Genomic DNA, 72,089 nt, shown 5'->3' with positions numbered 1-72,089 from the left:
ACTTAGCCTTGTCCTTCAAACTCTCTTCCACCCAGTTCATTCTCTTTGATTTCTTGTCTGTAGACTCTTGTCTTGGAATAAAAGGCAAGATGAGCAGCATTGCAGCTGAGAAAGTCAAGATATGCCACACTCCATCTGAGAATTTGGTACTGAACTTGGTCAAACTATTTCATCGATACACTGGGTATGATGATAAGATCAATAGGGAGAACTTGTTGAAGCTGCTGAGGGAGAACTTCCCCAACTTCCTCAAAGACTGTGTGAGTAGGGGTCTGGCTTGTCTGGGGCAAGAAGATGCTGTGTATGTGTGTGTAGGGAGGAGACGGGGTGGGTGGATGGAGTCCATGGGCTTCGGCATGTCTGAGGACTCCGCTTTGAAGTGGATGCACTGTCTGTGATTGGCTGATCGGGAATCTGGCCCTTCCTTGATTCACTCTCCACACCTCCTTTCTCTCCTCATTTTACCTCCAGGTCTGAGGCAGGGCCAGTCCCATGTGGAGGCAGAATGGAAGATTTTAGGAGCTCAGGACAAAGTGTCATGCTCTTTTTCCTCCTGGGCACCTGTCCTGCCCATGCTGTTCCCTGCTGCATGACCCTGGACAAATCACCCTCAATCTGATCCTTAGTTTTCTCATCTACAAAAGGAGATTATAGAACTTAATTTCCTGAGGTGGTGTTGTTGAAATGAAATGATTTATTTGAAAATGAGAAAAAGTGGTGGGTATATTAGAGACTCAAGAAAGTGTTATGATTTTTAAAGTCAGTGAACAGACTAGAGCATCTGCCCTCCCACTAGTCACTGAGAGTTCCCCCAAGGGTTTGGTTGCCTTGGGGTAAAAGGTTGCCTCCTAAAGATTCCTCTTCACATTTTCCTGGGAGAAGGGGTTATTGTTAGCTGCTTTTCAGCATCATAGGAACATGCAAGCCTTCACTCCAAGGTGAGTGGTGGCTGTGCACCAAGGTACATTGGTGAGCAATTGAATTCGGGTCTCCTGTTTGGAAGGTGGAAATTCTACCACTGTGGGAATTCTACCACTGTACTACCACTGCCCGTGGAATGAGAGGTTAACATAGTGAGAATCATGCACCCTACAGACAGGGCCACCATCTTTTACACGGGCAAAGTGCATTCATAGCCCTAATATCATTTAACTGTGAGAAGGAATCATTAGCACAGATTGAGACTAAGGAACAGAATAAATGGGGCTGAACTGATAGGTTTTGATGGGAAAGAATTTAAGTGGGAAGAGCATTAGAGAATGAGGAGAGTAATTGGCTGGGGTGTATTGGTCCACTGGGGGAAGAATGAGGACAGTGCATCTGAAGTTAAGGTGGTGGAGGAGCCTGAGTCCACTTGTCATTTACCAGTGCACTGCCCATGCAAGTTGCCATTTTTGGCCAGAAATCTCTAGTGACGCGTGAGGGCTTGACTGCTTGACCCGAACTCTCCATCCCCATAGCCTCACCTGGCCACCACACCTTTGTTTCAGCCCTAGGTGTTGTCTCTTCATCTGTCTCTATTCTCCTCTTCCCCCTGGATAATATTTTTATGTTTGTTTGTATGTTTTTTAACCCCACAGGAAAGAAGGGGCAAAAATTACTTATGCAATGTCTTTGATGAAAAAGACAAGAATAAGGATAAGAAGATTGACTTTTCTGAGTTTCTGTCTGTAGTGGGAGACATAGCCACTGACTACCACAAACAGAGCCATGGTGCCCCGCCCTGTTCCGGGGGATGCCAGTGATCCCTGGCCAGTCCAGCCTAAAGGCCTCCAGAGACCCCCAAAACAATAAAGTATCTCCTTGCACCTGATACTTGGCATTACTTCTTCTTTCTTTTTGGTGGTATGAGTGGACAAATGGACAAATACTGACTCTCGGCTTTGTAGACTTTCCACAAGGGGGGTCAACCCAGCTGACATTTCCTCCAGACAGGCCTTCCTGGTCTTTCCCCAGGCCCACTTCTGCTCCTCAGGGCCCCAATGTAGCCCAACTGGTGGCATCACAGGAGGGCCCTGCTAGTATGGCACATGCTCTTTTTTCTCCTGGGATAGAGCTGGGATCCTGGGGTGTCCCTTTGTCTCCCAAGTGGTGCCTGTCTGTGCTTGAGTGTATAGGGGGTGGGGCATCTCAGGTGTGGCACTGAGATGTCCATCACCCATCTGGCTGTTTAGGAAAGAGCAAGGAGGAGGAGCAGATGCTTTATTTCCTAGTCCTTCAGTGAAGTTGCTTTTAAGAGCCATGGAGGAGTTAGATCTCTCCTCTGAGGTCAAAAGTACATCCTGGGCCAAAGTCATGCCTTCCCCTTGAGCGTGAGCGCCAGTGGGCATTTTCTTTATTTGTCACTGTCATGAATGGGAAGAGGCAGCAGGGTCCTGAGAAGCAGCTCCACCTCCAGAAGTCCACGGATTTGATTTTTTTGTGCTTGTGTGTGTTTATGCATGTGTGTGTGTGTGTGAATGAGTGGGTGCTTCTGCTCTGAGGTGTTTCTCCTCACTGCGGAGTGAGACATGTGCACTGTGGAGACAGAAGTGAGGGAACAGTGAAGGTTTGAAGAGCTTGTTGTCTAGTGGGGCAGTCCCACAGGAAGCAGGTGAAAAACTAGGGCTGGTTAAAGTCCATAGTTGTTCTGTGTTCCCTTATGGGTGCTGGAAGGAGTCTTGCCTCAGTGGGATACTTGAAAAAAAAACTAATCTTTTGGCCAGATAAAGTGGGAAATGAGAAACAAACTCCCAGTGTGGGATCCTCTACTTGGGGTCGTACACTGCTGGGCACTTAGGACTCAGAAAGCAACATGGCACAGGGGCTGCCTTCCCAGCCCTGGCTCTCTGGAGGACACCAATCCCCTTGTGACCTCTTCCGTGGGATGGCAGGGTCTGCTCACTCTTGGCTTGCTCAAGCCTGAAAGAGACAGGAGGCAGGAGGGGTCAGTATTCACTTCCATCCCCAGTGCCATTTCCAGGCAATGTCCCCTACATCTCCTCCTTGAGGTTCACTCCATCTCATTCCTTCACTCCTTTCTGCTTGGTCACAGTGGCCTATCAACCTATTGGTCACGCCCATCTTTCAACCTGACCTGCTGTTTCCTTCTCTATCCCACCCACAGGATATGCTTGAGATAAGATAATAATCCTTTACTAACAACTAACTCACTAACTAACTCACTAACTAACTAACTAACTAACTAACTAACTAACTAACTAACTAACTAACTAACTAACTAACTAACTAACAAGTCCCTCCTCACCAATTCCTCCTCTCTACTTGGGGTCCCCTTCCACTCTGGGCTTTGTCACAAATTGGCTGTACTCCTTTCTGACATTCTCCTCTCCACCTACTTCTGCTTAGCCTTTCTGTTCCTTCTCTCCCTCTCTTTCATTTCCCCTACTTTTCAAACAAATCAGGACCTTGGGTCTCTAAGCCTCTTCTTCTTCTCTCTTCCTGTCAACCTTGGCTGTTTTCACCTCCTTCCCTCAGCCTACCCTCCATGATCCACCACCACAACTCAACGTGGCTTTGATCTTTTCTTTACCCACACCTGTCTTGCAACATCCCAGTCTAGAATCATTCTCAACTTTTATCTCCTCTCTTCCTCTACTCAGGGTGCTGATCTGTGATGCTTAGTTTTGTTCCATGGTCCTGAAGCTGGTCTCCGGCCTCCCTCGTGGACTGCATTTTTCTCTGAACTCGTCCTAACAGCTATGCTCTGGGTATAGATCCAAGTACTTGCGAATCCGCACAGCACTCCATGCTGTTTCCTGCTTTCATTACATTTGCTGTCTCTGTTTCCTCTGCCTGAAATTTCTTTCTTAGTCTTGCCTGCCTTGGAACACCTTGTCTTAATTCTGAGTTTAAGTGTCGTCTTCTCTGTAGTGATTGTACTCAGAGGTGACCCCAAGGATGCGATAACTTCTCCCTTTATTGTGTCTGTTGTCCATTATGCTTCTTTTTACTTCCAGCATCTTCAACACCTAGTTCGTTTATGTGATATCTTGTATAATATGAGCTTGTAGAGGGCAGAGAGTGTTGGCACATCTGGATCCTCAACACTTGGCAGTATACCTGGCACAGAGTAGATATTTATAAATGTTTGTTGACAGAAAACACCTCTGAAAATTGATTGAATTTAACCCCGAAGTTCTTCTGCCCTTTGTCATAAGGGCAGATTGCAAAGTGGCTCTGGCACCTGTCAGAATATTTGCAGACCCCAGTAGGTAAGAATATTGTGTCAGGGTAATCAAGAGTCCAAACAGCTGTTGGGGTCATCTATAGAATCATGAAAATGGATTCCTGCAAAGGCAGGCATTGGAACCTGGGTGGTGTCTTAGGCTGGGAACTCTAGAGAAGTTTATCTGTTGCCATCGAGTTGATTCCAAGTCATAGTGGCCCTATAGGATGGAGTAGAACTGCCCCATAGGATTTCCAAGGAGCAGCTGATGGCTTTGACCTGAAAGCCTTTTGGTTAGTTGCCATAGCTGTTAGCCACAGTGCCATCAAGGAGGGGGCGTGGAGAGAGAGAGAGACTGGGAGAGAGGGAGGGAGGGAGATATTTATCTCAAGGAAATGGCTGATGCAGCTGTAAGAGACTTTCAAGTCCCCAGCCTGTGTGTCAGGTGTCAGGTTGGAGAATTCTCCTGGCTCACACAGTAGCAGGGGCTGATGAATTGAAGATTGGCAAGTCAGAGGGTAGGCTGCTGGCTCATAGGCTGTGGAGGTTGGTGAACCCAAGAGCAGAGGCGAGATAGCAGGCTGCTGCTTCACAGCCTGGAGAGGCCTACAACCCCCAAAATTGGCAGTCAATATAGCAGTGTGCTGGCTCAAGTCCCAAGAACCAGAGTTCGGATGAGGACGAGTGATATGCAAGGTCAGGAGTGAGCAAAAGCCAGAGAGCTTTGCCAGAACGTCTGCATATATTGGATGCAGGCCACACCCTTGAGGGGACCCCCTTACAACAGGTTGGCTGATCATATCAGATCAAATCATGGAAGTGATTACATTATATCACAAAATGAAGGACAAATACATGATTACATAAGTGCCAAAACTACATCATTACATAATTGCCAAACTACATCATTACGTAACAGTCAAATCACTGAGAATCATGGCCCAGCCAGGTTGAAAAACATGCTTACCTATCACAGTCCACCCCTTGTCAACCTGGCACCTGTACACATCTCATTAAACCATACACAATCTCTGAATAAAGACAATTATGGAGTCACACTTGTACCCAACATAACTATCATGCATATAATCAAAAACCAGTTTCCATCTATATTTTATAAATGACAAAAACAAAACTATTCAATGCGCATATGCTAAGAAAGACTACTTATAACAATTAGAATCCTTGTTTCTGCAGCTGGGTATGTGGTTGTAACTGGTATTTAGAACTACCGTCTTCCACCACCCATTTTGCATTCCCTTTGCCCTCAGCAAGCACTTTAGCTGGTTGTGGTTCTTTGCTTGTTGGGATGATGCAACCTTCAGTCTTGATGGGTCTGGGCCATTAGTAGTCATGTCCGAATTGGGCTGCTGTAGTTTTCCATAGGGTGTAATCACAGATGATGGTAGTAATTAGAGATGTCCTAAGGGATCTCGTGTATTCCAGACATACTCTTCATTACCTCCATTATGTAATATGAATCTTATTTGCACATGGTAACCAGGGTCAATCACAGCAGCCAATGTAGTAACTCTCTTATTTGTCTGTGGATCCAGAAACATGAGGAGTGGCCAGGCGGCATTCTTAATTTCCAGTTCAATGGAATCAGTGCTGTGTCTTCTCTTGGTTGCATTACTTCCTTTGGAACTAAGACCGCTAGACCCACAAAGCATAGGGGACGGGAAACAAAAATTTCATGAGTGGGTGGCTAGGGGTAATAGTGAGTGGTGCCATTCCCATTTCCACCCCTTGATTCCTGGACCCATGAATCCTGGCTATGGGAGGAACAAAATCATATATCGGACCCTGGTTTAGAGTGTATACAACTTTCTGGAGAACATTGTCCCAACCCTGCAAGGTATTGCCATCTAGTTTGTGTTTTAATTGTCTTTAGAAGACCATTCCATTATTCTATTAAGCCAGCTTCTTCAGAATAATGCAGAACATGGTAATACCAGTGAATTCCATGAGGGTGGGCCCATTGTTGCACTTCATTTGCTGTGAAGTGAGTCTCTTGTTTTGCGACGTTGCTGTGGGATACCATGAGAGTGGAAAAAGCATTCTGTCAGCCCAAGGGTTGTAGTTTTGGCAGAAACATTGCATGTAGGGAAGGCAAATCTATATCCAGATTAAGTATCTGTTCTTGTAAGAACAAAACGCTGCCCTTTCCATGATGGAAGCAGTCCAATGTAATCAACCTGCTACCAGGCTGCTGGTTGAGCACCCAGAGGAAGGGTGCCATATCAGGGACTCATTGTTGGTCTCCTGTATTGGCAGATTGGGCACTCAGCAGTGGCTGTAGCCAAGTCAGCCGTGGTCAGTAGAAGTCCATTTTACTGAGCTCAAGGATAACCTCCATCCCTGCCACCATGGCCACTTCATTCATGACTCCACTGAGCAATGACCCGAGTAGCTGAGAAAGAAGATGACTGGTTTTCACGGAATGTGTCTTCCTATCCACTTGAATGTTAAAATACTCTTCTGCTAAGGGCATCCTTCTGTGAACATTCACATCAGAAACAAATATATTCGCTTCTCTAGTGCATTCAGGGAGGTCTATCCACATACTTCTTCCCCGTACCCCCTTATCTCCTATTTTCCAATCAAGTTCCTCTCAAGTCCCTGACAAATCAGCCAAAGCCCTGGCCACAGTCCGTGAATCAGTACAGAATTGCACATCTGGCCACTTCTCCTTCCAAACAAAATGAAGTGCCTGGTGCACTGCTTGATGTTCTGCCCATTGGGAGAATTGTCCTTCAGCACTGACCTTCAGGAAGAAAGGGCCTATAGTGCTGTCACTGTCCACTTTTGAGTGGTGCCTGCATATCGTGCAGAACCATCTGAAAACCAGGCATGATTGTTTTCTTCCTGAGTCACCTGATTGTAAGGAACTTCCCATGAGGGCTTAGTTGCATACTGGGAGAGGGTAGGTAATGTGACAGGTGTTGAGACCCTAGGCATTTGGGCCACTTCCTCATTCAACTTACTTGTACCTTTGGGCTCTGCTTGGGCCCAGTCTCATACATACCACTTCCATTTAATGACGGAGTGCTGCTGTGTACGTCTGACTTTATGGTTCTGTCAGTCACACAACACCCAGTTCCTGATAGGAACTTCAGGCCACACGGTCACTTGGTGGTCTATGACTAAGCACGGTTAAGTGTTCAGTCTCTACTAAGGCTCAGTAACAAGCGAAAAGCTGTTTTTCAAAAGGAGAGCAGTTATCTTCAGAGGATGACAGGGTTTTGCTCCAAAATCCTTAGGGCCTGCACTGTGAATTACCAATAGTGGCTTGCCAAAGACTCCAAACAACATCTCTATCTGCCAGTGATATTTCAAATACCACTGGATCAACTGGATTATATGGCCCAAGTGACAGAGCAGCTTGCGGAGCCGCCTGAAGGTGTTGAAGATCCTTCTGTTGTCCTGGGCCCCAATTCAAACTAGCAGTTGTCAGGTCACTTGATACATAGGCCAGAGTAACACACACAAATGATGAATATGTTGTCTCTAAAATGCAAAGAGATTCACAAGTCGTTGTGCATCCTTTTTAGTTGTGAGAGGAGCCAGATGCAAGAACTTCTCTTTCACTTTAGAAGAAATGTCGGAACTTGCCCCATACCACAAGACCCCTAGATATTTCCCAGAGGTGGAAGGTGCCTAAATTTTTGTTGCATTAATTTCCCACCTTCTAACATGCAAATCTTTTACCTATAAGTCCAGAGTCATTGACACTGCTTCTTTACTAGGTCCAATCAGCATAATGTCATCAATGTAATGGAGGAGTGTGACATCTTGTGGAAAGTAAGGGTGATCAAGTTCCCTGCAGACTAAATTATGACGTAGGGGTGGAGAGTTGATCTATCTCTGATCTAGGACAGTGAAGATGTGCTGCTGGCCTTCCTAGCTGCAGTCAAAGTGCTTCTGGTGTGCATTCATAAACCGGAATTGAGAAAAATGCATTGGCCAAATCACTAACTGAATACAACGTACCAGGAGATGTATTAATTTGCTGAAGCTGTGAAACCACATCTGGCATAGAAGCTGCAATTATGGCAGCACCTGGCGAAGTTTATGATGATGCACTCTTATTTTCCAAGATTCATCTATTTTTTGCACAGGCCAAATAGGCAAGTTGAATAGGAATGTGGTAAGAATCACCACCTGTGTCTCCTTCAAGTCCTTGATTGTGGCAGTAATGTCTGCAATCCCTCCATCAATGTGGTACTGCTTTACCTTCCTATTTTCTTAGGTAGGGGTAGTTTTAATGGCTTCCATTTGGGTTTTCCTACCATAATAGCCTTTACTCCACTTCGGGGATCCAATGTGGGGGTGCTGAGTGTTGTTGGGTATATCTTTTCCGGTTAGGCATTCGGGATCTGGAGAAATCACTAAAGAATGGATTTGGGGACCCAGTGTAACGTGAACTTGAGCGAAGACTCCATTAAAACTTGATCTCCCTATGCCCTCACTCTGACTGGTGGGTCACAGTGTCACTTTGGGTCTCTTGAAATTAGTGTCAGTTCAGAGCCACCATCTGGTAATACCCAGAAATTCCGATTATTTCCTTTTCCCCAGTGAACAGTCAGTGTTGTAAAAGGCTGTAGATCTCTTTGGGGAAGGCTGGCAGAAAGATTAACAGTATAGATTTTTGGCAGTGCAGTGGGATCCTTCATCAGGGAACATGGCCTCCTCTTCATCCAGTGGATTGTGGGTCTGGAAACTCCCTCAAGCCTGGGAATTGATTGAGGGGCCATGACTATCTATTCTGGCAATTTGAGTTAGACTGCTGTTCATTTGACCTAGAATTCTTCTACTTGTACAGATGAAGTAAATATTTAGTAGATTTCCCATCCATTTCACTCCTAGGGAGACCACGACTAAGTTCCAACTCCATAAGTCCATATGAGTCAGACTGTTCTGATTACTGCTTTGACTCCACTGGCCATTATGGTAACCAAGCCCACCTTGTCTTTGGTGATTGAGTGCTACCACTTGGCCTCTACCACCACGGTGTTCAGTTAGCTGCATTGTATTTAGGTGTCTCAATTCAGTTAGGATAGTTCCCACTGCGAAATCTCACCTACATAAAATAGCAATAATAGCAGCCTTTGAAGATGCTGGGCCTCCCTTCACAAATTTGTTCCCCACTGTTGTGGTAAAAGGTGTGTCCTCTGGACACTCCATGTGTGGGTCTGTGGGTCCACTCTACCATATCCCTAAGGCTTTGGACACCTTTTTGTACAGTATACTTAGGCGGGTCTGGTGCTTCAACACGATTTAATATGGGCCACCATGTAACCCATGCTTCAATGAACCAACCAAATAAACTATTAGATTATTTTCTAACCTCTTGAGCTGAAACACTGAAAGAAGAATCTGAGCTTAGTGGGCCCATAGCAATAATCTCAGTCCGATCCAACTTTATGTTTCTTGCACTATTCTTCTTTAAAAGCCTTTCTCACACATATTTCCATTTCTGTTTGTACATATTAGAAAAGCCAAGCAGTTATTTTGAAATGTAGAGTACCTCTTCCTGGGTCACACTTTGTACTTCACCTTTTGGGACTCCCTGGGACTTACATCTAGTTATAGGTCTGAAAGCAAAAATGGGTGTTGGGGATGTGTTCTGAGAATATTCACCAATGTCTTGTAAGGCATCTGTCTCAGGTTATGCCGTAAGCAATGAGTCAGATGCAGTGCCAGGCAATATCTTAGACAAAAGCTCTTCAGACACAGCTGGGTTAATCTCATCAGATGGGGGTGGAGAGGTTAATGATTTGACTGGAGATTCTGACTTAGCAGACAAAGATGCAGTAATCTATTCAGAGGGCAGTGAGAGGAATGGTTCTGTTCGCAGGAGTGATTCAAGAGAATTTTGGGGCTCAGTATCCACAGCTTCCTGATTATCTACCCGTATGTCCCTATCTCACAGTTAAGGGTCCTATATCTTCCCAAACCATAATCTCACTTTAACTTCAGAAACCATTAGAGGTTGGGAATTCAGTTGGCATTATAATTCAGCCACTCTTATGAGACTCTGGGTTTGTTTTTGGCAATATCGGCTCATTTACTACAAGAATAAGGTTTTCTTCCCGGGCACAAGTCGCAACTTTGAGGTCATTTGTGTGGCACTTGAGCTGTGACTCTGAGGTTCTTAGCTCACCTCTTTCTTTTACCAGTTTGTCTAGCGAAAGTATGACGAACAAGCTAGCATCTTTATACTTCTCATTCTGACAAAATTGTGGAAAAATATGATACATACAATCATTTCGAGCTTTGCCTGTCACCTATACTTCATCTATTGGTGGTGACATTTTGCATATTTCTATTGCCACCTCATGCCATGGATTAGCAAGGCCCTCTTTATTACTGGAAGCCGAGTCATCAACATCTTTAAGACTAAGCAAACTTGAGAACCAGTTTAGAAAACTCACCCTTTCAATTTTCTTTATATAGACAGAGAGAGATAGAGAGAGATTTATCTCAAAGAAATGGCTCATGCACGTGCAGAGGCTGCAGATCCTTGGGTTAAGAATCAGGCTGGAGGCTTCTTCTGTCTCATGTAGCTACAAGGGCTGACAAATCCAAGATCAGGAGGTAAGACAGCAGGCTGCGGGCTTATAGGCTGTGGAGGCTGATGAATCCCAAGATCAGCATGCAGTGTGGTAGGCTGCTGGCTCACGTGCCAAGACCCAGAAGTCAGATGATTATGAGTGCGATGCAGGATCCAGAGTGAGCAAAAGCCAGAGAGCCTTTCCAGACTGTCCATAACCATTCGATGTAGGCCACAGCCCTGAGGCAACTCTTCTTACAACCGATTGGCTATTCACATCAGATCCCATCATGGAGGTGATTACATTATATTACAAAATGGAAGATAACTACATAATTACACCACTGCCAAATTACATCATTACATAACTGTCAGGCTATATCATTACATAACTGTCAAACGACTGAGAACCATGGCCCAGCCAAGTTGACACACAACCTTTAAATTCTCCACTTTCTGCATGGACCCACAATTGTTGCTTCAATTCTGAGCAGCACAGCTGACATGAGGCTGGAACTTTAGACAGATCATTGCCAGAGCAGGGCCCCTAGATTTTGAACTTTCTACTCTCTTACTCCACCTTCTAGCTTCAGTGCTGAGCTTCCCTGCACAAGCTGTGTTCACTTTCTACCTTCTGCTCAGATAAGTTTTAGGACTCACCAGTCTGTATTATGTTTTCTGTTTTTGTTTGTTTGTCTGCACTCAGAGATGTGAGCTTTTTGAGGCCAGGACCTTTGGAACTGACATATAACTCATGTGTTTTGGTCTGTAAGTATTCTGACAGGTGTCAGAGGCACTTGGCAGTCTGCCTTATTCACTAGGGGAGAGGAGCTTGGGGTTAAATTGATTTAATTTTCAGAGGAGTTTAGTGTCAAGTCCATGGCTCAACTGTGAACAAGACAACTGGGACAGTGAACTCAGCCACACCCCTGAGCTCAAAATTTTATTTAGACAGTTCAACAAAAATTTCTTTGAAAAGGATGAGCATTGAGCTGGATCCTATGACGCAGAGGTTGAAGATGTCCAAAATGTCCAGCTTCTTCAAACTGCTGTGCCACTCCATCATTTCTAACATCAACTAATCCCTCTCCCTTCAAGACTCTCCCTCCCTTCTTTGGGTTCTGTAATTCACTGCAACATCTCACAGAAGTCACGAACCATATAAACCATATAAATGGCTCATGAAGTTGTGGAGGCTGGCAAGTCCCAAATCTGAGTTAGGTGGAAGCTTCTCCCGACCCACATGGCTACAGGGGTGGATGAACCCCAACTGGCAGTTCAGACCACAGGCTGCGGGCTCACAAGGCTGCAGAATCAGGTCAAATGATAAGCTGCTGGCCCACGGGATTTTGGAGGTCTGCGAATCCCACAGTTGGCATGTCAGACAGCATGGCTCTGGCTCAAGTCCCAAGAACTGGAGGTCAATTGATCATGAACTAGATTTGGGATTCAGATGCAGAGAGAGAGTATCCTGCCAGTTTATCCACACGGATACCTTACATGTAGGCCACACTGCAGGCAAGGGCATAACTTGAGTAAGGGTGGGACTTGAGTCAAACCCTCCTGCAAGGCTGCAATCCAAGATATACCCTACACCAATCCTGCCTCATCAACATTAGAGGTCAGGACCTGTGACCCAAAAAATGGAGGAGAAACATATAATATTGGGAATCTTGGTCTAGCCAAATTGGCACATAACCATAATCATCACATGATCCATATACCTGATTTGCATAGTCCCACTCCATCATTGTGTGTGAGTCACAAAGCCCATGGCTAGAAGGGGCATATGAAGTAATTCATTACACCACATCTGTGTTTTAATTTTCAGGAAATTCCAAGGAATTGGATGGGAGCCTAATGTTACTGTTTAGACTGGTGAGGAAAGGGCAATACAGAGCAGTGTTTAAGAGTCTGAGTTCTGGAGTCAGACCCATTATGTTTGGGTGTTGTTTTTGCACTTGCTGATTTATGAAGTCTTTCACTCAAAAGCATTTGGTAACTATTTCTGTTATTATTACTTTTTGTGTTGTTATTGTATTGGTTTGGAGATCTTCTTGGATGATTACCAATTCTCCCAAACTCAGGTCATAGTTGCTTTTCAAGGAGATGTTGCCACTCCAAGAAGAACTAAAGAATCCTGTGTTCACATGAGATGCCATTACCTTTTGCCCAGAGGCATAAGGATAACCTGTTGGGGAATACTTTGTTTGAGGCACTGAATGCTCCTGCCTTTCTCCTACCACCCACTCTGCCTCCTGCTTCCCATCTCTGGCTCACATCAGTAGACAATCCTTTGTAAGAGTCCTTTCTTCTTGCCTTGAGGCACTGGGGCTTAGAGCTCTTTTGTGCTTAAGATGATCCTTCTTTTTGTAGAACCTATTTCCTAGCCGTTCCTCCTGTGGTGTTTACAAAGATATACAAACAACAAAAGGATTTTTTTAAACAATAATTTTTATTGTGCTTTAAGTGAAAGTTTACAGTTCAAGTCAGTCTGTCACACAAAAACCCATATACACCTTGGTACACACTCCTATTTACTTTCATCCAAATGAGACAGCCCGCTCTCTCCCTCCACTCTCTCTTTTCGTGTCCACTTCATCAGCTTCTAACCCCCTCCACACTCTCATCTCCCCTCCAGTCAGGAGATGCCAACATAGTCTCAAGTGTCCACCTGATTCAAGAAGCTCACTTCTCATCAGCATCCCTCTCCAACCCATTGTACAATCCAATCCTTGTCTGAAGAGTTGGCTTGTGGAATGGTTCCTGTCCTGGGTTAAGAGAAGGTCTAAGGGTCATGACCACCGGGGTCTTTCTAGTCTCAGTCAGACATTAAGTCTGGTCTTTTACGAGAATTTGGTGTCTGCATCCCATTGCTCTCCTGCTCCCTCAGGGGTTCTCTGTTGTGTTCCCTGTCAGGGCACTCATCGGTTGCAGCCAGGCACCATCTAGGTCTTCTGGTCTGAGGATGATGTAGTCACTGGTTCATGTGGCCCTTTCTGTCTCTTAGGCTTGTAATCTCCTTTTGTCCTTGGTGTTCTTCATTCTCCTTTGATTCAGGTGGGTTGAGACCAATTGATGCATCTTAGATGGCTGCTTGCTAGCGTTTAAGACCCTAGACGCCACTCTTCAAAGTGGGATGCAGAATGTTTTCTTAATAGATTTTATTATGCCAATTGATTAGATGTCCCCTGAAACCATGGTCCCCAGATCCCTACCCCTGCTACGGTGGCCTTTGAAGAATTCAGTTTATTCAGGAATGTTCTTTGCTTTTGGTTCAGTCCAATTGTGCTGACCTTCCCTGGATTGTGTACTGTCTTCCCTTCACCTAACTAGTTCTTATCTATTATCTAATTAGTGAATGCCCCTCTCCTACCCTTTCTCCCTCCCCCCTCTCGTAACCACAAAAGAATGTTTTCTTCTCAGTTTAAACTATTTATCAAGTTCTTATAATAGTGGTGTTATACAATAATTGTCCCTTGGGAACTAATTTCACTCAGCATAATGCCTTCCAGGTTCCTCCATGTTATGAAATGTTTCAGATTCCTCACTGTTCTTTATCGATGTGTAGTATTCCATTGTGTGAATATACCATAATTTATTTATCCATTCATCCGTTGATGGGCACCTTGGTTTCATGCATGTTTTTGCTATTGTAAAAAGTGCTGCAAGAAACATGTGTGTGCATATATCTGTTAGCATAAAGGCTCTTATTTCTCTAGGACATATTCCAAGGATTGGGGTTGCTGGATGGTATAGTAGTTCTATTTGTAGCTTTTTAAGGAAGTGCCAAATTGATTTCCAAAGTGGTTGTACCACTTGACATTCCCACCAACAGTGTATAAATGTTCCAATCTCTCCACAGCATCGTCAACATTTATTATTTTGTGTTTTTTGGATTAATGCCAGCCTTGTTGGAGTGAGATGAAATCTCATTGTAGTTTTGATCTGCATTTCTCTAATGACTAATGATCATGAACATTTCCTCTTATATCTGTTAGCTATCTGAATGTCTTCTTTAGTGAAGTGTCTACTCATATCTTTTGCCCATTTTTTAATTGGGTTATTTGCCTTTGCAGTTGAGTTTTTGCAGTATCATGTAGATTTTAGAGATCAGGCGCTGATCAGAAATGTCATAGCTAAAAACTTTTTCCCGGTCTGTAGGTAGTCTTTTTACTCTTTTGGTGAAGTCTTTGGATGAGCATAGGTGTTTGATTTTTAGGAGCTCCCAGTTATCTAGTTTTCCTTGTACATTCTTTATAATGTTTTGTATACTGTTTATGTATTAGGGCTCCTAATGTTGTCCCTCTTTTTTCTTCCATGATCTTTATCGTTTTATATTTTATATTTAGGTCTTTGACCCATTTTGAGTAAGTTTTTGTACATGGAGTGAAGTATGGGTCTCAACAAAAGCATTTTATTGCAGCATTTTTTTATTCTAAGAAAAAAGTCAGGAAATAAATGTCAAGCTGAACAGATTTCAAAGAGCTGCTCGAAAAAACAAAGTAAAGTATTATGCTAAAAAAAAAAGTATTATGCTGGTATGTGTAAAAGGCTGGAGATTGAAAACCAAAGGGGAAGGACATGGTCAGGATTTCTTGAGCTGAAAGAACTGAAGAAAAAATTGAAGTCTTGAGTTGCAATACTGAAGGATTCTAGGGGGAAAATATTAAACGATATAGAAAGCATAAAAAGAAGGTGGAAGGAATACACCGAGTCTCTATATCATAAAGAATTGGTCAATGTTCACCCATTTCTGGAGGTAGCATACGATCAGGAACCAGTGGTACTGAAGGAAGAAGTCCAAGGTGCACTGAAGTGATTGGCGAAAAACAAGGCTCCAGGAACTGACGGAATATCAGTTGAGATGTTTCAACAAATGGACACTGTGCTGGAACTGCTCACTCGTCTATGCCAAGAAATCTGGACGGCAGCTACCTGGGCAATCGACTGGAAGACATCCATATTTATGCCTATTACCGAGAAAGGTGATCCAACTGAATGTGGAAATTATCGAACAATAGCATTAATATCACATGCAAGCAATATTTTGCTGGAGCTCATTCAAAAGTGGCTGCATAAATATATCAACAGGAAACTGCCAGAAATTCAAGCCGTGTTTAGAAGAGGATGTGGAACCAGGGATATCATTGTTGATGTCATATGGATCCTGGCTGAAAGCAGAGAATATCAGAAAGATGTTTACCTGTGTTTTATTGACTACACTAAGGCATTCGACTGTGTGGATCACAACAAATTATGGATAACATTGCGGAGAATGGGAATTCAGGAACACTTAATATTGCTCATGAGGAATCTGTACATGGATCAAGAGGTAGTCAATATGAAACAGCCATATTGAAAACCCCAATCAACACCTCTTCCCCACCTCTTTGTCTTGCAAACCCCAAGCTTGTTTTGAGCACCAGGTCGCAGCAGGTAGTGGCTCAGTCCACTGCCTACCCCTATTACACCTTGAAGCATGCACAGATTGAAATCACATCCTTCAACTGACCCCTCCCACCCCCAAATATAGGCACGGGAGGGCTAAAGGCAGAAAATTCCGGGTACCAAACCCAACCCCTTGAAGCCATTGGAAACAAAATTCCCCAGCCCCCTTAGTCAGCGAGCACATGGCCTTTAGGTCACTAGACCCCACGCGCTCCTTGTATGCGCAGACAATAAACTTTCCACATTCTGTTTCCTTTGCAATCAGTGACCATCTTATTTCAATTGGCTAATAAGACACAAGAACCCGAGTGGCCTTCGGTTACAAATTCTGGCGACTTCCGCCTGGACGGCTGACTGTGAAATCCGGACGGTGAGTATCCGGACCCCTGATACCCCTTCAGGCGCGCTCACATCTCATTTGATCGGTAAGGAGTCTTGGGCGGCTACCGTGATTCCCGCTGGGGACAAAGTCCGCTGCGTCCCCACCTCAGCTCAGGAACAGTAACTGGACGGGAGAGGCCTCCAACTTCAGGTAAGTGCGCTCGACCAGGTTGTTCCACTGGTCTCGGGAATTAGGCAAGAATAGGTGGCCAAGTAGAGTCCTAAGACCAGGCCCCATAAAAAGGAGGGAAATAGGGGTTGTGGCCCACTGGGACCCACTCTCACCTAATTAAGGGGCCCTCGCCCCATTGGCGGTTTGAGGGGTTCAAGTCCCTCTGCGGTTTTTCGGAACATTCTTCTTCTCTGTCTCATCTTAGTATCCACTCTGCTCTTTTTGCTCTCCGTATTTTATTTTCTCTTTCTTTTTTTGCCATGTAGAAAAGGGTGTTTTTGTTTTTTTTTCCCACCCCTGTGAAGACTGTAATCCCATGAAGTACCAGCCGTAGCTGTGGGCTGTAGATGTAGTTCTCCGTTTGAGAACAGCCCAAGAAAATAAGCTCGAGAGTCCCTCCGTGGCCTTAAAGTTTTAATTTTTTTTTCCTCTTTCTTAAAAAAAAAAAAAAAAAAAGGGAGAGATACCTGGCGAAAACAGATTTTCAGTCTAGACTGGGATCTGAATCACAATACAGAGAACACCCTGGGCACAGTGTTAACATTTTCAAAAGAGGTTCTCTCCCAGAGCTGAGACAACTCTTGGCTGTAGTGCCTGAGACAAATAAATTCCTCTTACGCTAAAAGAAAAGCTTCAAAAACTGAAAGAAGTATAGGGTTAAAAATCTCTTGGCTAATAGAACTGAGCTGCCAAGTTTACTCTGAGATAAAGAGAAAGAAAGAGTTTTGCCTTTCAAAATGCCTAGGTGCACCTAAACATATGGAAATGAATCAGGAGAACCTAATCTTGTCTTCAACCTGGATTTAAAAGGTAGGTAGGGCAGAACAAAATGAGGCCTCCTCAGCCACCAAGGTCAAATAAAAATCAGAATGACACTCAAATTGGCCTAGAAAAATGTTTCTAGCCCTAGCCAGAGATGTAAAGGTTATATCCATATCAATGAATTGGTCAATTAAACAGAGACTTTGTGATTTCCAAAGCCAGTTGATGAAATCTTTAAGGGCTAAAATTAGATTGGAAAAGAAATATATATATATATATATATATATATATATATATATATATATATATATATATATGGGAAATAGTAAAAGTTAAATGAAAACTTGGAATATTTAAAGGAACTTTATTTCAATTTTTTATGTTTTATGGTATACAGGCTTAAAATAATTTCTAAGACCTTTTAGGTAACTTATTGATGTTGAATTGAGTTAATAGATATTTGTCGTAATTTAAGCTTATATACTTTTGCTTTTTATACCACAAGAGAAAGGATATATATGTGTGTGTATATTTGGGTCAGCTCATACGTGAGTTCATTTTTGCCATTTTTTTAGCACTATAAGAGACATACAACAAAGACAACTTTTAAGATGTTTATTAAAAAGAAATTTATTTGATATTGTCAAAAGTTTTATCTGTCTGACTGAAGTTTAGTGGTTTAATTTATGAGGTCTTTAAGAGTTTTTATAGCACAGAAAACAAAGAATTAGGTTTCTCACTGTTGAAATAACAAAATTTTCCTTCATTTCTGAGTTAAAGAGTTAATTTATTAATGTAACCTGCCACTAAAACAAAGGTTCGGTCTCATTAGAATAAGATACCTGAGTCAGAAACCAAGCCACATGGCTTTAAGAAGAAAAACAGCTAAGGTTTTTATTTTGAGATCTTTGGTGAAATAACTTAAGTATTGTTTCATGGTAACTTCTGATAAACTGTTGACAAGTTTGAAACTTCATGGAAAGCCTCCAAATTTTTATAAAAGTGCTGAAAAGGTTTATTTAACATGTTGTAAAGTACATGGAACCTGTTGTTAAAAATCAAGAGAAGTGCTGATTCTTTCTCATTAGGTTAAAGTTTATAAGTTAATATTTCCTCTTATGTTTTTGCCTAATGTTAGACAACAAATGCATAATATTATGTCATAATTTTATTATTTCTTTGTTGGTAAGTTGGTTCAAACTTTAGTTTTTGAATCTAACATCATCAAAGCCAATAGTTTACTGGAGAATTCAAATCATTTTCCTATGAAGTTATTTTTTTTTTTATTACTATTCAGATATTTAGAGACTTGATAATCTTGGTATATTCTTAGACTCTACTGACGATATGGTTTTATGTCTCAAGATTATTATGTGTTATGTCTGAAGTTCTTTAAAAATATGGTTATTAGTGGGTATATTTAAAAATATTTTTATCTAAAGTGTTTTTTTAACTGATTTTACTTGGCCTTTACATTATGCTTGTAATTAATTTCTATCAGGTCCTTGACTATTAAGAGTTATGTTTATAAATTAATCGGGACCATAATAAGTTTTGTCATCTACAGATAAATTTTTACTTTGCCGATTTTCTGAAAACATTTGACCAGAATATCTCAACAAAAAATATGGACTGTATTGAACTTGTGAAAAAAGACTGTGACCAGACTCAATCAAGATTTCCAGGACTCTATACAGAAGCTGCTGGGTTTGCAAACTGCAGTCGATCCAGAATCATCCGCAACAGAAGTTAACTATATAAGACTGAGTAAACGAAATGATAGTATGGGTTTTATGTAAAAATATTTCTGATACTTTGAAGTCTTTCTTTCTGGAAATAATGCTTTAAGGTCCTACATTGTAGATATAAAAGATCATTTTCCTCTTTTTTTCTAAATTATCTACCTAATGGGTCTAATTATTTTAACTCTTGAATTAGAAGCTCCTTTTGGTAAACTTAGCAAAGTTGTAAATATCATAACCAGAAAGGTGTCTAAAATTTGGAGTATGATATTACAAATTAGAATAACATCAGATTTTCTATCAGTTCTCTCAAAGAATAGTTTGTTCCTTAACAGATAATTGTTGCTGTGTTTATATTAATAAACAATCTTAGGTTTGAGAGAATGTAGTTGTTACTGAGACACATGAAAAACAGTTACTGATGCTACTTATGTGTAAACAAACACCTCATGAGATTTGTTTCCTTGGTTCCAAGACCTTAGAGTCATGGTTTCATTGATTATTTCAGACAATTAGCCTAGTGTTAGTGTTTCTATTCTGCCTCCTGATTTACTGTATTGGTGTCTGAGATCTTAAAAACCAGAAAGTGACCCATGACTTAATAAGTAAACCAGTGGGACACAGCTTGCCCTCAGGGAAAACACTTAATATGCTTTAGACAGATTAACTAGAGAGCTCCAACAGGAGAAGTCCCTCCTGTATTATCTTGCTAATCACATATTCTTTGATAGAAACTTGTTTGTCATATATAAATTCTTCTATGCCTTCTGTTTTCTCTAGACAAACTTTGTGTGCTTTATAAATATGTTTTTGTGTGGTAGATCCAACTAAACAAATTTAGATGATCCCTTTCCAACTAATAGTGAGTTTACATAGACAATCTCTTGTTTAGATTCCTAGCTAATCTGGGCAATGAATACACTTTGAGAACTTTAAGATTATCTTCAGATATTCGTAGTAAATACTAGAAAGGTAATGTTAATTTGTTATCCTTTGTAAAACAGAGTCAGAAGAAAGCCCATTGGTCTAACACTCAAGGTATGGTTGGTAAATTTAATTCCTACTTACGGTATATTTGAATTGGGGAAATCTTTTTAAGAAATTTATCAATTGCTATGTGAGAAATAACAGACACAGTGATGTTGCTAGTGACATAGATACACCACAGGGATCGCTACCTCATTAAGCCAAGGTGACGTGAGATAACAAAATAGCAGTAGATTTTTTTGTACTGGTCCAAGAAAGTGTAATATGTGCTGTAGCAAATACCTCTTGTTACATTTAGATAAATAACACAGGAGAAATAGAACAGGATATACATAACATTGGATAGCAAGCTACTTGGTCACACACTGTAACACCCTTACAAACACCAGATTTATTTGTACTACTACAAGTAATATTCTTAGTCTACATCCTGGTAGTATTAGACGTAATAAAAATTTATCCTATTGTCTTACACACCTAAAAGACAAAAGAAGGCTTCGGGCTGAAATGTTGATGTACATTGAGTCTGCTCACTTCAACAATACAATTAATGATAACTTCGGTCTTAAGATCCTGGTGAAAAACCAGATGGTATCCGGTGGAAAACCAGCACCGTGAGTTTAAAGAACCTGCCATGGTCCCCATCTAGGAGCTTGACAAAGTCCAGGTATTGATCACTGATGTGGTTTCTCCAATCTCCGACCAAAAAGAAGAAATGATTTAAGAAATTAATATTAGAGTCATTATTACCTGTCCTTGAGCATAGAGAATGTGACCCAGCTAGAGCTGGACTCTCAAGGACACCTCAGCTGGGCCCTGAGGAGTAAAGACAATAGAAAGAATCATCTTAGAAAAGGTCTTGTAGGGAAACTTTCACATAAGCCAGAACAGAAAAGACTTTCCACTCTTATCTTTTTCTATTAACACCTAGTAAATAGAAATTTGTTGGACCAATGAAGACCCTCCTGACTGTCATTACTGACGCCTGTACCAATGGTCATTAAAAAAGACAATTCAGAATATAAGATCACAGGTTCTAGCCAATTTGTGAAAAGGTGAAGCTTTCAATGCCTTTGCTCATTTTAAACTGCGTAAAGATTAATATTCTTAAGACTTGAAAAGACATGACTCTAACAACATGCTTGTCTACTTCCCACTTTTGCCTTTTTTAAAAAATGTGAGCCAGTGAAAAGACTTAAGTGGCTATTTAAGAGATGAAACAAAGACCGGTAAATAAGTATCATAAAAATAAGTCCTATAAAAGTATTAAGAATTGTTTTTGCTCTAGCCATTTTACGAATTTCTATTTTAACCTTTGCTTGTGTTGTTTCTCTCTCTAGATAAGCTTATGTGTCTTGGTGTATGCCTTAATGAGTTGATATCTTCTCCCCTGAAGAGTAGAGTCATTTCAAGTGATTCAAAAGTTCCAGGTCCAAATGATGGTTGCCCAGAAATTTTGACCCATCCCCCTATCAAGAAGGGAGACAACAGCCTAAGAAAGGGCCACTATAGACACAAGAGAGATAAAACAGTTTAACTCAGACAACACAAAAGCTCCACTTTTCTAGCCCTTAGACGTCTACGCCCCCATCCAACAAGAAGCAGCTAGAGAGACATGGCGCCCTGTTTGCCAAGATTGAGAAACCTACAACAAAAAGGGGGGATTGAAACAGGCTGCTCAGCCATATTGAAAACCCCAATCAACACCCCTTACCCCCCTCTTTGTCTTGCTAATCAGAAGCTTGTTTTGAGCATGAAGTCCCAGCAGGTGGTGGCTCCCTCCAATGAGAAGCCCTAGTTACACCTTGAAGCATGCACAGATAGAAATCACATCCTTCAACTGACCCCTCCCACCCCCAAATATAGGCATTGGAGGGGTAAAGGCAGAAAATTCCGGGTACCAAACCCAACCGCCTGACGCCATTGGAAACTAAAAGCTCCCCAGTCCCCTTAGTCAGCGAGCACGTGGCCTTAAGGTCACTAGGCCCCACGCGGTCCTTGTATGCGCAGACTATAAACTTTCCACTTTCTGTTTCCGTTGCAATCAGTGTCTGTCTTATTTCAATTGGCTAATAGGACAAGAACCCGAGTGGCGTTCAGTTACAATTAGAATAGAACAAGGGGATACTACATGGTTTAAAGGCAGGAATGGTGTGCATTGGGATTGTATCCTTTCAGCATGCCTGTTCAATCTGTATGCCGAGGAAATAATCCGAGAAGCTGGACTGTATGAAGAAGAATGGGACATCAGGACTGGAGGATGGCACGGACTAGATTGTGTCTCCCCAAAATATCTCTCATCCTGGCTAGGTCATGATTCCCTTGTATGATTGTTACCACTGTCTACCATTTTATCTTCTGATGTGATTTCCCTATGTGTTGTAAATCCTAATACTATGGTGTAATAAGATGGATTAGCTGCAGTTATATTGATGAGGTCTATAAAATTAGGTAGTGTCTTAAACCAATCTCTTTTGAGATATAAAAAAGAGAAGCAAGCAGAGAGACAGGAAATTCATACCACCAAGAAAGCAGCGCTGGGGGCAGAGCGCATCCTTTGGACCTGAGGTTCCTGCACTGAGATGCTCCCAGATCAAGGGAAGGCTGATGCATCACAAGGACCTTCCTTCAGAGCCAACAGAGAGAGAGAAAGCCTTCTCCTGGAGCTGGTGCCCTGAATTTGAACTTTTAGCCTACTGGACTGTGAGAGAATAAACTTCTCCTTGTTAAAGCCATCCAGATATGATATTTCTGTTATAGCAGCACTAGATGACTAAGACAGAGGAAGACTCATTAACAACCTGCATTATGCAGATGATACAACCTTGCTTGCTGGAAGTGAAGAGAACTTGAAGCACTTACTGACGAAGATCAAAGACCACAGCCTTTAGTATGGATTTCAGCTCAACATAAAGAAAACAAAAATCCTCACAAAAAGCAACATCATAATTGAGGGAGAAAAGATTGAGGGTGTCAAGGATTTCATTTTCCTTGGATCTACAATCAACACAGGTGGAAGCTGCAGTCAAGAAATCACAAGATGCATTGCACTGGGCAAATCTGCTGTAAAAGAGCTCTTTAAAGTGCTGGAAAGCAAAGATGTCACCTTGAAGACTAAAGTGCGCCTGACCCAAGCCATGTTTTCAATTGCCTCATATGCATGTGAAAGCTGGAGAATGAATAAGGAAGACTGAGGAAGAATTGATGCCTTTGAATCGTGGTGATGGTGAGGAATGTTGACTATACATACCATGGACTGCCAGAAGAAGGAACAAATCTGTTTTGGAAGAGGTACCAGCAGAATGCTTCATAGAAGCAAGGATGGTGAGACTATATCTCACATGCTTTGCACTTGTTATCAGGAGGGATCAGTCCCTGGAGAAGGACATCATGCTTTGGTAAAATAGAGGGTCAGCAAAAAAAGGAAGCCCCTCAATGAGATGAACTGGTGCAGTGGCTGAACAATGGGCTCAAGTATAGCAACAGTTGTGAGGATGGGGTCACTATGGGTCGCTAGGGGTAGCATGGGGTCGCTATTGGTTGGAACTAACTTGAAGGCACCTAAGAGCAACAAATAAATGTTCAGTCAGAAAGTATTGGCTAAACAAATTCTGGAAAGTCTGTACTATGGAATAGTGTGTATCCTTGAAAAGAATGAAATAAGCCCATGCTGTTGTCCGGGGAATGTTCAGCAAGTAGAACGGTGCCTGACTCATCAAAACAAAGAAACAAACAAAAAGCCATTGCCATCGACTTGATCCTGACTCACAGCCCTGGTTGCGCAGTGGTTGATAGTTTGGCTGCCAACCAAAAGGTCAGCAGTTTGAATCCAGCAGCCATGCCTTGGAAACCCTATGGGCAGTTCTACTCTGTCCTATGTAAAAATAGGGCTGCTCATAAGCCTGACACATAAAAATATGCTCTTAAGAAATATTTGTTAAATGAGTGTTATGAATGACATAATATCAAGTGAAGAATGGATTTGCAGGATGCAAAAAATAAAAAAAATGCATAATGGCTTCAGGTTTTGTTAAATTACTCCCCCATGTGAAAAAACATAGAAAATAATTCCACACGGTATGTCTTTGGATGATGAAACTGTGCTGGGCTAGCTTCTGTGTTTTTTTGAGAATAATTTTATTGTCTCCTATCATACAATCCAAACTAATCTCCATTTACAGATTCTAACATGAAATTAGAGTGTATAATTAAATTATATTTAATATTAAATAGTTTTCAAATAGTAGTTTCTAATGCATCAAATATATACCCCAATTATTATTTTCAATATTTCCTTAAACTTGATATCAAATTATAATTTCTTATAAGTCATGAATTATATAAGTCATGAATCCTAATGTCTCAGTATCTTTAGATAACACAGTGGGACGTTTGAAAAACTTGAGTATTTACAAACGTATAATAAGTTGCATATAGATTTTCTCTTTTTTTTACATACAGCTTTTCCCAGTTTGAAGCAACTGTTTTACTAATCAATTACGTTTTTTTTTTTTAATCATACTTTAGGTGAAAGTTTACAGAACAAATTAGTTTCTTATTTCGTGATTAATTCACAAATTGTTTTGTGACACTGGATGGCAACTTGTGATGTGCCAACATTCTCCCCTTCTCCACCCCAGGCTTCCTGTTTCCATTCATCAGTTTTCCAATCCCTTCCTGCCTTCTTGTCTTTGCTTTTGGTCTACTGTGCCCATGTAGTCAGGTATACATGATTACACTTCCAAGCACATTCTTCATGCGTGATATTGTTTGCCATTATAGACATGTTTGATCTTTGGCTGAAGGGTGAACCTCAGGAGTGACTTCAGCACTGAGTTCAAAGGTGTCCAGGGACACACTCTTGGGGTTTCTCAGTTCTGTCAGACCAACAAGTCTGTTGTTTTTGTTGTGAATTCAAACTTTGTTCTACATTTTTCTCCCACTCTGTTCGGGACCCTCTATTGTGATCCCTGTCAGAGCAGTCTGGAGTGGTAGCCAGGAACCATCGAGTTGTTTTGGACTCAATCTGGTGGAGGTTGTGGTAGTTGTGGTCCATTAGTCTTTCAGACTAATCTTTCCTGTGTGTCTATTATTTTCTTCATTCTGTTTTGCTCCAGTGGGGATGGGACCAGTACATGTATCTTACATGGCCGCTTGAAGGCTTTTAAGATCTCAGACGCTACTCACCACAGTCAGAAGTAGAACATTTCCTTTATAAACTATATTATTCCTTTTGAGCTAGTTGTTCCCTGAGACCACGGCCCCAGCCCTCAGCCCAGTAACTCAGTCCCTCAGGGAGTTTGGATGTGTCTGTGGTAGCTTCTGTTTCCTGATGTATTTTTCAATGAGTATGTATTACTTAAAAAAACATACATATCATATTCATATTAAAGTTGGTTTCATTTTGGGAAGCCAAAGATATGGGAAGAGGACATAGGTATATGGAGGCACAGAGGGTGGTGGAAGTGGCAAGATTGATGAGTTAAGTATTAGGGAAGTGCTGGGGAAGATCAGTAGGCTTTGGTTAGGGCTGGGGAAGGCAAAGAAAAAGTCCCCAGGATGGAAGATAAGGCCAGATAGCCCTGGGACAAATAACTGAGAGTCCTAATCAGAGTGAGGGCTGAGGAAGAGATGTGAATGGACTGAGGACCTGGACGGTTTCTTGCTGCTGTCCCCAGGGGCTGGGCAAGGCTGGGGGTGGAACCCTCAGAAAGTTGTCTTATTCAAGAGTCATTTTTCTTTAGCATTGCTGTTCTTTATTCCTGCCAGTCTTAGTGGTGAGCTTTAATTCCTCAGAGACCCTTTGGTAATTAAGTAGTGAATGTAGCTTGCCATTAGTTCCAGGACAGTTTAACTAATTGGCATCTTTAAAATATAACTTAAAACCAGAGCAGAAACTAGACAAGGTGAGTTGGACATCTTGTTGGGCCATGAATCAAGAATGCTGCCAAGGACAGAGGCGATCCTGTAAAAAAGCAAGGGAACCAGCTATTTAGTTAAATATATTGAATACTTAAAGGCCATGAGGTCTTAATGATCGTGAAAGAAAAGGAAGAAGGTAAGGAGTGAGTGAGGATGAGGAGGAGGTTGTTAGGTATCAACTTCATACTCTGAAAAGGGATAATTAAAGATAGAATTTATTCTGCTTTCTGGTATAAAGTGTATTTCAGTATAACCAAAAAAGCCGACTGGATGAGGGGAAATCTTTTTGTTAGAAGCATCTAGCTAATAAAAGCAAAAGGAATGATATAATTAGAAAACCATCATTTGGAAACTCCAAATGGAAAAAACAAAACAAAACAAAAACAATTCAGGCAATGATCATTAGTGGATGGTAAAACCATTTGGTGAAATAGTGATGGAGAATTTTTTTTTGTTTTAAATTTTTATTGTGGTTTAAATGAAAGTTTACAAATCAAGTCAGTCTCTCACACAAGAACTTATATACACCTTGCTACATACTCACAATTGCTCTCCCCCTAATGAGACAGCCTGCTCCCTAACTCCGCACTCTATTTTCCTGTCGATTTCACCAGCTTCTAACCCCCTCTACCCTCTCATCTCATCTCCAGGAGGAGATGGCAGCATAGTCTCAAGTGTCCACCTGATCCAAGAAGCTCACTCCTCAGCAACATCCTTCTCCAGCCCATTGTCAAGTCCAATCCCTGTGTGAAGAGTTGGCTTTGGGAATGGTTCCTGTCCTGGTTTACCAGAAGGTCTGGGGGCCATGACCACGGGGGTCTTTCTAGTCTCAGTCAGACCATAAAGCTTGGTTTTTTTAATGAGAATTTGGTGTCTGCATCCCACTATTCTCCTGCTCCCTCAGTGGTCCTCCGTCGTGTTCCCTGTCAGGACAGTCATAAGTTGTTGCCAGGCACCATCTAGTTCTTCTGGTCTCAGGCTGATGTAGTCTCTGGTTTATGTGGCCCTTTCTGTCTCTTGGGGCCATAGTTACCTTGAGTCCTTGGTGTTCTTCATTGTCCTTTGATCCAGGTGGGTTGGGACCAATTGATGTATCCTAGATGGCTGCTTGCTAGTGTTTAAGTCCTCAGATGCCAGTCTGCAAAGTGGGATGCAGAATGTTTTCATAATTGATTGTATTATGCCAATTGACTTAGATGTCCACTGGAACCATGGTCCTGAAACCCCCGTCCCTGCTACGCTGGCCTTTAAAGTGTTCAGTTTATTCAGGAAACTGCTTTGCTCCTGGTTTAGTCTAGTTCTGCTGACCTCACGTGTATTGCGTGTTGTCTGTCCTGTCACCTAAAGTAGTTCTTATGTATTTTCTTAATTAGAGACTACCCCTCTCCGACTCTCCCTCCCTCCCCCGTCTTGTAACCATGAAAGAATATTTTATTCTCTACTTAAACTATTGCTTGAATTCTTCTAATAGTGTTCTTGTACAGTATTTGTCCTTTTGCGTCTGACTAATTTCACTCTGCATAACGCCTTCCAGATTTCTCCATGTTATGAAATGTTTCGCAGATTCATCACTGTTCTTTATTGATGTGTAGTATTCCATTGTGTGAATATACCATAATTTCTTTATCCATTCATCTGTTGATGGGCACCTTGGTTGCTTCTATCTTTTTGCTATTGTAAAGGGTGCTGCAATGGACATGGATGTGCATAGATCTGTTCTTGTAAAGGCTCTTATTTCTCTAGAATTTACCCCAAGTAGTGGGATTGCTGGATCTTATGGTAATTCTATTGCTAGGTTTTTTTAAAAAAATAATTTTTATTGTGCTTTAAGTGAAAGTTTACAAATCAAGTCAGTCTGTCACACAAAAACCCATATACACCTTGATACACACTCCCAATTACACTCCCCCAATGAGACAGCCTGCTCTCTCCCTCCACTCTCTCTTTTCATGTCCACTTCATCAGCTTCTAACCCCCTCCACCCTCTCATCTCCCCTCCAGGCAGGAGATGCCAACATAGTCTCAAGTGTCCACCTGACTCAAGAAACTCACTCCTCATCAGCATCCCTCTCCAACCCATTGTCCAGTCCAATCCACGTCTGAAGAGTTAGCTTTGGGAATGGTTCCTGTCCTGGGCCAACAGAAGGTCTGGGGGCCATGACCACAGGGGTCCTTCCAGTCTCAGTGGGATCATTAAGTCTGGTCTTATGAGAATTTGGTGTCTGCATCCCACTGCTCTCCTGCTCCATCAGGGGTTCTCTGTTGTGTTCCCTGTCAGGGCACTCATCCCTTGTAGCCCGGCACCATCTAGGTCTTCTGGTCTCAGGATGATGTAGTCACTGGTTCATGTGGCCCTTTCTGTCTCCTAGGCTTGTAATCACCTTGTGTCCTTAGTGTTCTTCATTGTCCTTTGATCCAGGTGGGTTGAGACTAATTGATGCATCTTAGATGGCTGCTTGCTAGTGTTTAAGACCCTAGACACCATTCTTCAAATTGGGATGCAGAATGTTTTCTTAGTAGCTTTTATTATGCCAATTGACTTAGATGTCACTTGAAACCATGGTCCCCAGACCCATGACCGTGCTAAGCTGGCCTTGGAAGCATTCAGTTTATTCAGGAAACTTTGCTTTTGGTTCAGTCCAATTGTGCTGACCTCCCCTGTATTGTGTGCTATCTTTCCCTTCACCTAAAGTAGTTCTTATCTACTATGTAATAGTGAGTACCTCTGTCCCACCCTCCCTCCCTCCCCCCTCTCATAACCACAAAAGAATGCTTTCTTCTCAGTTTAAACTATTTCTCAAGTTCTTATAATAGTGGTCTTATACAATATTTGTCCTTTTGCAACTGACTAATTTCACTCAGCATAATGCCTTCCAGGTTCCTCCATGTTATGAAATGTTTCAGATTCCTCACTGTTCTTTATTGATGTCTAGTATTCCATTGTGTGAATATACCATAATTTCTTTATCCATTTATCCTATGATGGGCACCTTGGTTTCTTGCATGTTTTTGCTATTGTAAACAGTTCTGCAATAAACATGGGTGTGCAGATATCTGTTCATGTAAAGGCTCTTATTTCTCTCGGATATATTCCATGGAGTGGGATCGCTGGATCTTATGGTCATTCTATTTCTAGCTTTTTAAGGAAGCCCCAAATCGATTTCCAAAGTGGTTGTACTATTTGACATTCCCCCGAGCAATGTATAAGTGTCCCAATCTCTCCACAGCCTCTCCGACATTTATTGTTTTGTGTTTTTGGTTTAATGCCAGGCTTGTTGGAGTGCGATGAAATGTCAGTGTAATTTTGATTTGCATTTCTGTAAAAAAAAAAAAAAAATTTTTTTTTTTAAATGTCTAATGACCGTGAACATTTCCTCATGTATCTGTTAGGTACCTGAATGTCTTGTTTAGTGAAGTGTCTGTTCATATCTTTTGCCTTTTTTTAAATTGGGTTATTTGTTTTTTTGTAGTTGAGTTTTTGCAGTATCATGTAGATTTTAGAGATCAGGCACTGATCGGAAGTGCCATAGCTAAAATGTTTCTCTCAGTCTGTAGGTAGTATTTTTACTCTTTGTTGAAGTCTTTGGATGAGCATAGGTGTTTGATTTTTAGGAGCTTTTCAGTTATCTAGTTTTTCTTCTGCATTGTTAGTAATGTTTTGTATACCGTTTGTGCTATGTAGTAGGTTTCCTAATGTTTTCCCTATTTGTCTTCCATGATCTTTATTGTTTTAGATTTTATATTTAGGTCTTTGATCCATTTTGAGTTCTTTTTTGTGCATGGTGTAAGGTATAGGTCTTTTTTTTTTTTTTTTTTTTGCAGATGGATATCCCGTTACGTCAGCACCAGTGGTTAAAAAGACTGTCTTTTTCCCCATTAACTGACTTTGGGCCTTTGTCAAATATCAGCTGCTCTTATGTGGACCAATTTACGTCTGGATTCTCAATTCTGTTCCATTGGTCTATGTATCTGTTGTTGTACCAGTGCCAGGTTGTTTTGACTATTGTGGCAGTATAATAGGTTCTAAAATCAGGTAGAGTGAGGCCTTCCACTTTGTTCTTCTTTTTCAGCGTTGCTTTACTTATGCAGGACCTCTTTTCCTTCCATATGAAGTTGGTGATTTGTTTCTCCATCTCATTAAAAAATGTTATTGGAATTCGGATCAGAATTGTATTGTATCTGTAGATGGCTTTTGGCAGAATAGACATTTTTACAAAGTTGAGTCTTCCTATCTATGAGCAGAGTATGTTTTTCCACTTCTGTAGGTCTGTTTTGGTTTCTTGCAGTAGAGTCTTGTAGTTTTCTTTGTAGAAGTCTTTTACATCTCTGGTAAGATTTATTCCTATGTATCTTATCTGCTTTGTGGGTACTGTAAATGGTATTGATTTGGTTTTTTCCTCCTCAATGTTCTTTTTGTTGGTGTAGAGGAATGCAACTGATTTTTGTATGATTACCTTGTATCCTGACACTCTGCTGAACTCCTCTATGAGTTTCAGTAGCTTCCTCGAGGATTCTTTAGAGTTTTCTGTGTGTAAGATCATGTCATGTGCAAATAGAGATACTTTTACTTCTTCCTTGCCAATCTGGTTGCCCTTTATTTCTTTATCTAGCCTAATTGCTCTGGCTAGGACCTCCAGCCCAATGTTGAATAATAACGGTGATAACTGGCATCCTTTTCTGGCTCCCGATCTCAGGGGGAATGCTTTCAGGCTCTCTCCGTACAGGATGATGTTTTCTGTTAAAAGAAAAAAGTTAGCTTTGTATAAATGCCCTTTATTATGTTGAGGACCTTTTCTTCTATTCCTAATTTGCTGAGAGTTTTTATTATGAATGGGTGTTGAACTTTGCTAGAGGCGTTTTCTGCATCAATTGATAAGATCGTGATTCTAGTCTTTGGCTTTATTTATGTGATTTTATTTATGTGATAGAATACATTAATTGTTTTTCTGATGTTGAACCATCCCTGCATAGCTGGTATGAATCCCATTTGGTCACGGTGAATTATTTGTTTGATATGTTGTTGAATTCTATTGGCTAGAATGTTGTTGAGGATTTTTGCATCTAATTTCATAGCAGATATAAGTCTGTAATTTTCTTTTTTGTGGTGTCTTTAGCTGGTGTTCATATCAGAGATATGCTGGCTTCCTAGAATGAGTTTGGGAGTATTCTGTCGTTTTCTATGCTCAGAAATACCTTTAGTAGGAGTAGTGTTAACTCTTCTCTGAAAGTTTGGTAGAACTCTGCAGTGCAGCCAACCAGGCCAGGGCTTTATTTTTGGGGGAGTTTTTTGATTACCTTTTCAGTCTCTTCTTTTGTTATGGGTCTATTTAGTTGTTCTAGCTCTGTTTGTGTTAGTTTAAGTAGGTAGTGTGTTTCTAGGAATTCATCCATTTTCTAGGTTTTCAAATTTGTTAGAGGATACTTTTCATAGTAATCTGATATGATTCTTTTAATTTCAGTTGGGTCTGTTGTAATATCCCCCATCTCATTTCTTATTTGGGGTATTTGCTTCCTCTCCTGCTTTTCTTTTGTCAGTTTGGCCAATCGTTTATCTATTTTGTTGATTTTTTCAGAGAACGAGCTTTTGGTCTTGTTAATTCTTTCAATTGTTTTTCCGTTTTCTCTTGCATTTAGTTCAGCTCTTTGCTAGTCCCTCTTTATTGTTCTAATGTTTTCTTCCTTCACCCAGTAACATTGCGGTTATCCTGTTTTTTTTTTTTTTTTTTAATTTTGATTTTATTTTTTGATTTCCTTGTCTGGGTTGACTTCTGGCTGCTCTGCCAAGTGTTCTAGTCTTGAGTGATACCCAGTATTAGTGATTTTCTAACCAAAGAACTCCCTTTAGTATTTCTTCTAGTTTTGGTTTTGTTTTTATGAATTCCCTAAACTTCTGTTTATCTGGAAATGTCCTAATTACACATTCATATCTGAGAGAGAGTTTTGCTGGATATATGATTCTTGGTTGGCACTTTTTTCCTTCAATTTTTTATATAAGTCATCCCACTGCCTTCTTGCCTGCATGGTTTCTGCTGAGTAGTCCGAGCTTATTCTTACTGGGTCTCCTTTCTAGGTGACCTTTCCTTTATCCCGAGCTGCTCTTAAAATTCTCTCGTTATCTTTGGTTTTGGCTAGTTTGATTATAATATGTCTTGGTGACTTTCTTTTGACATCTACCTTATGTGTAGTTCAGTGAGCTTATTGGATTAATATCCTCTCATCTTTCATGATATCAGGGAAATTTTCTGCCAAGAAATCTTCAACTGTTTTCTCTGTCTTTTCTGTTATCCCTGGATATGTCACCAGAAAACACCAATTGCTTGAAAAGGACATCATGTTTGGCAAAGTAGAGGGTCAGTGAGTATGAGGGAAACCCTTCACAAGGTGTACTGACACAATAGCTGCACTAGTGGGCTGAAGTATACCAGGGATTGTGAGGATGGCACAGGGCCAGACAATGCTTTGCTCTGTTATGCATAAGGTTGCCATGAATCAGAGCCAACTTGATGGCAACTAACAAGAACAACAACAACAGAAATATGTTCCCTGGGAGCTACTGTTTCGGCATGGGAACATGGTATGGAGATGATTAAGTCCAGTGACTGTTGCTGGGAGCTTGCTGCCTAGCTGGGGGGAGGCTTCTGTACAGAGTAATTAGAGTGTCATGAGAGAGGGTTGAAAGAATGGTAAGAAAGGGCTATGGTATCCTGGAGACAGGAAGGAGAAGTCTACTTTCTTAAGCCTTCGGGGAAGGCTTTCCAGAAGAGGTGACTTTTGAGTCCAATCTTGAAGAATGGTTAAAGTTTTTTTATGCAGAGAAGAGGCAGAAGGGGTTGCCAGGCAGAGGTGTGGTGTGGGCAAATTTATGGGCAAAACGGACATGCGTGTGAAGGCAGGATTCAGGTTTTGTGAGCCCTGAGACTTCAACTATTTTGATTTCCTTTAAGAAAAAGTGTATAAAATTACAACAGCAAATTTTTATTTAGGAGGAAAGAAATCACTGCAAATTACAAACATTACACAAGCCAGAAGAATGGCTTAGTATTTTTTATTAACTGGTCACTCAACTGTACACTTTTTATTTGCCTGTGTTTTTTGGGTCTGTGATCTTTGATTGCATCATGTGACAATTATTTTGTAAAATCATTTACTATATAGAGATTGGAAAGATAATACAGTCTTTCCTCTGATATTGTTGATTGAAACAAATTTTTGGTTATTGATAGTTTAGAAAAGTTTTTGTTTTCAGCATCACAGCTTGATATTGGACATTGGTGGGTACAATCAAATGATGATATAACCTCTGACCCTGCACCTTCGTTTCGTGATGCTGGGTGAGTCCACTCAGAGAGTGGTAGGAGTCCTAGAAGCCACTCCTTTACTGGAATGGCTAGCAATTACTTAATTATATACATGGAAGTGACCTTCTGTATACTAGTTTTCTATTGCTGCATAACAAATTAGCATAAATTTAGCAGCTTAAAACAACACCTATTTGTTATCTCAGAGTTCTGTAGGTCAGAAGTGTGGACAGGGGCCTTGGATGAGTTCTTGGCTTAGGGTGTCACAAGATTGCAATCAAGGTGTGAGCCAGCTGGACTCTTGTGTGGAGACTCTGGGAAAGAATCTGCTTCCAGGATCAACCAGGTTGTGATAGAATTCACTTCTTTGTTGTTGTAGGACTGAGGATGCTGTTTTTTCTCTGACTATTAGCTGGAGTTTGAATGTAGCCTCTGCTTCAACTCAATGTATTCTATCACCCCCACCTTAGGTCCTGGGACTTGGGATGGATCAGAAAGCTCAGAAGACACAGATAGGGCCCAGGGTTCTTGTGGATCCGAGGACTGTGTTGGGAATCCCTGGGACTGGGCACTAGACCCCTGCCAGCCTGTCAGGTGTGGGCACTGGCCAGCACTGTGATATTGAGATGATTCTGTTCTTTACAAGTTGTCCTTCACCTCAGTGATGCATCATGGAGTTCACATCGGCCCCCTTTGTTTCTTCTGGTGTAAAGCCCAAGGTGCAATATCTGAAGAGCAGGGTAAGCTGCCTTTAACTAGTTATCAATTTGCCAGTGAGTCCACATGAACTTGGGTTAGTCACTTCTTCACTGGGCTTCAGAGTTTTTATTTACAAAATCAGAATATTAGAGAACAAAGATTCCATCTCTGAAGTTGACACTATGACTCTCCAGTCATGGGGAACAACTGGGGAAAATGCCTCCAATGAGAGCTGAGGACAAAGTCATCCCCAGGATAACCAGAGTCCACTTTATCCCCATGGTCACTAACTCTCCTTCCTCCTTGAATTTTATCAGCAATCTGGGCTTGAGGCTTCTCAAAATGTTCCTAGTGAAATACTTCGGGGATAAACGAATCAATCTTATATTCTGTCTTGCCTCTAGTTCTGGGTCTCTCATAGTCTATTGCCTTGGCCATGTTCAGCCTTGCCTAGAAGAGGAGATCAGTCCACAGGCTTATGAGGACAAAGCCCCATTGCCGTATAAGCACAGATCTTCACTGTCCCCAGTGACCAAACCAGTCACATCTCAATAGGGTGTCTGGAATGTCTTCCCTGACTGGGTCACCAGCATATGGATTTCATGCCCTTTGGGTAGAAACATTTAGCCTATTATCAACTGCCTGCATTCATGACCTAGGTGGAGAGGGATTGGTATTTTAGTGAGGAGGTCTTGGTGACAAAGATGCCATTGTTCTTTTTCTTCAGTCCTGTGCCCAGTCCTGCCCAAACCCTAAGCATCACTATGTGGCATAACCATGTGCGTACATCTGTGTAACAACCTGCTTTCCTGAGTCCAGTCATTGGTGACCAACTTGTCCCGGTTTGCTTAGCACTTTCCTGGGTTTAGCGCTATATCCAGGAATTCCCTCAGTCCAGGGCAAAGTAGGACTGGTTGCTTAACCTAGGAGAGACGTTTTTAAGGCAGCTTTGGTATTGATTTGTCTGATTGAGAGGGGATCAGAGGTCAACAACCCACAACTGTGGATAATCTAAAGACCTCCTAACCTGTCACCAGCTCATGAAAGTTGGGATACATTTCTCCTGATTTCAACTTGGAGATATAACCTGTTTTTGTGAATGCTTCAGTGGATTTTTATCCCTGCTCATGCTCATCAGTAGGAAGTGGCCTCTAAGTGCCCATTTTGTCAGTGTGGAGGCTGCACCAGGGTGTACTCTATGACCATCGAGAGCCATCATCCTGGTGTGTGTGCACGTGTGTTGGTGGGGAGATTTGAAAAGGTCCAGGACTCTGAGGGGGTCCCAGCTCCTGGACCTATCCAGAGTGAACCAAAATCATATTCTTCTGGACTGCTTTCCTGCTGTGGACATTAGGCCTTGGGTTGTCAGCATACATGCCCTGATTTTCTATTCTCTTGGGAACATTTTGCGGCAAAGCCTGGGAGTTGAGGCAAAAAGAATATGCAATGCTTGACTGGAGAGCCTTGCAATGAGTGTGGTGCCGTTTATTGTTCACCTCTGGAATCTCGCAATAACCAGCATTTAGGGGTAGGCAGCCACCTGAGAATGGATGCTCAGCCATCTTCCTTCCCTGTGCATAGCAAGCATCACAGCATTTCCCTGCATGGTCTCAGGGAACTCACAGGGGCTGAGTGGTCCCAGCTTCCAGAACAGTATCCTGCTGTTATGCCTCTGATGGAGGTATCTCACCCAAAGCTGGACAGTACACAACTCCAGGGACACCACTCAGATTTTGTTCTCTGTGGAGTACGCATAGAATATATCATGAATGATGTTGTCTGTAATTGTACAATCACTTCATTTGGATCAGAATTAAGAATAAATTGAATTCTGCTCCAATATTGCATTGCCCTCACACTTTTTACATCCTCTTTCTTTCAGATCTTCTTCAACCCATCTTATCATCCATCAACCTTATTCCTCCCCCCAGACTCACGCCCTGTGACAAAACACACAGCTTATTTTTTTTTCAAACAGTCCTTTGCAAACAAAGATGAGAAACACTTATGCTGGTAAGTTTATAATAGCCCAATGGATGTATTTTAAAACAATTCCCACGAGGTGGTGCACAGGCTAAGTCAGGTGTGTTGAAGATGATGGGGAATTTTCAAAAACCCTTGTGGGCTTTGTGAGGAGACGTTTGTTGGGTCTGAGGCTGGGAGGGTGGTAGGAGGGGTAGAATCCATGGGCCCTGGTGTGGTTGAGAATCTAGTTCAACAGAGATCTCTGTATGTAGATCCTGGTGGGCTGATCCTGAACTTTGTCCTGTTTCTTTCACTTACCACCCTCGCTATGACATCATGTTGATGAATAAGAGGTGGCTATTACTATGGAGATATTGGTGAGATACCAGCACTCCAGGCGGTGGGAGATAAGCCCCACAAAGATTCAGGGGCCTTCTGCTTCAGTGAAGTTTTCAGATGTCCATTGATCAAGGGTGACCTGGGAATTGTATCCAAAGTAAAAGGGAAATTGCTGTATCTTGTATTCCTACAAGAAAGAAGGAAACAGAGCACTTGGTAGGCCTCACTGGGTTCTGGAAAGAACATGTTTAACACCTAGGAATAATGCTCAGGCCTATGCACTGGGGGACATCTTTGAGTCGGCAGGGGGTAGGAAAGGGCTGTGCAAGCAGCTCCAGGCTACACTGCTAGCAGCTCTGCTGCTTGGGCCATATGATTAGACCTATGATGTTGGAAAGGTCAATGATGGGAATGCCCCAGTGGGAGAATCACAGTGCAGAATTCTGAGATTCTGGAGCAAGGGTATGCCCTTCACACCAGAGAATTATATGCCTTTTGAGAATCAGCTCCTGATATGTTATTGGGCCGTGGTGGAGACTGAATATTTGACCTGGGAGCCTCAAGTGATTCCACATCTGTAGATGTGAACTGGTTTCTTCTGGACTTGTGAATTCATAAAATCATATGGGCCTAGAAGTTCATCATAAGATAGAAATGATACCTCCAGGATTATGCCTGAGCACAAATGGAGGGTGTGAGTAAGTTGCATGGATGCACAGCCCAGAACAACATGTCACCCATCCAAGTTGCACCAGCATCTCTCCCCTAGCTCAAATCTGTTGTTATATGGGGATTATCAGCTGAAGGAGACAGAAAATACCTGAGCTTGGTTTGTGGATAGGTCAGCTTGGTGAAAACTGGAAATGGACAGCAGCTGTATTACAGCCACATTCTGAAAAGATGGAGCAAAATTCCTTCCCAGTGGATGAACTTTTGAGCACCTTGTCATTCACTTTACTTGGAAGATAATTATCCTGAGGTGAGAATATATACAGATTCCTGGCAGAAGCCGATGATCTGGGTGTCTGGTCAGAGGCCTGGAAGGAAAAGAACTACAAGATCAGATATAAGGAAGTATGGGGTAGAGGCATGTGGATCGATATACGGAGGTCAGCATGGAGTGTGAAGATTATTATGTTACACTTTATTGCTCACCAGAAATCACCCAGTACAGAAAAGTCACTGAACAACCAAGTAGACAAAATGACTTGGCCAACTGACATTAACTAGCTTTGCCTTTGCCTACCCCTGAACTGGATGGAGTGGCCAGAGTGGTAGAGATAGAGGCTACAAGTGAATCCCACAAGCAAGGACTCTAACTTTCCAAGACTTACCTAGCTTCTGCTGTCTCTGAATATCCAACTTTTCATCAGCAGAAACCAGTGATGAGCTACTGATAAGGTGATATTCCTTGAGGAGACCAGCCAGCCACGTGGAGGCAAATGGAGTATATTGTGTCTCTTCTAACATGAAAGGACCAGTGGTTCGCTCTCAGAGGGATATACATATTTTCTAGGTATGACTTTTCCCTTCCTGTCTACAGAGTCTCAACCAGCACCACTATCTAGGGGTTTATGATAGGGATGGAATCCATTCAGGGGACTCAACATTACAGTGAAATAGGTGCAGGAGTGGGTCCAGAACATGGCAGTATCACATGCCACACCATCCAGAAAATCCAGGTTCACAGAACATTGAAACAACCTTCTAAAGGCACAGCTGAAGCACCAGCTCAGAGACAAGAATCTGAAAGGATGGAGTACCATACTTCAGGATGGGAAAGATGCATTAAATCTCTGTCTTGCCTCAGCTATGATTCATGGTTCTCTGCAATGGTCATCACTCCCGATGACCCATTTAGAGAGTTTGTGCTTCATATTCTTGTACCTCTGGGTTCTGCAGGGTTAAAGGCCCTGGTTGCAGAGGTGGCACATGCTTGCCAGAGGACACAGCAAGGGTCTCTTTCAACTACAACCTACAGCTGCCACCAAAGAAGCTCCTTGTGTCCAGAGACCAACAGGGGAGAAGATAAGTCACCACCATGGCAGGATTAATTGATCCTGAGCAGCAGGAGGAAATAGGGATGCTGTTGTACAAGAAAGGCAGGGAGGAGTATGTGTGGAACCCAGGTGATTCACTTGGCCAGCTCCTAGCCCCAGTGTAGCTGTGAAGAGACATATGTAGCAAGTCTAGTCTGAGAACAATGTGATAGCCTAGGGCTCACACTCCTCTGAAATAAGGATTTGGGTCACAGCATTAGGAAAACCACCAAGACCTGCCAAGGTAATAACTAAAGATAAGGGGAATTCAGAATGCGTAGTGGAGAATTAAGAGAATATGTGTACAATTTGTGTCCCTGAGGCTAGATACAGTGATGGGGCCTGTAATTCACTCAGTCTTCTGAGTTTGTGCTTCAGGAAAAGAGGCCTATGGGAACCATGGAGGGCTTCTCCATTGACCAGTATGGAAGAGTAAATCTGTGCAGGGCAAGGGGTGGACAGTGGAGGTCATAACAAATATGCCAGTTGGATCTCCTGCATAGTTGATTGACAGTCCCAGCTGCTGCCCCTCCAAAACCACCAGTACACTTGCACTGAGGCCATGCTTCCTGAAGGCTTTTCTCAGCCAATGACTGAGTGTGGCAAACATACTAAGGCAGGGCTTCGTGAAATATGTGGAATTCCTCACTGGACAGCTTTGGGTTGTGGACTCCCAACACGCTTGGCTAAGCCTTTCTTGGAACTGTATTGGAGGCTGAGACCCTTTCTACCCAATCCTCCTTTCTTCCCCCTTTCTTCACAGGTGTCAAATCTGTATTCCAGTCTGAAGGACCTCCCTGCCTTCTCTTGCTGCCTCCCTGTTGATATTTTCACTGGTACTACATTCAATCTGCAAATCAATTTGAAGAGAACTGTCTTTTTCATAAGATAGAATCTGTAATGAATACAATTTTTTTTTTATTTATCTAGGCCCTCTCTAACTTCTCTGAATAAAATTTGTAGCATTTAATATAGAGGTCTTGCATAGATTTCATTGGATTTGTACCTATATATTTACTGTTTTGGTATGATATTTAAAAATTACAGTAAAAAATAAAACAGCGGTATTTTAAAATTACATTTCTCTATTTGTTGATTATTTAGAGAAATACAATTTATGTGTATTGATCTTGTATTTTGTGTCCTTGCTAAATTTAGTTATCAATTCTGACAGTTTGTCTGTAGATTCTTTTAGGTTTCCTTGCAAACAATCAGATCACCTGAAAATAATGTGAGCTCTGTTTTTTTGCTTTCCAATAATTACACTTTAATTTTTCATCGTATTTCACTTTAAGACTCCTTCCCCCCCACTTATAAAATGGAATAAATGTGTTGATAACATGCATTCTCAAATCATGCTTGATCTCAGAGGGAAAGATGTGTTTGCTATAGGTTCTTGTAGGTGCTTTGGATCACATTAAAACAGTGTCTTTTTGTTTATAGTTTGTGTCTTAGTTATCTAGTGCTGCTACAACAGCAATACCACAAGTGGATGGTTTTAACAAAGAGATATTTATTTTCTCACAGTCTAGAAGGCTAGAAGCCAAATTCAGTGATTTAGCTCCAGAGGAAGGCTTTCTCTCTCTGTTGGCTCTGGAGGAAGATCCTTCTCCTCAATCTTCTCTTGGTCTCCATGCAGGGGCCCCGGGTCCAAAGGACTCGCTCTGCTTCCTTGGTGGTATGAGGTCCCCCAACTCTCTGCTTGCTTCCCTTTCCTTTTAACTCTTGTAAGATAAGAGGTGATGCAGGCCACACCCCAGGGAAACTCCCTTTACACTGGATCAGGCATGTGACCTGAGCAAGGGTGTTACATCTCACCCTAATCCTCTTTAACTACAGGTGGAGATTTACTTAGGTAAATCACAAAATGGAGGACAATCACACAATACTGGAAATCATGGCCTAACCACGTTGACATGTATTTTTGGTGGGTCACAACTGAATCCATGACTGCAAAGGTTTTTATTTACATGATAAGAAGATGAATTTTTTTCAAATTCATGATTTGTATCTATTGAGGTAATCTTTTTTTTCTTTTACTTCATTCTGTTCATGTGGTGAATTACTTTGATTTAAAGATATTAAACTAACTTTGAATTACTGGAATAAACTCCACTTAGTCATGATGAGTTACCTTTTCTGTATATCGGTGGACTCCATTTTTTTTAAAGTTGCATCTATGCTCATTAGAGAGATTATTTATTGTCTGTAATTTTCCATCAGATCAACTTCGGTGAGAGGGAGCTGATGCTTTTGAGTCCGTACATAGCCATTTCTGCCTTGGTAAAAAAAAAAAGGAAACCCCCAAACAAAAAACCAAACTCATTGCCATCTAGTCGATTCCGACTCATAGCAACCATGTAGAACAGAGTAGGACAGCTCCATATGGTTTCCAAGGAGTAGCTGGTGGATTTGAACCGCCGACCTTTTGGTTATCAGCTGAGCTCTTAACCATTGCGCCACCGGGGCTCCATGTACCCTGCTAACCACTACTTATTATGTCCCCCTTGATGGTTGAGTTTTCCCTCCTTCCCTCTGCCATTCAGGAATTCCATCATCCACACTGATATTAAGAAGCCCAGTTCCATAGTAGCATTCTTCACTATTATTCCCAGTTTGCCGTGGATAGCTCCCATTGAACTTGTCAAAGATGCTGCTGTCTCTCTCGAGTGTATTTCTTGTGGCCTTATGAGAGCAGTGTCCTCTGGTTCTCCTAAGGAACATGGTCAGGTGATGGGCTCTCAGTTATTGCCTGGTAAATTCATTCTAACCGAGCCTTCCAAAACATTCTTCAATACTGTGCCCAGGAAGTTCTGACAACTCTACCTCATTTTTGAAGGTCATCACTGCATTGTAACCAAACATCAAGGATTCATTCTAGCAAAGTGTTTGGACTAGGTCCAGATGTCCTTGCCTAAATATTGAATCCCAGGTCATAGACTAGTGACCCCATGTGAGTGAAATCTCTTTTATTCAACCCTTTGTCTCACCTGCCTCGTCTAACTCTGTCAAGATCCTCATATGCTCCATTTCTTCCTGCTGGTTCTTGGTAATCAGGTTCTGAAATTCCTTTGGAATGCAGACTATTTTTTTTTTTTAACCAGAGCAGGGCTTGTACTTCAGATTGTGTTTAGACTTGCCTCTGGTTTTTGGCTTGCAGCAACGAGGTGTAGTAAGATAAATTTCCTGGGGAACAGGCATCTGGGAGGCACCTGGCTTTAGATAAGGTCATTGCCTGGTTTTCAGGGAAGGGAAGGCAGTTCTCTTCTGGCAACAAGAAAGGCTCAGAGTAATTTGGGGGATTTTTTTTATCATCCAAATACCCAAACCATGGTATTTTCAATCGCATCATAAGTGTGTGAAAGCTGGACAATGAATAAAGAAGACAGAAGAAGAATTGATGTCTTTGAATTGTGGTGTTGGCGAAGAATATTGAACATACCCTGGACTGGCAAAAGAATGAACAAACCTGTCTTGGAAGAAGTACAATCAGAATGCTCCTCAGAAGAAAGGATGGCGAGACTGTGTCTTACATACTTTGGACATGTTGTCAGGAGGGATCAGTTCCTGGAGAAGGACATTATGCTTGACAGAGTACAGGGTCAGTGGAAAAGAAGGCACTCAATGAGGTGGATTGACACAGTGGCTGCAACAGTGCGCTCAAACGTAACAACAATCCTATGGATGGCTCAGGACTGGGTGGTGTTTTGTTTTGTTGTGCATGCAGTCGGTATGAGGCAGAACCAACTGGATGGCACCTAACAACTACAGAATCATCATCCAAATGCCCCCATCCCAGCTCTCAGGGTTCTAATCTTCCCTTTACAGGCCCCTAAACTTCCCTAATCAGGCCTCTGACCTTGGTATAGAGGTCAAACACTTTGCATTTTGTCTCCTTTACAGCTCTGTCACCATTATAATCAGGTACTGGGCCTCAGTTTTGTGCACAGTGTGCCCTGCAGTTTTAGGAGATTAAAAAAAAAAAAAAAAAGTCTCCTTAAATGTTACCCTAGAGGAGCTTGTCATTTGCTGCATGCCTATTATTTTCTTTTATCAAACCCTCAATTATGTAAAAAGAAGGCTCCCCATGCTACTGTCTTTATAAGCATCATCACCTCTACACGGAGCAACTGTTGTAGCACTTGAACTCCCAGTGTGTGTGTGCGTGCGTGTGTATGTATCATTCCAGGGAAACAAGAGAGAAGAGAATAGAAGTAAGGAGGCAAGAAGGGACAGCATAACTAGTGTGGTGCATTACTGAGCTGACCACTCCTTCTAAGAAGACAGGGCTGGGTGCTTGGTCACAGAGGATGTCTCCAAAGAGGTCATATGGGAGCACTGCATCTTGGAACCGTCTGTCAGGGATGGGTATGGGGAGGAAAAGTGAACGATTTATTTGCCAATTCCTTCCTTCTTGTCTCTTCTCAGTTTATGTCTGCCTTATAGAACTTTACTCCCCCACATTCTGATTTGCAGAGGTGGTTGCAAAGCCCCAACACACATGAGTGTTTGCAGTAGGTGGACCCCCAGCAACAGTGCCCAGTCATCTGCTTTGTGGGCATGGGAGCTTTGGTGGTGCCATGGTGGTAGTCGTCGTAGAACCAGTTTTCTAAATTCTGGGTCACAACCCAGAAGCTTCACCTTGGAAAGAACAGTCCTGTAGTGGGTCTCTATCTTCCTCTCCTCCAGCCCTCCAATGAGTTATAAGCCTTTGAGTCCCTTGATTCATTGTCTTTCTGCTTAAGGTATAAGCCGTGGTTTCTGTCTTATGCACTAAACCCTGACAGTTGCCAGTGGTGACTGCAGACTCCCAGGCTCTTAAATGCCCCTGGAGACATGGGACTGGATGAGGTGACCTCCCAGTTCTGTGACTCTTGGGTCCCTATGATGAAGAGAAGTCATAGTGTCTATAGCATCCGTCCTTCTTCCTCTATACAAAGCATTCCCATGAGAGTCTGTGTAATGCCTTTTGGCTCTGAGGTGTTCCAGCCTGCTGTAGAAGAGCTGGAGTGGGAAGCAGGAGCTGGCGTCAGAAGGAGAGTCCCTGGGGGCACAGTGAGGAAGAGCTGTGCTGAATCACTGCAGTTTAGCTTTCTCCTGTTCGCGGTTCTACTTTTCCCCCTCCTGGGGTGACCACAGGAATCCCTGGTGGCATAGTGGTTAAGTGCTATGGCTGCTAACCAAAGGGTCGGCACTTCCAATCTGCCAAGTGCTCCTTGGAAACTCTGTGGGGCAGTTCTGCTCAGTTCCATAGGGTCACTGTGAGTCGGAATCGACTGGACGGTACTGGGTTTGTTTTTTTGGTTTTGGTTCAACCACTAAGAAAACCAGAGCCTTCGCAGATCCAGCCTGGTCATACCTGGGCACTGGGGTTGGTGCAGCTCCCACCATATAGAGCATGATCGAGGCCGTATCGAATACCTGGCCATTGCCTTTCAGGGAGGCTGAGAAAATCAGTGCAGTTACAAGAGGACCCAATAGTGGTAGCTGGGGTTTTGGAATGGTGTGAGCCATCACTAGTACCATCCAGGCCAGAAAGAAAGGCACGCGGCCATGGTGTGAGGGATGCGCAAGGCTGAGGGGAGCTGGGTTGACACATAACTTGTGTCTCGTACGGTGTACAAGTGACAATAGGATGTATTCACAAGAAACAATTGGGTGAACGAAAATAGAAGCCAGAAAGATATAAAACACATTGGATATAATTTTCTTAATTTCATGCCAACTGAAATTCACACACGAAACAACAATACACATTAAGTAAACATGCAGACGAATAGATACATATCAAACACGATAAGTGTGTAGTGAGAGAGGGAATTGGGAATGGAGAAAAATTTAAAAAATAACCAAAAGTTGGAGCTTTCGTATAGCGATGTTGCTAATACGCCAGAAACCAAGGGTGATTATCACTCCATTGCTCCTCACTTGTGATTCAAAAAGAGCAAATGTCAATTAAAATACACTGAAATCATACTGGTTATGATACAACATTCAAAAAGCACAAAGAGTTTTTCAACGTAAAATTCAATCATTTTTTCTCTTGTCCCCACCTACTCAGTCCTTCTCCCCATGGGCAACGATTATAACTAATTCTTGCATGTCCTTAACTGATGGATTTAAAAGCCATAATGACTGGATTTAAGCAGAGATCAAGAGAGATCTGATGTCAGTGGGAGGGTGGGTGGAGATGGAGGCAGAGACCCAGACTGCAGCTGGTGGGGCTGGTGGGCCAGGCTGCTGAGAGGTCCTGCTTGGGGCAGCAGCAGAAAGATATAGGTACATTTTCAAGGAACGCCGTGTGGAATTTTTGGGTATGAGACAAGTGCATGAGAGAAAGGGGTAAGTCCAGAAAGCTGGTAAGTTTCATTGAAGACTGCAAGAGGGGATGACTGGGGAATGTGAAAAGCCTGGGAATAAGCCCCATCCTAAAACAAAAACAAACACAAACCCACTGCCATGGAGTCGATTTTGACTCATACTAAGTAGAACTGCCCCACAGGGTTTCCAAGGAACGTCTGGTGGATTTGAACTGCCCACCGTTTGGTTAGCAGCCATAGCTCTTAACTACTACACCACCAGGGTTTCCTAGGGATGGCATTAAGAGTCTCAAAACCAAAAACCAAACCCACTGCTGTCGAGTCGATTCCAACTCATAGCGACCCTACAGAACAGAGTAGAACTGCCCCATAGAATTTCCAAGGAGCGGCCCTAGCACTGAACCACTACGCTGCCAAGGTTTCCATTAAGAGTCCCAGAGTGGCTCAAATGGCTAAGTTCCTGGCCACTAACTGAAGGATTGGAGATTAGAACCTTCCCAGAGACATCTGGGAAGAAAAGCCTGGAGATCTTGTTCCGAACGGTCATAGCCATGAAACCCTATGGGGCAGTTCTACTCTAATGTACACGGGCTTGCCAAGAGTCAGACTCAACTCGATGGCAACTGGTTTGTTTTTTCTGTGATGGTACTAGGAACATTTGTGGGGAACAATCTGAATGGTCCAGGATCTCCTGTGGGGAATTTTAGGGGCAGGGGTAACAGGCAAAGAGTAAACTTCAGTGATTTAGCGCAGCCTTTCCTCAGTGTGCCCCCAGGGACTCTCCTTCTGACTGCCAGCTCCTGCTTCCCACTACAGCTCTTTTGCAGCAGGCAGGAGCAGAGCAGTGCCAAAGGTGTTGCACAGACTTTCATGGGAATGTTTTGCATAGAAGAAGGAGGACAGGTGCTAAAGACTCTATCACTTGTCTTCACTCCCTTCCTCCATAGGAAGCCAAGAGTCACAGGGCTGGGAGGTCACCTCGCTCAGTCCCATGTCTCCAGGTGCATTCAAGAGCCTGGGAGTCTGCAGTCACCATTGGCAACAGTCAGGGTTTAGTGCAGAAGAGAGAAATCACTCCCTATGTAATCAATTTTTATTGAGCTTTAAGTGAAAGGAAACCCTGGTGGTGTAGTTGTTAAGTGGTATGGCTGCTAACCAAAAGGATGGCAGTTCCAATCTGCCAAGCCCTCCTTGGAAACTCTACGGGTCAGATCTACTCTGTCCTATAGGGTCGCTATGAGTTGGACTCGACTCTATGGCAGTGGGTTTTTAAGTGAAAGTTTACAAATCAAGTCAGTCTCTCACACAAAAATTTGTATACACCTTGCTTTATATTCCTAATTGCTCTCTCCCTAATGAGACAGCACACTCCTTCCTTCTACTCTCTCTCCTTGTGTCCATTTGTCTACCTTCTGGCCTCCTCTGGCCTCTCATCTCTGCTCCAGACAGGAGATGCCAGCATTGTGTCATGTGTCTACTTGATCCAAGAAGCTCATTCTTTACCAGCATCATTTTCTATCCCACAGTCCAGTCCAATCCCTGTCTGAAGAGCTGGCTTAGGGAAGGGTTCCTGCCTTGGGCTAACAAAAGGCCTGTGGATGATGACTTTTGGGATCCTTCTAATCTCAGTCTGACCATTAAGTCTGGTCTTTTTATGAGAATTTGGTGTCTGCATCTCACTGCTCTCCTGCTCTCTCAGGGGTTCTCTGTTGTGTTTCTTGTCAGGGCAGTCATCGGTTGTGGCTGGGCACCATCTAGTTTTTCTGGTTTATGTGGTCATTCCTGTCTCTTGGGTTCATAATTACCTTGTGTCTTTGGTGTTCTTCATTCTTCCTTGTTCCAGGTGGGTTTAGACCAATTGATGCATCTTAGATGGCCGTTTACTAGCGTTTAAGTCCCCAGATGCCACTCTTCAAAGCGGGATGCAGAATGTTTTCATAATGAATTTTATTATGCCAATTGACTTAGAAGTCCCCTGAAACCATGGTCCCAAACTCCCTTCCCTGCTACACTGGCCTTTGAAGTGTTCAGTTTATTCAGGAAACTTCTTTGCTTTTGGCTTAGTCTAGTTGTGTTGACCTCTCCTGTATTGCGTGTTGTCTTTCCCTTCACCTAAAATAAAACTTATCTGCTGTCTAACTAGTGAAAACCTCTCTCCTGCTTCCCTCACTCCCCCCTCTCGTAACCATCAAAGAATATTTTCTTCTCTGTTTCAACTATCTTCCCAGTTCTTATAATGGTGGTCTTATACGATATTTGTCCTTTTGCAACTGGCTAATTTCACTCAGCAGAATGTCTTCCAGGTTCCTCCATGTTATGAAATGTTTCTTGTTCTTTACTGATGTGTAGTATTCCATTGTGTGAATCGACCACAATTTATTCATGCATTCTTCAGTTGATGGGCACCTTGGTTGCTGCCATCCTTTTGGTATTGTAAACAGTGCTGCAGTGAACATGGGTGTGCATATATCCGCTCGTGTAAAGGCTCTTATTTCTCTAGGATATATTCCAAGGAGTGGAATTGGTGGATCGTGTGGTAGTTCTATTTCTAGCTGTTTTTTTAAAAAAAAGGAGCGATTTCCAAAGTGGTTGTCACATTTGACATTCCCACCAGCAGTGTATAAGTGTTCCAATCTCTCCACAGCCTCTCCAACATTTATTGTTTTGTGTTTTTTGGATTAATGCCAACCTTGTTGGAGTGAGAAGGAATCTCATTGTAGTTTTGATCTGCACTTTAGAGGGGCTAACGATAATTAGCATTTCCTCATGTATCTGTTAGCTACCTGAAGGCTTTCTTTAGTGAAGTGTCTGTTCATATCTTTTGCCCATTTATTAATTGGGTTATTTGTCTTTTTGTAGTTGAGTTTTTGCAGTATCATGTAGACTTTAGAGATCAGGTGCTGATCAGAAATGTCATAGCTAAAAACTTCTTCCCAGTCTTTGGTAGCCTTTTAACCCTTTTGGTGAAGTCTTTGAATGAACATAGGTATTTGATTTTTAGGACCTCCCAGTGTTCTAGGTATTCTGCTGCATTGTTTTTTTAAAGTTTTGTGTACTGTTTATGCCATGTATTAGAGCTCCTAGGTTTGTGCCTATTTTTTCTTCCCTGATCTTTAGTGTTTTAGATTTTATATTTTGGTCTTTGGTCCATTTTGAGTCCTTTTTTGTGCATGGTGTGAGGTATGGTTCTTGTTTCATTTTTTTGCAGATAGATATCCAGTTATGCCAGCATCACTTGTTAAAAAGACTGCCTTTTCCCTAATCAGCTGACTTTGGGCCTTGGTCAAATATCAGCTGCTCGTATGTGGGCCGATTTATGTCTGGATTCTCAATTCTGCTCCATTGGTCTATATATCTCTTGTTGTACCAGTACCAGGCTGTTTTGACTGCTGTGGCAGTATTTTAGGTTCTAAAATCAGGTAGAGTGAGGCCTCCCACTTTCTTGTTCTTTTTCAGTATTGCTTTACTTATCCAGGACCTCTTTCCCTTCCCTATGAAGTTGGTGATTTGTTTCTCTGTTTCTTTAAAAAATGTCTTTGGAATTTGGATCAGAATTGCATTGTATGTATAGATGGCTTTCGGTAGCATAGACATTTTTACAATGTTAAGTCTTTCTATCCATGAGCAGAGTATGTTTTTCCACTTACTTATGTAGGTTTTTTTTTTTTAGTTTCTTGCAGTAGAGTCTTGTAGCTTTCTTCATTAGGTCTTTTACATGTCTGGTAAGATTTATTCGTAAGTATTTTATCTTCTTGGGGGCTACTATAAATTGTATTGATTTGGTGATTTCCTCCTCAATGTTCGTTTTGTTGGTGTAGAGGAATCCAACTGATTTTTGTATGTTTACCTTGTATCGTGATACTCTGCTGAACTCTTCTATTAGTTTCAGTAGCTTCCTTGAGGATTCCTTAGGGGTTTCTGCATATAAGATCATGTCATCTGCAAACAGAGATACTTTTACTTCATTCTTGCCAATCTGGATGACCTTTATTTCTTTATCTAGCTTAATTTCTCTGTCTTGAACTCCAGTACAATGTTGAATAAGAGTGGTGATAAAGGGCAACCTTGTCTGGTTCCCGTTCTCAAGCTGAATGTTTTCCGAATCTCTCCATTTAGGATGATGTTGCCTGTTGGCTTTGTATAAGTGCCCTTTATTATGTTGAGGAATTTTCCTTCTATTTCTATTTTGCCAAGGGTTTTTATCATGAATGCATTTTGAACTTTGTCAAATGCCTTTTCTGCATCAATTGATAAATTCATGTGGTTCTTTTGTGTTATTTATATGAGGAATTACATAAATTGTTTTTCTAATGGTGGACTATCTCTGCATACCTGATATGAATCCCACTTGGTTATGGTGAATTATTTTTTTGATATGTTGTTGAATTCTACTGGTTAGAATTTTGTGAGGATTTTTGCATGTAAGTTCATGAGGAATATAGGTCTGTAATTTTCTTTTTTGTGGTCTTTACCTGGTTTTGGTATCAGGGATATGCTGGCTTCCTAGAATGAGTTTTTAAGTATCCATCCTTTTCTATGCTCTAAAATGCCTTTAGTAGTAGTGACGTGAATTCTTCTCTGAAAGTTTGGTAGAAATCTGCAGTGAAGCCATCACGGCCAGGGTTTTTTTTTGTTTTGTTTTGAGTTTTTAAATTTCTTTTTCAATTTCTTCTTTTTGTTATGGGTCTATTCAGTTGTTCTACCTCTGTTTCTGTTAGCTCAGGTACGTAGTATGTTTCTAGGAATTCATCCATTTCTTCTAGGTTTTCAAATTTGTTGGAGTACAATTTTTCATAGTAATTTGATATCATTCTTTTAATTTCAGTTGGGTCTGCTGTGATATTGGCCATCTCATTCCTTATTCAGGTTATTTCGTTTATCTCTTGTTTTTCTTTTGTCAGTCTGGCCAATGGTTTATCAGTTTTGTCAATGTTTTCAAAGAACCAGCTTTTGGTCTTGTTACCTCTTTCAATTGTTTTTCTGTTCACGAATTCATTTAATTCTTCTCTAATTTTTATTATTTGCTTTCTTCTTGTGCCTGAGGATTGACTTCGTATATTTTAAGCAGAAACACAACTAACGAAGAGTTTCAAGGGCTTATAACTCTTTGGAGGGCTGGAGGAGAGGAAGTTAAAGAGCCACTACAGAACTGTTGCTTGTAAGGTGAACCTTCTCGGCTGTGACCCAGAACTTAGAAAACTGGTTCTAGAACAGCTACCCCCATGGCACCATCACAGCTCCCATTGCCACAAAGCAGATGATTGGACAGTGTCACTTAGGGTACAGCTTCTGTGGACACTTACCTGTGTTGGAGCTGGCTTTGTAGCTCCCTCGGCTGCACCTTCTAAATCTCTCTGGAGATTCTCAACCTAATCATATCTGGGCCCTGGATGCAAAAGAACCTCAAAAATGTGACTTTCCACTTTCAGTCTCCAAATAGGAGAGATTGAGAGAGTGACTACTGTACTGACCACACAGCTGAATTTGGATCTCGACAGTGGTTCCTGGCATACCCCCGGGGTCCCCACGGGCTGTGTGGTGAGATGATACTGAAGTGTCTAACTGACCATCTCTGGCTGAGTGTCAGTCCTTCCTCTGTCAGTAATCACAGTCTCCCTCTGGGGATTCCTGTGAGGATCTGGCAAGATGATGTCAGTGAAGGGGTTTCTTAAAAGATAGTGAGCTTCCCTGATGGAAAAGGTTTTTTTCCCCCGGAATGGTGGCCACAGACAGCTCTCACAGAGGGGCTCATATCCTGAACAGTGTGACAAACAAGACTTTGAGAATCACAGGGGCCCCACTCACTGTTGCCGTTGCCCGGGAGCCCACATTTTCCTGAGTGGAGGTACCTGTGGGATATTCTGTGCAGGGTTACCTGTTCTGGTGAGTGTGGGCTCCTGCAGGGCAGGAAATGGTGTGACCCCTTGCCCAGCCCAGACAGTAACACCATCAGGGGCTCACCAAGATGGCAGTGTTATTAGGAGAGTGCTTTGAAGTCTGAGAGATCTGGGTTTGAATCCTGACTTTATCATATTCTATCTGAGTAACCTTGAGAAACACAGCCTCGGTCCCAATTTGCTCATCTGTAAGAAGGGAAAATACCTACCTCACAGTGGTAGAGAGCCTTATGTGAACTCACAGGGCTCTCATGGGACTCTGAGGCAATGTACATAAAACGGTAACACACTGCATGGCTCTTTACTGTGCTTGGTAAAGGAGGCAGTTATTACTAGCCATTGATAAAATGTTGTGGAATGACTGAATGAACAAACAGGTGTTTCTTTCCTCCAAGATCCCTAGATTCCATCAACCTTGAGCTATGGCAATGTACTCAACTCTGTCCACACCTCTCTTGCATGGGGCCTCCTCCCACTGGCCAGGAGCCTGGGCTGGGCAGAATTGTGGTGATGTGCCCTGATAATGATAGGCACTGGAGACCCAGCATATCTAGAAGGAAGTTTTGAGGATAGCTTCTTCGGTGTGTCTCCCCACCCAAAGTGGTGCAATGTTTGGAGAAACTAATGAAGACTGCCACAAGGCAGCCAGCCTCTGGGAAGATCCCAGGCTGAGCTGTATAAAGGGCCTGCTTTGTGCCTAGATGCACAATCTCACTAATTCTCTCCTCCGTGATCTTCCTCAGATCCAGTAAGTCTGTACCTGTCTCTATTCTTTCCTAGGAGTCATGCCTGGTGCCCACTTGGTCTGCTGTCTGCAGCTGTGGGGGAATGCTAACCTGGCCTAGGAGTCAGTATGCGTGGGTTCTGCAACTAATAGAGTGGAACCTTGTGGTTTTCCTGGCAAATCTCATATCCCTTCTTCTCCACCGGTCTCATTGGGGGGCTGGCTGGGCTAGATGATCTTGTTATTCCTCTTTTCTCACTATTAGGTGCTTTTCTGAGAAGTGTCAGGTAAAAAATATGTTCCTCCTGTAGCCCTTGGTTTTCTTTATTCCCTGGTTTCGGTGTGCTTTTTGGGCACAAGGTCTTCCAAAATAACTTCTGGGAAGGTCTTGGAGGGTGGAGGGGTCAGAATCGGTGGTGGTTGTCAGCGAGGTACATTGGTGCGGAATTCAACTTGGTCCTCCTGTTTGGAAGGTGGGAGGTCTACCGCTGTGTCAGATATCCAGAAACCCAGGATTCTAGACCTGATTGCTCAGGCTGGTGGTCCTTGGTGATTTCCTAGGTGGAAGTGGGGAGAGTGGGGTAGACTAAAGGCTATGCTTGATGGGAATGTCTTGCCTTGGGATTTCATGTTTCTCTTTGTGATCTCGCTTCCAACCGGATGAGCCAGAAGAAGTTGCATATCCACCGCCAGCAACTCAGCCTCTGCCCCTCACTAACACAGCCTTCATCTCCACTGTTCCACTCCCACTCATCCCAGACTCCCCCAGGAATGGTCTCAAGACCCAAGACTTGGTTCCACTCTCCCCTCCCTGAGACCAATTTACCTCACCATTTGAGAAAGACAAGTTCCTTTTGAGCTCAGCCCTCACTCACTCCTTGGCCTTGTCCTTCAAACTCTCTTCCACCCAGGTCATTCTCATTGATTTCTTTTCTGTAGACTCTTGTCTTGGAATAAAAGGCAAGATGAGCAACATTGCAGCTGAGAAAGTCAAGATATGCCACACTTCATCTGAGAATGTGGTCCTGAGCTTGGTTGAACTATTTCATCGATACACCGGGTATGATGATAAGATCAACAGGGAAAACCTGCTGAAGCTGCTGAAGGAGAACTTCCCCAACTTCCTCAATGACTGTGTGAGTAGGGGTCTGGCTCGTCTGGGGCAGGAAGAGGCTGTGTTATGTGTACAGGGAGGGGATACGGTGGGTGGATGGGGTCCATGGGCTTTGGCATATACGTGGACTCCACTGCTAAGTGGATACACTGTTTATGATTGGCTGATCTGGAGTCTGGCCCTTCCCTGGATAACTCTCCACACCTCTACTCTCCTCATTTTACCTCTACATTTAACCCGAGGCAGGTCCAGTCCCATGTGGAGGCAGAATGGAAGATTCTAGGAGCTCAGAACAAAGAGTCATTCTCTTTTTTCTCCTGGATACCTGTCCTGCCACTGGGGCTCCGTTGCTGTGTGAATCTGGACAAATCACCCACAATGTGATCCTTAGTTTTCTCATCTTCAAAAGGAGATAAAAGAACTTAATTTCCTATGTCGGCGTTGTTGAAATGAAATGATTTAAGTGAAAATGCTTTGAAAAAGAGAAAAAGTGGTGGACATATTAGAGACTCAAGAAAGTGTTATGATTTGAAAACCAGTGACTAGACTAAAGCATGTGCCCTCCCACTGGTCACTGAGAGTACCCCCAAGGGTCTGGTTGCCTTGGGTTAAAAGGTTACCTCCTAAAGGCTCTTCTTCACATTTTTCTGAGAGAAGGGGTTATTGTTAGGTGCTTTTCAGCATCATAGCAACATGCAAGCCTCCACTGGCAGGTGAGTGGTGGCTGTGCACCAAGGTACTTTGGCGAGGAATTGAACTCGGGCCTCCTGTTTGGAAGGTGGGAATTCTACCACTGTGGGAATTCTACCACTGAACTAGCACTGCCCGTGGAAGGAGAGGTAACACGGTGGGAATCATGAACCCAAAGTCATGGCCACCATCTTTTGTATGGGCAAAGCACATTCATAGTCCTAATTTCATCTGTTAGAAGGAATCATTAGCACAGATTGAGACTAAGGAACAGAATGAATGGGGCCAAACCGATAGGCTTTGATGGGAAAGAATTTAAGTGTGAAGAGCATTAGAGAATGAGGAGAGTAACTGGCTGGGCTGTAATGGTCCCGTGGGGGAAGAATGAAGACAGTGCACCTGAAGGGGAGGTGGTGGATGAGCCTGAGTCCCCTTGTCATTTAACAGTGTACTCCCCATTGAAGTTGCTATTTTTGACCAGAAATCTCCAGTGATGAGTCAGGGCTTGACTTTGCTTGACCCCATCTCTCCATCTCCATAGCATCACCTGACCAACCACACCTTTGGTTCAGCCCTAGGTATTGTCTCTTCTTCTGTCTCTATTCTCCTCTTCTCCCTGGATAATGTATGTATGTTTGTTTGTATGTTTTTTTACCCCACAGGAAAGAAGGGGCAAAGATTACTTATGCAATGTCTTTGAGAAAAAAGACAAGAATAAGGATAAGAAGATTGACTTTTCCGAGTTTCTCTCTGTAGTGGGAGACATAGCCACTGACTACCACAAACAGAGCCATGGTGCCCCGCCCTGTTCCGGGGGATGCCAGTGATTCCAGGCCAGTCCAGCCTAGAGGCCTCCAAAGACCCCCAAAACAATAAATATCTCCTTGCTCCTGATACTTGCATTACTCCTTCCTTCTCTTTTGGTGGTATTAGTGGACAAATGGACAAATACTGACTCTCGGCTTTGTAGACTCTCCACAAGGGGGGGTGGTCAACCCAGCTGACATTTAGTGCAGAGAGGCCTTCCTGGTCTTATCGCAGGCCCCCTTCTGCTCCTCAGGGCCCCAATGTAGCCCAAGTGCTGGTATCACAGGAGGGCCCTGCTAGTATGGCACATGCTCTTTTTTCTCCTGGGATAGAGCTGGGATCCTGGCATGTCTCTTTGTCTCCCAAGTGGTGCCTGTATGTGAGTAAGTGTGTAGGGGGTGGGGTATCTCTGGTGTGGCACTGAGATATCCATCACCCACCTGGCTGTTTAGGAAAGAACAGGGAGGAGGAGCAGATGCTTTATTTCCTAGCCCTTCACTGCAGTTGCTTCTAAGGACCATAGAGGAGTTGGATCTCTCCTCTGAAGTCAAAAGTACATCCTTGACCAAAGTCATGCCTTTCCGTGACCCTGAGGGCCACTGGGCATGTCCTTTTTGGGCATTGTCATGAATGGGGAGAGACAGCAGGGTCCTGAGAACCAGCTCTGCCTGCAGAAGTCTACGGATATGATTTTTTCGGCTTGTATGTGATGTGTTAACCTGCAGTATGTGTGTGTGTGTTTGTGTGTGTTCATGCATGTGTGTGTGTGAATGAGAGGGAGCTTCTGCTCTGAGGTGTCTCTCCTCACTGCAGTGTGAGACATGTGCACTGTGGAGACAGAAGTGAAGATTTGAAGAGCTTGTTGTCTAGTGAGGAAGTCCCAGAGGAAGCAGGTGAAAGAATAGGGCTGGTTAAGGTCCACAGTATTTATGTGTTCCCTTATGGGTGCTGGAGGAGTCCTCCCTCAGTGTGACACTTGAAAAATAAACTAACCTTTTGGCCAGATAAAGTGGAGAGGTAGAAACCAACTCCCAGTGTGGGATCCTCTACTTGGGGTCACACACTGTTGGGCACTTAGGACTCAGAAACCAACATGGCACAGGGGCTGCCTTCCCAGCCCTGGCTCTCTGGAGGACACCAATCTCCTTGTGGCTTTTTCCCTGGGAAGGCAGGGGGCTGCTCATTCTCGACTTACTCAAGCCTGAAAGAGGCAGGAGGCAGGAGGGGTCAGTAATCACTTCCATCCCCAGTGTCACTTCCAAGACATGTCCCCTACACCTCCTCCTTGAGGTTCACTCCATCTCGTTCCTTCACTCCTATCTGCTTGGTTATAGTTGCCTATTAACCTACTGGTCACACCCATCTTTCAACCTGACCTGCTGTTTCCTTGTCTATCCCACCCACGGGGTATGCTTGGGAGAAGATAATAATCCTTTACTAATTAACTAACTAACAAGTCCCTCCTCACCAATTCCTCGTCTTTACTTGGGGTCCCCTTCCACTCTGGGCTTTGTCAGAAGTTGGCAGTACTCCTTTCTGATATTCTCCTTTATTTTATTTTATTTTTTTTTCTGCTTAGCCTTGCTGCTCCTTCTCTCCCTTGCTTTCATTTCCCCTACTTTTCAAACTTATCAGAAGCTTGGGTCTCTAGGCCTCTTCTTCTTCTCTCTTCCTGTCAACCTTGGCTGGTGTCACCTCCTTCCTTCAGCCTACCCTACATGATTCACCACCACTATTCAACTTGGCTTTTATCTTTTCTTTACCCACACCTGTCTTGCAACATCCCAGTCTAGGATCATTCTCAACTTTTGCCTCCTCTCTTCTGCTACCCAGGGTGTTGACCCTTGTTGACTATTTTTGTGCCATGACCCTGAAGTTGGTCTTCTGCCTGCCTACTTGACCGCATTTTTCTCTAAACTCCTCCTAACAGTTATGCTCTGGGTATAGATCCAAGGACTTGCAAATCCCCACAACACTCGATGCTGTTTCCTGCTATCACTACATTTGCTGTCTCTGTTTCCTCTGCCTGAAACTTCTTTCTTAGTCTTGCCTGCCTTGGAACATCTTGTCTTAATTCTGAGTTTAAGTGCCATCTTCTCTGTAGTGATTGTACTCAGAGGTGACCCCAAGGATGTGATAAGTTCCCTTTTCTGTCTCTATTGTACGTTATGCTGATTTTTCTTTCTAGCATCCACAACACCTACTTCATTTATCTGATCTCTTGTATAAGATGAGTTTGTAGAGGGCAGAGACTGTTTGCACCCCTAAATCCTCAACACCTGGCAGTATACCTGGCACGGAGTATGTGTTTATAAACATTTGTTGACACAAAACTCCTCTGAAAATTGATTGAATTGAACCCCGAAGTTCTTCTGCCCTAGTGATAATGGCAGACTGCAAAGTGGCTCTGGCACCTGTCGGAATATTTATAAACCCTAGTAGGTCAGAACCCTGCTTCAGGGTAATCAAGAGTCCAAAGAGCTGTTGGGGTCATCCATAGAATCACGAAAATGGATTCTTGCCAAGTTAGGCATTGGAACCTGGATGGTGTCTTAGGCTGGGTTCTCTAGAGAAGTAAACCTGTTGCTGTTGAGTTCATTCCAAGTCATAGTGGCCCTATAGGATGGAATAGAACTTCCCCATAGTATTTCCAAGGAATGGCTGGTGGATTTGACCTGCCGGCCTTTTGGCTAGCTGCCGTAGCTCTTAACCAGTGTGCTAGCAAGGAGACAGAGAGAGAGACAAAAAGAGAGAGAGAGATTTATCTCAAGGAAATGGCTCACGCCACTCTAGGAGGCTGGCAAGACGCCAGCCTGTGGGTCAGGTGTCAGGTTGGAGACTTCTCCTGGCTCACGTAGCAGTAGGGGCTGAACATTCACATTGGAAAAAAATATATTCTCTTCTTTGGTCCATTCGGAGAGGTTTATCCACATACTTCTTCCCCGTACCTCCTTATCTCCTACTTTCCAATCAAGTTCCTCCCAAGTCCCTGACTGATGAGCCAAACCACTGGCCACAGTTTGTGAATCAGTACAGAATCACACATCTGGCCATTTCTCTTCCAAACAAAATGAAGTGCCTGGTGCACTGCTTGATGTTCTGCCCATTGGGAGAATTGTCCTTCACCACTGACCTTCAGGAAGAAAGGGCCTATAGTGCTGTCACTGTCCCTTTTTGGGTGGTGCCTGCATATCGTGCAGAACCATCTGTAATCCAGGCATGATTGTTCTGTTCCTCAGTCACCTGGTCGTAAGGAAGTCCCTATGAGGGCTTAGTTGCATACTGCGAGAGGGTAGGTAATGTGACAGGAGTTGAGACCCTAGGCATTTGGGCCACTTCCTCATTCAACTTACTTGTACCTTTGGGCTCTGCTTGGGCCCAGTCTCATATATAACACTTCCGTTTAATGACAGAGTGCTGCTGTGCACTTCTGACTTTATGGTTCTGTCAGTCAGACAACACTCAGTTCCTGATGGGCACTTCAGGCCACATGGTTACTTGGTGGTCTATGGCCAAGCACGGTTAAGCGTTCAGTCTCTACTAAGGCTCAGTAACAAGCCAAAAGCTGTTCCGAAAAGGAGAGTAGTTGTCTTCAGAGGATGACAGGGCTTTGCTCTAAAATCCTAAGGGTTTACACTGTGACTCACCAATAGTGGCTTGTCAAAGACTCCAAACAACATCTCTATCTGCCAGTGACATTTCAAATACCATTGGATCAACTGGATTATATGGCCCAAGTGGCAGAGCAGCTTGCAGAGGTGCCTGAAGCTGTTGAAGATCCTTCTGTTGTCCTGGGCCCCAATTCAAACTAACAGTTTTCAAGTCACTTGATACATAGGCCAGAGTAACACACCTAGCTGAGGGATATGTTGCCTCCAAAATGCAAAGAGATTCACAAGTTGTTGTGCATCCTTTTTAGTTGTGGGAGGTGCCAGATGGAAGAACTTATTTCCACTTTAGAAGAAATGTCTCGACATGCCCCACGCCACAAGACCCCTAGATATTTCACTGAGGTGGAAGGTGCCTAAATTTTTGTTGAATTAATTTCCCACCTTCTAGCACTCAAGTGTTTTACCTATAAGTCCAGAGTCATTGACACTGCTTCTTTACTAGGTCCAATCAGCATAATGTCATCAATTTAATGGAACACTGTGACATCTTGTGGAAAATAAAGGTGATCAAGTTCCCTGCGGACTCAATTATGGCATAGGGCTGGGGAGCTGATCTACCTCTGATCCAGGACAGTGAAGATGTACTGCTGGCCTTACTAGCTGAAGTCAAACTGCTTCTGGTGTGCACTCATCAACCAGAATTGAGAAAAATGCATTGGCCAGATCACTAACTGCATACAAGGTACCAGGAAATGGATTCATTTGCTCAAGCAATGAAACCACTTCTGAAACAGCAGCTGCAATTATGGTCACAACCTGGCTAAGTTTATGATGAGGTACTCTTCTTTTCCAAGATCCATCTATTTTTTGCACAGGCCAAATAGGTTAGTTGAATAGGAAATTGGTAAGAATCACCACCTGTGCATCCTTGAAGTCCTTGATAGTGGCAGTAATGTCTGCAATCCCTTCATGAATATGGTACTGCTTTTGGCTTCCTATTTTCTTAGGTAGGGGTAGTTCTAATGGCTTCCATTTGGCTTTTCCTACCATAATAGTCTTAGTTCACTTCAGGGATCCAATGTGGTGGTGCTGAGTGTTGGTGAGTGTATCTTTTCCAGTTATGCATTTGGGATCTGGGGAAATCACTACAGAATGGATTTGCAGACCCAGTGTAATGTGAGCCTGAGTTAAGACTCCATTAAGAACTTGATCTCCCTATGCCCTCACTCTGACTGGTGGGCCACGGTGTCATTTTGAGTCTCCTGAAATTAGTGTCAGTTCAGAGCCACTCTCTGGTAATACCCAGAAATTCTGATTATTTCCTTTTCCCCAGTGAACATTCAGTGTTGTAAAAGGCTGTAGATCTCTCTGAGGGAAGGCTGGCAGAAAGATTAACAGTATAGTTTTTGTTGATGCAGTGGGATCCTTCATCAAGGGACATGGCCTCCTTTTCATCCAGTGGATTTTGGGCCTGTAAACTCCGTCAAGTCTGGGAACTGATTGAAGGGCCGTGACTCTCTATTCTGGCAATTTGAGTTAGGCTGCTGTTCCTTTAACCTAGAATTCTTCTACTTGTACAGATCAAGTAATATTTAGTAGATTTCCCATCTATTTCACTCCTAGGGGCACCATGACTAAGTTCCAACTCCATAAGTCCATATGAGTCAGACTGTTCTGATTACTGCTTTGACTCCACTGGCCATTATGGTAACCAAGCCCACCTTGTCTTTGTTGACTGAGTGCTACCACTTGGCCTCTACCACCACAGGGTCCAATCGGCTTCATTTTATTTAGGTGTCTTGATTCAGTTAGGAAAGTTCCCAATGTCAAGTCTAGCTTATGTAAAATAGCAATCACAGCAGGCCTTAAGGGTGGTGGAGCTCCCTTCGCAAATGTGTTCCCCTCTGCTCTGGTAAAGGTGTGTCCTCTGGGCACTCCACGTGTGGGTCTGTGGGTCCACTCTACCATTCCTCTAAGGCTTTGGACACCTTCTTCTGTAGTATACCTAGGCGGCTCTGGTGCTTCAACTTGATTTAGTATAGGCGACCATGGAACCCATGCTTCAATGAACCAATCAAATAAGCTATTAGATTATTTTCTAACCTCTTGAGCTGAAACAATGAATGAAGAATCTGAGTTTAGTGGGCCCTTAGCAATTATCTCAGACTGATCCAACTTTATGTTCCTTGTACTATTCTCCTTGAAAAGCCTTTCTCACACATATTCCCATTTCTGTTTGTACATATTAGAAAAGCCAAGCAGTTATTTGGGAATGTAGAGTACCTCTTCCTGGGTCACAATTTGTACTTCACCTTTTGGAACTCCCTGGGACTTTCATCTAGTTATAGGTCTGAAAGCAAAAATGGGTGTTGGGGATGTGTCCTGAGAACATTCAGCAATGTCGTGTAAGGCTTCTGTCTTAGGTTATGCCCTAAGCAATGAGTCAGATGCAGTGCCAGGCAATATCTTAGACAGAGGCTCTTCAAACACAGCTGGGTTAATCTCATCAGATGGGGGTGGAGAGGGTAATGATTTGACTGGAGCCTGTGACTCAGCAGACAAAGATGCAGTAATCTATTCAGATGGGAGTGAGAGGAATGGTTCTGTTGGCAGGAGTGATTCAACAGAATTTTGGAGCTCAGTATCCACAGCTTCCTGATTACCTACCGATATGTCCCCATCCCACGTTTAAGGATCCTATATCTTCCCTACCCATACTCTCACTTTAACTTCAGAAACACATTAGAGGTTGGGAATTCAATTGGCGTTGTAATTCAGCCAATATTATTCGATTCTGGGTTTGTTTTTGGCAATATCAGCTCATTTTCTACAAGAATAAGGTTTTCTTTCAGGGCACAAGTGGCAACTCTGAGGTCATTTGTGTGGCACTTGAGCTTTGACTTTGAAGTTCTGAGCTCACCTCTTTCTTTTACCACTTTGACTAGCAAAAGTATGACCAACAAACCAGCTTCCTTACACTTCTCATTTTGAGAAAAATGTAGAAAAGTATGAAACATACAATCATTTTGAGCTTTGCCTCTCACCAATACTTCATCTATGGGTCGTGGTATTTTGCGTATTTCTATTGCCACCTCGTGCCACGGATCAGCAATGCCCTCTTTACTACTGGAAGCAGGGTCATCAACATCTTTAAGACTAAGCAGGCTTGAGAGCCAGTTTAGAAAACTCATCCTTTTAATTTTCTTTCCCTAGAACCACTCTTGGTATGAAATATATTAGCCTGGGTTCCTTAGAGAAGCAAAACCATGAAGCAGGTATGTATCTCTCTGTGTAAGTATATATCTATATCTCTATTTATTTACATATATATATGCAGAGAGAGAGAGATTTATGTCAAGGAAATGGCTCATGCATGTGTAGAGGCTGAAAATCTTGGGTTAGGCATCATGCTGGAAGCTTCTTCTGTCTCATGTAGCTGCAAGGACTGACAAATCCAAGATGTGGATGTAAGACAGTAGGCTGCTGACTTACAGGCTTTGGAGGCTGATAAATCCCAAGATCAGCATACCGTGTGGTAGGCTGCTAGCTCATGTGCCAAGACCCAGAAGTCAGATGATGATGAGTGCGATGCAGGATCCAGAGTGAGCAAAAGCCAGAGAGCCTTGCCAAATGTCCATATACATTGGATGTAGGGCACATCCTGAGGAAACTTGTCTTACAACTGATTGGCTGATCACGTCAGATCCCATCATGGAGGTGATTACATCATATTACAAAATGGAAGATACCTGCATAATTACATCACTGCCAAATTACATCATTACATAATTGTCAGGCTATATCATTACATAACTGTCAAACGACTGAGAACCATGGCCCAACCAAGTTGACACACAACCTTTAAATTCTCCTTTTTCTGCATGGACCCACAATTGTTGTTTCAATTCTGAGCAGCACGGCTGACATGAGGCTGGAACGTTAGACAACTCACTGCCAGAGCAGGGCCTCTAGATTTTGAACCTCCCACTCTCTTACTAATCCTTCTAGCTTCAGTGCTGAGCTTCCCTCCACAAGCTGTGTTCACTTTATACCTTCTGCTCACACTGGCTTTAGGACTCAACAATCTGTATTAGTTTTTCTCTTTTTGTTTATTTGTTTGTCTCCACCCTGAGATGTGAGCTTCTCAAAGCCAGGACCTTTGGAACTGGCATATAACTCATGTGTGTTGGTCCGTAAATATTCTGACAGGTGTCAGAGGCACTTGCAGTCTTCCCTATTCACTAGGGGAGGAGAGCTTGGGGTTAAATTGAGTTAATTTTCAGAGGAGTTATTGTCAAGTCCATGGCTCAGCTGTGAACGAGGCAACTGGGACAGTGAACTCAGCCACATCCCTGAGCTCAAAATTTTAATTAGACAGTTCAACAAAAATTTCTTTGAAAAGGATCAGCATTGAGCTGGATCCTATGACGCAGAGGTTGAAGATGTCCTAAATGTGCAACTTTTCCAAACTGCTGTACCACTCCATCATCTCTAACATCAACTAATCCCTCTCCCTTCAGCACTCTGCCTCTCTTCTTTGGGTTCTGTAATTCACTGCAATGTCTCTATAAAAGAAAGGGCTCACGAATTTGTAGAGGGTGGCAAGTCCCAAATCTGAGTCAGGTGGAAGCTTCTCCTGACACAAGTGACTACTGGTGCTGATGAACCCCAACTGGCAGTTCAGACCACAGGCTGCTGGCTCACAAGGTTGCACAATCAGGTCAATTGATAAGCTGCTGACCCATGGGGCTGAGGAGGTCTGTGAACGCATAAATAGTAGGTCAGACAGCAGGCCTGTGGCTCAAGTCCCAAGAACTGGAGGTCAATTGATCATGAACTAGATTTGGGATTCAGATGCAGAGAGAGAGAATCCTGCCATGTCATCTACACATATACCTTACATGCAGGCCACACTGCAGGGAAGGGCATACCTTGAGTAAAGGTGGGACTTGAGTCAAGCTCTCCTGCCAGGCTGCATTCCAAGGTACACCCTACACCAATTCTGCCTCATCAACATTAGAGCTCAGGACCCATGACCCAAAAAATGGAGGAGAAACATATAATACTGGGAATCGTGGCCTAGCCGTGTGGGCACATAACTCTAACCATCATATGATCCATATATCTGATTTGCGTAGTCCCACTCCATCATTGCATGTGAGTCACAAAGACCACAGCTAGAAGGGGCATATTAATTAATTCATTATACCACACCGGTGTTTTAATTTTCAGGGAATTCCAAGGAATTCGATGGGAACCTAATGTTACTGTTTAGACTGGTGAAAAAAGGGCAATACAGACTAGCGTTTAAGAGTCTGGGTTTTGGAATCAGCCCCTTTTTTTAGGGTGTTGTTTATGCCCTTGCTGCTGCATGAAGTCTTTCACTCAAAAGCATTTGGTAACTATTTCTGTTATTATTAATTTTTTTGTTATTATTATATTGGTTTGGAGATCATCTTGGATAGCTACCAATTCTCCCAAACTCAGGTCATAGTTGCTTTTCAGGGAGATGTTGCCACTCCAAGAAGAACTAAAGAATCCTGTGTTCACAGGAGATGCCATTACCTCTTGCCCAGAGGACTAAGCATGACCTGTTGGGGAATACTTTGTTTGAGGCACTGAATGCTCCTGCCTTTCTCCTACCACCCACTCTGCATCCTGCTTCCCACCTCTGGGTCACAGCAGTAGGCAATCCTTTGTAGGTATCCTTTCGTCTTGCCTTGAGGCACTGCGGCTTAGAGCTGTTTTGTGCTTAAGATGATCCTTCTTTTTGTACAACCATTTTCCTAGCCATTCCTCCTCTGGTGTTTACAAAGATATGCAAACAACAAAAGGATTTTTTTGCAGAATTTTCTTATTCTAATAAAAATAATCAGGAAATAATTGTTCGAGCTGAACAGAAGATTTCAAAGGGTGCTGGAAAAAATAATGTAAAGTATTACGCTGGCATGTGCAAAGAGCTGGAGATAGAAAACCAAAGGGGAAGGACATGGTCAGGATTTCTTGAGTTGAAAGAACTGAAGAAAAATTCAAGTATTGAGTTGCAATACTCAAGGACTGTAGGGGGAATATACTAAAATGATACAGAAAGCATACGAAGAAAGTGGAAGGAATACACAGACTCTGTATACTAAAAAGAATTGGTCAGTGTTCACCCATTTCAGGAGGTACCATATGATCAGGAACCCAGGCTACTGAAGGAAGAAGTCCAAGCTGCACTGAAGTGATTGGCCAAAAACAAGGCTCCAGGAACTGACCGAAGATCAATTGAGATGTTTCAACAAATGGACACAGTGCTGCAACTGCTCACTCATCTATGCCAAGAAATCCGGACTTAAGCTACCTGGGCAATCAACTGGAAGATACCCATATTTATGCCTATTACCAAGAGAGGTGATCCAACTGAATGTGGAAAGTATTGAACAACATCTTTAATATCACATGTAAGCAATATTTTGCTGGAGGTCATTGAAAAGTGGCTGCAGAGAAGTATATCAACAGGAAACTGCAAGAAATTCAAGCTGTGATTAGAAGAGGACGTGGAACCAGGGATATCATTGGTGATGTCATATGGGTCCTGGCTGAAAGCAGAGAATACCAGAAAGATGTTTACCTGTGTTTTATTGACTATACTAAGGCATTCGACTCTGTGGATCAGAACAAATTATGGATAACATTGCGGAGAATGGCAATTCAGGAATATTTAATATTGCTTATGAGGAATCTGTACATGGATCAAGAGGCAGTCATTAGGACAGAACAAGGTGATATGACATGGTTTAAAGTCAGGAAGGGTGTGCACCAGGGTTGTATCCTTTCAGAATGCCTGTTCAATCTGTATGCCGAGGAAATAATCGGAGAAGCTGGAGTGTATGAAGAAGAATGGGACATCAGGATTGGGGGATGGCATGGACTGGATTGTGTCTCCCCAAAATATCTCTCAACCTGGTTAGGTCATGATTCCCTTGTATGATTGTTACCATTGTCTACCATTTTATCTTCTGATGTGATTTCTCTCTGTGTTGTAAATCCTAACACTATGGTGTAATAAGATGGATTAGCTGCAGTTATGTTGATGAGGCCTACAAGATTAGGTAGTGTCTTAAACCAATCTCTTTTGAGATATAAAAGAGAGAAGCAAGCAGAGAGACGGGAAAGGCATACCACCAAGAACGCAGCACTGGGAGCAGAGCACATCCTTTGGACCTTAGGTTCCTGCGCTGAGATGCTCCCAGATCAAGGGAAGGCTGATGCATCACAAGGACCTTCTTTCAGAGCCAACAGAGAGAGAGAAAACCTTCTCCTGGAGCTGGTGTCCTGAATTTGAACTTTTAGATTACTGGACTGTGAGAGAATAAACTTCTCTTTGTTAAAGCCATCCAGATGTGGTATTTCTGTTATAGCAGCACTAGATGAGTAAGACAGAGGAAGGCTCATTAACAACCTGCATTATACAGATGATACAACCTTGCTTGCTGAAAGTGAAGAGAACTTGAAGCACTTACTGATGAAGATCAAAGACCACAGCATTTCATATGGATTTCAGCTCAACATAAAGAAAACAAAAATCCTCACAACTGGACCAATAAGCAACATCATGATTAAGGGAGAAAAGATTGAGGGCGTCAAGGATTTCATTTTCCTTGGATCCAGAATCAACACACGTGGAAGCTGCAGTCAAGAAATCACAAGATGCATTGCACTGGGCAAAGTGGCTGCAAAGGAGCTCTTTAAAGTGGTGGAAAGCAAAGATGTCACCTTGAAGACTAAGGTGCGCCTGACCCAAGCCATAGTGTTTCCAGTTGCCTCATATGCATGTGAAAGCTGGACAATGAACAAGGAAGACTGAAGAAGGATTGAAGCCTTTGAATTGTGGTGATGGTGAGGAATGTTGACTATACATACATACCATGGACTGCCAGAGAAGGAACAAATCTGTTTTGGAAGAGGTACAAGCAGAATGCTCCTTAGAAGCAAGGTTGGTGAGACTACATCTCACATGCTTTGAACTTGTTATCAGGAGGGATCAGTCCCTGGAGAAGGACATCATGCTTTGGTAAAATAGAGGGTCAGCAAAAAAAGGAAGCCCCTCAGTGAGATGAACTGGTGCAGTGGCTGCAACAATGGGCTCAAGCATAGCAACAGTTGTGAGGATGGGGTCACTATGGGTCGCTATGGGTAGCATGGGTTTGTTATTGGTTGGAACCAACTTGAGGGTGCCTAAGAACAACAAATAAATGTTCAGTCAGAAAGTATTGGCTAAAGAAATTCTGGAAAGGCTTTATGATGGAATAGTGTGTATCCTTGAACAGAATGAAATAAGCCCATGCTGCTTTTTGTTGTTGTTGTCCTGGGAATGTTCAGCAAGTAGAAGGGTGCCTGATACATCAGAACAAAGAAAGAATCAAAAAGCCATTGCCGTGGAGTTGATTTTGACTCAGAGCCCTGGTGGTGGAGTGGTTGTCAATGAAAAGGTCAGCAGTTCGAATCCACCAGCCATGCCTTGGAAACCCTATGGGGAGTTCTACTCTGTCTTATAGGGTTGTCATAAGCCTGACTCATAGTAGGCTCTTAATAAACATTTGTTAAATGAATGTTATGAATGACATAATGTCAAGTGAAGAATGGATTTGCAGAATGCATGCATAGTGGATTCATTTTTTGTTCAATCACCCCCCCAGGTGGAAAAACATTGAAAATAATTCTTCACGGTAAGTCTTTGGATGATGAAACTGTGCTGGGCTAGCTTCTGTTTTTTTTTTTTTGAGGAGAATTTTATTGTCTCCTTTCTCGTACAATAAAAACTAATCTCCATTTACAGATTGTAGTGTGAAATTAGGCTGTATAATTAAATTATATTTAATATTAAAGAGTTTTCAAATAGTAGTTCGTAATGCATCAAATATTTACCTCAATTATTATTTTCAATTTTTCCTTAAATTTGATATCAAATTATTGTTTCTTAGAAGTGATGAGTCTTAATGTGTCAGCATCTTTAGATAACATTGCGGGACTTTTGAAAAACTTGAGTATTTACAAACGTATAATAAGTTGCATATAGATTTTTTTTTTTTAACATGAAGATTTTCCCAGTTTGAAGTAACTGTTTTAGTAACCCAATAGGTTTTTTTTATTATTATTATTGTGCTTTAGGTGAAAGTTTACAGAACAAATTAATTTGCTATTGAGTGACTAATTCACAAATTGTTTTGTGACACTGGATGCCAACTTGCTTTGTGCCAACATTCTCCCTTTCTCTCCCCCGGACTTCTTGTTTCTGTTCATCAGTTTTCCAATCCCTTCCTGCTTTCTTGTCTTTGCTTTTGTTCTACTGCACCCATTTAGTCTTGTATACATGATTACATTTCCAAGCACATTCTTCATGTATGTTATTGTTTGCCGTTATATACTCGTCTGATCTTTGGCTGAAGGGTGAACCTCAGAAGTGACCTCAGTACTGAGTTCAAAGGTGTCCAGGGGCCATACTTTTGAGGTTTCTCAATTCTGTTAGACCAACAAGTCTGGTGTTTTTGTTGTGAATTCAAATTTTGTTCTACATTTTTCTCCCTCTCTGTTCAGGACCCTCTATTGTGATCCCTGTCAGAGCAGTCAGGGGTGGTAGCCAGGCACCATCGAGTTGTTTTGGACTCAATCTGGTGGAGGTTGTGGTAGTTGTGGTCCATTAGTCCTTCAGACAAATTTTTCCCATGTGTCTTTTGTTTTGTTCATTCTGTTTTGCTTCCGTGGGATGGGATAAGTAGATGTTGAAGGCTTTTAAGATCTCAGATGCTACTCACCACAGTCAGAAGTAGAACATTTTCTTTATAAACTATGTTATTCCTTTTGAGCTAGTTGTTCCCTGAGACCATGGCCCCCAGCCCTTAGCCCAGTAACTCGATCCTTCAGGGAGTTTGGATGTGTCTGTGATAGCTTCTGTGTTTTCTGATGTATTTTTCAATGAGTATGTATTACTTTAAAAAACATACATATCATATTCATATTAAAGTTGGTTTCATTTTGGGAAGCCAAAGATAGGGGAAGAGGACATGGTTATATGGAGGCACTGAGCATGGTGAAAGTGGCAAGACTGATGAGTTAAGCATTAAGGAAGTGCTGGGGAAGATCAGTAGGCTCTGGTTAGGGCTGGGGAAGGCAAAGAAAAAGGCCCCAGGATGGAAGACAAGGCCAGATAGCCCTGGGACAAATATCTGAGAGTCCTAATCAGAGTGAAGTCTGAGGAAGAGATGTGAATGGACTGAGGACCTGGATGGTTTCTTGCTGCTGTCCCAAGGGGCTGTGCAAGGCTGGGGGTGGAACCCTCAGAAAGTTGTCTTATTCAAGTGTTAGGTTTCTTAGCATTCCTATTCTTTATTCCTGCCAGTCTTAGTGGTGAGCTTTAATTCCTCAGAGACCCCATAGTGATTAATTAGTGAATGTGGTTTGCCATCAGTTCCAGGACAGTTTAACTAATTGGCATCTTTAAAATATAACTTAAAACCAGAGCAGAAACTAGACAAGGTGAGTTGGACATCTTGTTGGGCCATGAATCAAGAATGCTGCCAGGGACAAATGGGATCCTGTAATAAAGCAAAGGAACCAGCTATTTAGTTAAATATATTGAATATGTAAAAACCATGAGGTCTTAATGATCCTGAAAGAAAGGAAGAAGGTAAGGAGTGAGTGAGGATGAGGAGGAGGTTGTTAGATACCAAATTAATACTCTGAAAAGGGATAATTAAAGATAGAATTTACTCTGTTTTCTGGTATAAAGTATATTTCAGTATAACCAAAAAGCCCTACTGGATGAGAGAAAGTCCTTTTGTTAGAAGCATCTAGCTAATAAAAGCAAAAAAAAAAAAAAAAAAAAGGAATGTTATAATTAGAAAACCATGATTTGGAAACTCCAAATGGAAAAAAGAAAACAAAACAAAAACAATTCAGGCAATGATCATTAGTGGATGGTAAAATCATTTGGTGAAGCATTGACAGAGAATTTTTTTTAATCATTTTTATTTGGTTTAAATGAAAGTTTACTAATCAAGTCAGTCTCTCACACAAAAAATTATATACACCTTGCTACATACTCCCAATTGCTCTCCCCCTAATGAGACAGCCTGCTCCCTAAATCCACTCTCTTTTCCTGTCGATTTCACCAGCTTCTAACCCCCTCCACCCACTCATCTCCCCTCCAGGAGGAGATGACACCACAGTCTCAAGTGTCCACCTCATCCAAGAAGCTCACTCCTCAGCAACATCCTTCTCAAGCCCATTGTCAAGTCCAATCCCTGTGTGAAGAGTTGGCTTTGGGAATGGTTCCTGTCCTGGGTTAACAGAAGGTCTGGTGGCCATGACCACAGGGGTCTTTCTAGTCTCAGTCAGACCATTAAGCCTGGTTTTTTAATGAGAATTTGGTGTCTGCATCCCACTGCTCTCCTGCTCCCTCAGGGGTTCTCTGTTGTGTTTCCTGTCAGGGGAATCATAAGTTGTAGCTGGGCACCATCTAGTTCTTCTGGTCTCAGGCTGATATAGTCTCTGGCTTATGTGGGACTTTCTGTCTCTTGGGGCCGTAATTACCTTGAGTCTTTGGTGTTCTTCATTGTCCGTTGATCCAGGTAGGTTGGGACCAATTGATGCATCTTAGATGTCCACTTGCTAGCGTTTAAGACCCCAGGCGTCACTCTGCAAAGTGGGATGCAGAATGTTTTCATATTACATTGTATTACGTCAATTAACTTAGATGTCCCCTGAAACCATGGTCCCCAAATCCCCGCCCCTGCTACGCTGCCCTTCAAAGTGTTCAGTTTATTCAGGAAACTTCTTTGCTTTTGGTTTAGTCCACTTGTGCTGACCTCACCTGTATTGTGTGTTGTCTGTCCTGTCACCTAAAGTAGTTCTCAGGTATTTTCTAATTAGTGAATACTGATCTCCTACTCTCCCTCACTCTCCCCTCTTGTAACCATCAAAGAATATTTTATTGTCTGTTTAAACTATTTCGCCAGTTCTTATAATAGTGGTCTTGTACAATATTTGTCCTTTTGCATCTGACTAATTTCACTCAGCATAATGCCCAATAGATTCCTCCATGTTATGAAATGTTTCACAGATTCATCACTGTTCTTTATCAATGTGTAGTATTCTATTGTTTGAATATGCCATTATTTCTTCATCCATTCATCTGTTGATGGGCACCTCTGCTTGCTTCCCTCTTTTTGCTATGGTTTTTTTTTTCTTAAAGGGTGCTGCAGTGGAGTTGGATGTGCATATATCTGTTCGTTTAAAGGCTGTTATTTCTCTAGGATATATTCCAAGGAGTGGGATTGCTGGATCTTATGGTCGTTCTACTTCTGGGTTTTTAAGGAAGTGCCAAATCGATTTCCAAAGTGGCCGTACCATTTGACATTGCCACCAGCATTGTATAAGTGTTCCAATCTCTCCACAGCCTCTCCAACATTTATAGTTTTGTGTTTTTTGAATTAATGCCCACCTTGTGGGAGTGAGTACAGGGCCAGACAATACTTGGCTCTGTTATGCATAAGGTTGCCATGAATCAGAGTCAACTTGATGGCAACTAAAAACAACAACAGCAACACAAACATGTTCCCTGGGAGCTCCTTTTTCCTTCTGGGAACATGCTATGGAGATGATTAAGTCCAGTGTCTGTTGCTGGGAGCTTGCTGCCTAGCTGGGGGGAGGCTTCTGTACAGAGTAATTAGAGTGCCATGAGAGAGGGTTGAAAGAGAGGTAGGAAAGTGTATGGGGTCCTGGAGACAGGAAGGAGAAGCCTATTTTCTTAAGCTTTCTGGGAAAGCTTCTCAGAAGAGGTGACTTTTGAGTCAAGCCTTGAAGGATGGTTAAGGGTTTTCTAGCAGAGAAGAGGCAGACGGTGTTGCCAGGCAGACAGGTGGTGTGGGCAAATTCAAGGACAAAATGGACAAGCATGTGAAGGCAGGATTCAGGTTTTGTGAGCCCTGAGCCTTCAACTGTTTTGATTTTCTTTAAGAAAAGAAGTATAAAATTACAAAAGCAAATTTTTATTTAGAATGAGAAAAGAAATCACAGCAAATTACAAATGTTACACAAGCCAGAAGAATGGCATAATATTTTTTATGAACTGGTAACTCAACTGTACACTTTTTATTTGCCTGTGCTTTTGGCTCTGTGACCTTTGATTGGTTCATGTGACAATTGTTTTGTAAAATCATTTACTATATACTGATTGGAAAGATAATTCAGTCTTTCCTCTGATATTGTTGATTGAACCAAATTTTTGTTATTGATAGTTTAGAAAAGTTTTTGTCTTCAGCATCACAGCTTGATATTGGACATTGGTGGGTAGAATCATATGATGATACAACCTCTGACCCTGCACCTTCGTTTCGTGATGCTAGGTGAGTCAACACAGTGAGTGGTAGGAGTCCTAGAAGCCATTCCTTTACTGGAATGGCTAGCAATTACTTAACTATATACATGGAAGTGACCTTCAGTATACTAGTTTTTATTGCTGCATAACAAATTATCATAAATTTAGCAGCTTAAAACAACACCTACTTGTTATCTCAGAGTTCTGCAGGTCAGAAATGTGGGCAGGGGCCGTGAATGAGTTCTTGGCTTAGGGTGTCACAAGATTGCAATCAAGGCGTGAGTCAGCTGGACTCTTGTCAGGAGACTCTGGGAAAGAATCTGCTTCCAGGATCAATCAGGTTGTGACAGAATTCACTTCTGTGATGTTGTAGGACTGAGGATGTGGTTTTCTTCCTGACTATTAGCTGGAGTTTGAATGCAGCCTCTGCTTCAACTCAATGTATTCTATCACCTGCACCTCAGGTCCTGGGACTTGGGATGGATCAGAAGGCTCAGAAGACACAGATAGGTCCCAGGGTTCTTGTGGATCCCGGGACTCTGTTGGGAATGGCTAGGTCTGGACACTAGACCCCTGCCAGCATGTCTGGTCTGGGCACTGGCCAGCTGTGAGATATAGAGATGGTTCTGTTCTTTACAACTTGTCTTTCTCCTCAGTGACGAATCAAGGAGTTCTCATGAGCCCCCTTTATTCCTTCAGGTGTAAAGCCCAAGGTGCAATATCTGAAGAGCAGGGTAAGGTGCCTTTACCTGGTTATGAGTTCACCAGCTAGAGCATAGGGACTTTGGCGAGTCACTCCTTTGCTGGGCTTCAGTGTTTTTACATATAAAACCAGGATATTAGTCTAGAACGATTCTAGCTCTGAAGTTGACACTATGAGTTTCCAGTCATGGGGGACCACTGGGGAAAATACCTCCAATGGCAGCTGAGGATAAAGCCATCCCCAGGATAACCAGAGTCCACTTTATCCCTTTGACCACTAACTCTTCTTCCTCCTCAACTTTTATCAGCAATCTGGGCTTGAGACTTCTCAAAATGTTCCCAGTGAAATAGTTCAGGGATAAACCAATTAATCTTATATTCTG

At 42.6% G+C, this 72,089-nt stretch overlaps 2 protein-coding genes across 2 annotated transcripts; both read left to right on the top strand.

Annotated features, from left to right (window-relative positions):
- Window positions 1–89: 89 nt before the first annotated feature.
- LOC126071480 (protein S100-A7-like) lies at window positions 90–1,745 on the top strand. The gene is made up of 2 exons (XM_049875673.1): window positions 90–260; window positions 1,581–1,745. The coding sequence occupies exons 1-2, from the start codon at window positions 90–92 to the stop codon at window positions 1,743–1,745; spliced, it is 336 nt and encodes a 111-aa protein (XP_049731630.1).
- Window positions 1,746–52,387: 50,642 nt separating this feature from the next.
- Window positions 52,388–54,053, top strand: LOC126071479 (protein S100-A7-like). The gene is made up of 2 exons (XM_049875672.1): window positions 52,388–52,558; window positions 53,889–54,053. Exons 1-2 carry the CDS (start codon window positions 52,388–52,390, stop codon window positions 54,051–54,053), a joined length of 336 nt encoding a protein of 111 aa, XP_049731629.1.
- Window positions 54,054–72,089: the final 18,036 nt, after the last annotated feature.

This window comes from Elephas maximus, chromosome 3 (assembly GCF_024166365.1).
Source record: "Elephas maximus indicus isolate mEleMax1 chromosome 3, mEleMax1 primary haplotype, whole genome shotgun sequence".
In the NCBI taxonomy this organism is placed as follows: domain Eukaryota; kingdom Metazoa; phylum Chordata; class Mammalia; order Proboscidea; family Elephantidae; genus Elephas; species Elephas maximus.
Note: the sequence above shows the minus strand (reverse complement) of the source record. Positions and strands in the feature narration are given on the sequence as shown.

Coding starts and splice junctions, on each gene's coding strand:
- LOC126071480 (XM_049875673.1), top strand. CDS start 90: ATGAGCAGCATTGCAGCTGAGAAAGTCAAGATATGCCACACTCCATCT. Junction 261..1,580: donor CCAACTTCCTCAAAGACTGT/GTGAGTAGGGGT, acceptor TTAACCCCACAG/GAAAGAAGGGGCAAAAATTA.
- LOC126071479 (XM_049875672.1), top strand. CDS start 52,388: ATGAGCAACATTGCAGCTGAGAAAGTCAAGATATGCCACACTTCATCT. Junction 52,559..53,888: donor CCAACTTCCTCAATGACTGT/GTGAGTAGGGGT, acceptor TTTACCCCACAG/GAAAGAAGGGGCAAAGATTA.